Raw genomic sequence first — 72089 nt, 5'->3', positions numbered from 1 at the left:
TACTCGTAAGTAGGCTAAAACACGGATTTCAATGAATCGTTCCAATTCAAGTAATCCAACCTTCACCCACAGGCATTTAGGCCATTTATATCAACTAAGCAGTTAGCCTCATGGCAAGCATGCTTTCATGGCAATCAATAACACACATGCAGGGATGCTAAAGCCTAAATACTTATAGTGTACTCCGAGCCAAAACAGAAATTAGTTAATAATCAATGCATGATCCTAGTTCATGTTAAGATGGCTAATGCAACACATACAAAATGCAACTAGAAATAGGCTCGGCTATTCTAAGATGGCATATGAGATGCGATTAGATAATCATGTATTCAACTTGGATTGGAAATACGATGCAGTTAGTATGATGCGCCGAGCCCAGTGCATGCAATATAGATGAATGGATGCAAACATGCGGGCATAAGTATGCTAGACAAATGAATGGATGAAAACATGAAAAACATAAGGATGCTAATTGAAGAATGACCTAAAACTAACCAACAAAAACAGGTAAGTAAAAGGGAGAAAGACGTGGGGTTGGAAGACATGCACACACGTACGCACACTTATTACAAAATTCGCCCTCTCGACGGAGGATCCGAATAAATAATACATGCCAACTAATTAACTAACTAACAGGCTAATTAATTATTACAAAACCGAATTGAATAACTAGCTACAACTAATTATTACAAAACTTAATTAATTAACAAATTAATTAACTAACTATAAATGAAAAGCAACAAACAATGCTGCTCCAGCTCTGTTCAGAGAAGTAGAAGGTGCATGCTTGGTTCTTGTCCCGAAAGCTCTCTGGTTGCTCTCAAGAGGCTCTGTCTACAGGGTGTCCTTGAGAACTTGCTGCTGGAACTTACCAAAACCAGTCTGGGGAATGCATCAGTGGCCTGCCGGCCATGGAGAGATGCTGCCGACCACCTGCCGGCCAAAGATGGTACACTGCCGGCCAAGGATGAGAAGGTGCCGGCCATCTGTAGGGCACTGTCGGCCACTGATGTGCTGTGACACCAAACTACAGCAGAGCACAAAAAAGAGAAAGGGGAGGGTCTCCCAAGGATATGTACACACTATGCCACTCTATATCACCTCAAAACATCAAGGGAGAGGCATAGTCGAATCCATGACCATCAATCACGTATCTCGATGCATGATGGCCAAAGATCCAACTTGTGCAAATCAATGTGAAATGAATGCACAAATAAACACGTAGAGCCTAAGACTCTATCATGTGTGATCAAGAGCGTTGGCGACCGAGAATTGAGACACGTTTCATCACTTGAAATATGAAACGTCCCTCATTTCTCGTGCTCAGATTAACACTTAATCCAAACAACAATGCAACTAATATGGCATACTCAATGCTTAATGCTAAGAACTAGATGGCATGCTCAAAGCATGGTGATCATAAGGTTCTAAGTACAATGTAATGCATGCATGTACAATGCAATGCAACAAGGGTAACAACATGGCATGTAACAAGTATGCAACTATGTACCAATGCATGCAACAACATGTGATCATGGTATGAAATGTACTACCCTAAACATGCAAGCTATCATGCACAACATGTTAAAAGGGCCAAGAATGCCAATGCTAGCAAAGAGGATAACACCATAAGCATGCATCACAATGCTCAAACACTCGAACCAGCCCAAGAAAGAGTTGCACCATGCCCAAAATAGTGGCAAAACATGTTAAGATAGAAGCTCAAAGTACTATACAAACATGCATGCACATTAGCCCGAGCTTAAGGCACAAAACACAACTCTTAAGCACACTTAAGGAGTGAAAAGCATGCAAGTATGACAATACTACATGCTCTAAAATGATGTTAGGAATGATGCCAAATTACACACATAATACATGCATGGCATGCATGAAACTCAAAAGCTAAGAACTAGCAAAGGGACTTAAGCCATGGCCATACAAAACAAGCCCCAAAGGGCTAAGGGAACCTAAAACAGTCCCAAGTTAGGTCCAAACAAGACCAAAAACAAGCTCGAAGCTAGCCAACACAAGCTAGAACACAAGGCCAAAAACATGGAGCATGCAAGGCTACAAAAGAGGCAATGCACTACACCTATTGAAACCAAACATGGCATGACTTGGACAATATAAAACAGAGTTACATCATGGTATAACAAGACCAAAAATGCACTGATATGATGACCCAAAGGCCTAGGCTTAATGGCATGTACAAAAGTTCATTCTTAAGGCATAAAGCACAAACTCTTCAAGGCATTCAAAGCATGTCAAATGCAAGTGTATAACCACATTTCATGGACTGAAATAACATTTAGAATGATGCAAAGCATGCAAACATCACATGTATGGCATGGCAGGGGCCTCAAAACCCAAGGCTAGCCTAAGCATTTACACTATAGCTATACAAAACATAAGTGATATGGCCATGGAAGCCCAAAACAGTCCTAGGATAGCCCAAAATAAGAATAAAATCATGCTGGAGCAAAGCCAAAATATGCTAGAATGATGAGTCAAAACATCATGCACATAAAGCTAGTAAGCAAGATTTGTTCTACAAGTATATGGAGCATGCAAAGGATGACCAAACCAGCTATGAATAGAGTCATGACATGGAAAAAAATCACCAAAAACATGCTGAAATGGACTCAACATAAGCTAGGATGACATGCTAAAACAAGAAGCATACATGACTAGTTTATGAGATTTACACTACAAGTGTATTATACATGCATGGAGTGACAAAACCAACCCAAAATAGATCTAAGACATGGTAAAACATCACTAAAAACCTACTGAAATGGAGCCAACACATGCAAGAAAGGCATGCTACGTTGTAAGGCTACAAATAGGATTACACTACACATATAATATGCATGCAAAAAGTGACCAAACCAGCCATGGAAAGACTTAAGGAAGGTCCTAAAAGTCACAAAAAGGGCCTGAACCAAGCCTCAAAAATACGGAGAGGCATGCTCCTTTGGAAGGCCAAAAACTCAAGCAAACAAGAATCAAAAGAGAGGGGGCCACCCCCTCTAATTTGAGGCCTCAAAGCCACATCCCTACCACTGAAAATCCACTGGATTTCAGTGGTTAAAAGGCCAAACCAAGGCTAGCTTGAAGGCTTTAAGGCATGGCTCAAAACAAGGCCAAACAAGGCCAACAAGAGCGTTGAAGACCCTCAACGGCCAAAAGACCTTAAAAAACTACCAAAAGCACTTAAATACAAGACTTTTTTAAGTTGAAATCAAGACCTAAAACAATATGTAAGAATGGCCAAAATGAGATACAAAAAAGTGCTAAAATGGGGAAGAAGCTCACCCTTGAAGTCCAACTTCGAAACCAGCAACCTCAAGGGCCAAAAACTCACTTTCAGAGCTCAAGTAACCTTCCCAAGAATCTATGTCCAATGGTGGTGGTGTATCTCTATGTGCTGTAGTGTAAAATTGCAAGAAAAATGGACTAAACCACAACAATATAGAGAGAGAGTAAGAAATATAGAGAGAGAGCTATATCTCTTCTAAAATGGCTGAACCCCTTCTAAGGAGAGAGGGCCTCTCCTTATATAGAGGGAAAACAATGCAAAGCTTCTTCAAGAAGCTTGGCAAGAGCTTCATCCCTCTATACACGTGTATGGAGGGGAAATGAAAGGATTCCAGCTGGCTCAAAAGATTTGGAGTGAAACCAGCTGAGACAGGGGGTCTGCCGGCCATCAGTGGTGGCCGGCAGTGGCTCACTGATGGCCGACAGGCTTCATCAGTGGCCGGCAGCAACAAAGGCCTGGCCGGCAGTGCACCAAGAAAAGCATTCTGAAAGGACCAAGTCATGGTCCAAGAATGGGGCAGAAAGGATACAGGGTTTGGAAAGCTCAAACCTGTGACGTTCCACCGCGAAAGTCGAATACCCAACGAGCAATCGAGATAGTGGCTGGATGTACCTGCAAGCACAACCGAGTCTTGAGGACGGTCAAAAATGGGGTGTCTACAGTTGCCCATACACTAGCCCTTTGGCACAGGCACTTCACGTTGCCTTCTGCCACTTTGCGATCTTCACTTTGGCCACTCCCAGCTCGAAACGTGCTTTCTCCAGTTGAGCCTTGAGCGGCTCTATCTCCATCTTCGCCACCATTCATTTGCCTAGCAAAGCGGCTGCCAAGGTCAGTGACTCTATTTGGGCTGAGCAGAATGCTGTTATAGGGTCGGCCTCTCCAAATCGAGAAACGTCCCTGATGGTTGCGCCGTCTATGGCACCCAACTGGCGTTCGGCGGCAACTCTGGCATCGCACAGAATGCTAGACGGCCTGCTCGCTTCAGGCAATGAGAGACTGACCACTGCCCTTAGATGGCAACTGGCGGTACTCATTGATTCGAAGGCAGAGCTCTCCCTAGTTCTACTTGTCTGCAATGGAGCTGGACACTCATTCTCCACCCTCTACTCTGCCTCCTTTATTTCTTTTGTTGGGGATAGATCAGTCGCTTGGTCAACTCTTTTCTTCTCATCTACCTTACCTAGATCCACCAACTCTGTAATAGAGGGGTCAACCTCGTCTTCCTCAGTGACCATTCCAGGCCTTGGCTCCCCCACCTCTACCTCCCCTGCTAGTTCAGCTCTTGGCCCAGTCATGCCCTCCTTGGCCTTCATAGCCTTCCTTCATTCTTCACCACCCTTAGGTGCAACCATTTTCTTCTTCTTCAACTGTCCGATCTCTGCCTACCCTACTCTTTCAGAGGATCGATCGGCACTTTAAGGGGGATGAAAGTCCTCAAGTCCCTCTTTGCCAAGGCTATGGGCATGGGCAAGCAAACCTCTGAGCGTGCGGTTTGGGAGCTGGCCCTAACTCTTTCTCCATCTTCAACTATCCGATCTCTGCCTACCCTACTCTTTTAGAGGATCGATCGGAGCTTTAAGGGGGATGAAAGTCCTCAAGTCCCTTTTTGCCAGGGTTATGGGCATGGGCAAGCAAACCTCTGAGCGTGCAGTTTGGGAGCTGGCCCTAACTCTTTCTCCTTGTACTTTTTTTCCAGCAAAGACCCACCAATCTTCTGCTTCTTGGGCTTTTCCCTTCCATTTCACTTTGTTAGGAGCAGGATCTCCCTCTCTAGGCTTAGGACCCAATTTTAAAGGGAACAAAGAAGAAGGCTTAATGAGATTATCCCATTTGAGCCCTTCCTTCTCCCTTCATTGTTTTACCTGCTTCGCTATTTTTTCTACAACAACAGCTAATTTTGGCTCAATCAATTTGGTAGGGTTCTTCCAAATCGTCTTAACTCTTCTTCCGCCATCCACGGACACATAAAACCATTTGGTTCACCACCCATTCACCGACGAAGACAACCCCACCACCAATCCTTTGTCAGACACCCACTACAGGAAAATTGCAAATTAGTAGCGTTTTAAAAATGCCGCAAAAGGCCAAGAAAATGCCGCAAAACGATAAGACGACGTTTAAAAATTTCGTCACTGATACGGCCGCTGTCATATCTTTGTGGCGTTTTAAAAATGCCACTATAGAGTTCAGACGACATTTTTAAAAACGTCACTAATTTTTAACAGTTGTTTGACTATTTCCGTCAAAGTTAACTATGACATAAGCAATGACGACATTTTGCGACGTTTTTATGAAAAACGCCACCTTTTCCTTGCTTTAAAAAAAAATCATAATTAATGATTTTTTTTACTGTTGTTCAAAGCAAACCACCCATCCATCACCATTTCCAAAATATATAAAAAAAAATAAAAAATAAAAAATTACTAATATGGAGTATTCATTTTTCATTTTTTCTTCAGTATTCATTTTTCAATTTTCCACAACCAAAAAAAAACCCTTTTAACACAATATTTTAACTCAATACATAAAAATAAAAATTGCTAATATTTTCTCATTTTAACAAAAAAAAACAATAATATAGAGTGCACTCTGGTATTTAGCTTCAAGTTAGCTTCAAGGGATGCTCTATCGAAAAACTTCACCCCTCCTCATCATCTTGGCTCTGTAATAATGGAGCAAAGCATTACACTTCAACACACCTAATAAATCATATGTTCAAGAGAATCAAGGACATTTCCATAAATATCCATATAATCAGCAATTCAACATCACTAAAACATGTTGGTGAATAGAAACCAAGCTATACAACATCAATTTTCAATCCTATCAATAAGATCATATATATTGAAAGCAAACCTAAAGCTCTTTGAGAACATCAACTAGCTTCTGAATATAATTGCAAAAAATATATTTATAGAGAAGACTCTAAATTTATAGCTGCAAAAAATATATTCAACCAGTAGATTTAACAACTACATTGTCAAATTGTTCAAAATACACAGCCTCATACTATATTTTCCCTTGTAACTCTTGCAAAGTAAAAGAAATCCAAAAGCCACAAAAGGAAAGAAATGCAGACCATCATAATGCCTGTCAAACAACTGGCATCTTTACATGCAACAATATCAAAATAATTTCAGAAAAAAAACAACTAGCAGCATTCTTGTTCTTATACATAAGCACTTCAAAACAATCCAATTCTCATTACCGAATCCATAATCAAGTTGCAACATTCTCACGACAACTTAAAAGATCATTAAAAAATACAAGTATGATGTGAAGAAAGATATTACACACACAACAAATAATAAGATAGCAGTGGAAGGGTTAGAAGCAAACAAATTTAACCAAGCTTTAGTGTTTTCACCCACATGGGTATTTTTAGATTAAATCCCTTCAATAACTAGAACATAATTTAAGTTGCCACTAGAATGAGGCAACTATCATGGAAAAGACTTATATAAAAACAACTCCAAATCCAAGAATAGATATCCATTCATATGTCATTATCATCAGTGTAATGACATAGCATATGAAGATCTCAGTGTTTATCAAAACTGACCTAAACTATCAAAATTGACCTGAATACTTGGGAATGATGTATCTTCAACAAAGAACTGAAAAAGAAAGCCTCCTAAGAGCCCGGATCCGAAAACCATTATGTACCCGACAACTGTGATCATCAAATTTCAATTGTCATCTTTTGTTATTTGACTAATCTTTAAGCAAAAATAATAATAATAATAATAATAATAATAATAATAATAATAATAATAATAATAATAATAATAATAATAATAATAATAATAATAATAATAATTTGGCCCACTCTAACAAAAAAAATTAATTAGTTGAGACCAAACCTGCAACAGTCTTCACATTTGCAAAAATTGAAGCTACTAGAAAAGCCAATGAAATTTGCAAGTTTACGTAGATGAAATAAAACACAAATTGGATGTTGTAGTCATTGAGTGTGAAGAATTTCAACCCTGCATCAAAATCAACAGTTTTAACGCAACTTGATTAAAAAAAGTCAAAAGAAATACAGTAGTCCATTTATTGTCTTATTACCTATAACTGAGCCAAATAACACAAAACATAACATGTAGGCCAAATATATGACAAGAAAATAAGCATAAGTAATCATCCAATAAGGGTCGTCGCCAAGCCCATGCATTTTCATCATGATTCTTAGCTTTTGTTGCTTCTTATAAACCAAAGATGTCAATATGACCTGCATAAGTAGGGAAAATAATTGAAGTTTATTACCATATATAAGAATGAAACAAATAACATCTTCCTAAATAATATTCCAATAGATATCAGATGCAATCATTTCATTGACTATAAAACACAACATGTATGCTTCAAATACCCTAATTCAAACAAACACCACTGTTGGTGAAAAAGAAGAGGAAAAAAAATACTCACATGGAGTAATTGAAGAATGACCCATGTAAAGAAGAGTGGTCCAAGGACAAAAGTGAGATCTATCTTGATTTGGGTCTCAAGCTTGGGCATTTCGTAGACAAAATTCAAATAGCATTTCCATAGCAGGCCCAAGAAAAAACTGGAGGTAGGCATTTGAGGCCTGTACATGTATGAATTGTAAAAGTTAATTCTCATGTTTGTCAATCAATGCAGCACTGCTTTACATTTTGCTACTAACCACTAACCAATCATACAGAGAATCAACTCGTGTTTGCTTAAAAACCATGAGATGATGAGTAGGTAAAAAATTCCTATCATAAATGGAAAGTAAAACAATGCCCAAGTAAAAAAGAAAATTTAACATCCACCACATCTAACTGTCAGCACTGGTATAGGATATAACTAGATAGTTCAACATCAACCTTCATATGATTGACTGTATAAATGGTTCCACAAATCATAGCAATGAGGGAGAGGGAGAAAGGAATGAAGAATTTGATGTATCAAATTCATCCTTACTCTGAGCTGATGGCTAGCCCAATGGGTGGGTTCTTGCATGCCCAAGCTCATCATGCAGGGCTCTACTCCTAGCCCATACTATCAATGTATCACACGAACATAATAAGAATGTACTTGAGAGGGTAATTTATATGAAAATTGGGCCGAGCTGGGCAATGGGCCGTTAGGGGCCAACGCTACGAAGGGCTGAGTAAAAAAGTCGTAAAGTTACTCCGGTCCGCCGGAGGCGTAAAGTTACTCCAGTCCCAAAGAGCTTGCGATAAAGTTCGGTCGGGACCACGGTATCAGTTATCCCGGTCGAGACCACGGTATCGGTTATTCCGGTCAAGACATACCATGGTTAGCATTGGGAGAGCTGAGGTAAGAGCAGTGAATGGAAGAGCCGAGCTAAAGTTATCTCGGTCTAGTCTGAGGCTTAGCATTGCCATGCTTACCTTGGTCATATTGGAGTCCGACCATGGTAAAACCATCTCACTTGGTTTAAGCAGGGAGGGGGGTGTTGAAGGATAAGCATTATCTTTCAGGAGTATGACTCCTAGGAGGACTCTATATGGAGGAGTAAGAGTCCTACTAGGATTGTGCCACGCGGAACCTATAAAAGCTCACAACATCACCTATAGAGAGGTAACACAACTTTGATTCCCAAACACACAGAGCTCTTTGTATATTTGTCTATTTTACTGACTTAGGCATCGGAGAGGTATCCGGCATGCACCTGCCGACTAGCTCACATTTGTGTTTTCAGGGAGTAAAACGACAACGTACGGAGGACCGCAGACTTGATCAACAGGATTACATGGGAAGAATATTTTGTGCCCGTACAATTGGCGCCATCTGTGGGAAAATTAGACTAGAACAAAACCTCTTGATCAAGCTTTTCCTCTTTAGAAGCAATGGCGCACAACGAAGATTTGCTGCAGTCCACCATCGACGGACAAACACCAGAGGGGGGTGCAAGGCGCGAAGGCCTACCTTCTATCCCTCCCATGGTGGACTTGGAGCCACAGCGACAAAATCCCATAAGGGATGCAAGGGGGAGGAGGCAGACTAACAGCCCCCATCACTCTCGTTCACGAAGTCCTGACAGACAAAGGCGGAGGATTGATTCTCAAGTTCTGGAGGACCGCGTGAAGGAGCAAGATGAATTAATAAGGAAGATGGCGGCGGACATGGAGGCCATGAAGCACCAGCTCAAGGGAAAAGGGGTGGCGACAGGAGAGGGGCGCAAAGGCAATGCGCCTCCTCGCCACTCAGAAGATCGTAGTAGGCATACCACGACATCGCAAGCAAAGAGTAGAAGTCTCAGGACGAGCAACACTTAATCAAGGACTTCCAGAACTCGTTACTCCAGGTATGAGAGAACGAGATCATTAAGATCTTACACAGAGGGAAGTACCTATCGGCCCTCACACACGCACCATACATCATCCAGGCAAACGGAGTTGCCTAGATCGTCCGACTTACGGACTGTGCTTGAAGAAAGGGTGCGACAGAAGGAGGATGCTAGGGCACGCGACCCGCACAGAGTTTCAGCCCTTCGGCGGTTGGCTCCTCGGACGCATGGAAGCGTCGAGGTTGGAATGCCAGTACCACACCTTGCCTACGAACCAACAGATAAAGCGTTGGCAAGACTACATAGCTCGCCGTTCGTTCCGGCGATTGAGAACGCATCATTACCCTCCGGCTTTATCCAGCCTAAATTTACCACGTACGAAGGGAAGACAGACCCTTACATGCACCTAAGCCACTTCCGCCAGGTTATGGCGGTATATCGACGAAACGAGGCTTTGATGTGCATCCTCTTCCCATCAAGCCTTGGTGACCTAGGCTTGACTTGGTTCGAAAAACTTCCAGAAGGCAACATAGCATCCTGGGCGCAATTGGCGGAGGCATTCGTAACGAGGTTCAGAACGAACACCAAAACCCCGGTGGAAATTGATCAACTGCTCTCCATTGACATGGGCGAAAAAGAGTCATTAAAATCCTACAATAGCCGCTACTGGGAGACCTTCAACCATATTAGGAACTGCCCCACCAATCTCGCTATCGCACAGTACAAAAGAGGCCTTCCAGTCGGGAACAGACTAAGGGACTCAATCACTATGGCACCGCCTCTCACGATGGAGGCCTTAATGGAGAGAGTGCACCAACACATTCGGGTAGAAGAAGATGGCGCCCGTGCTAAGGCAAAGTCTAGCACGACCGCAATACCAGATAAAAAGACCGCGGCAAAGGTCAACGCGGTAGAACATCCGAACAAAAACGGACGTGGCAGGCGGGACAACGGAGAAGACCAAGATAAAAGATGGTTGAGGGTCCGCACTGCCATTACAACGGTATTCAAAAATCCAATCTACTAGATTCTAAGCGAGATACGCGACGAACCTTTCGTCAGATGGCCTGCCAAGCTAGGAGAGGCTCAGAAGGACTACGACGAAAGATCACAGTGCACCTTCCATAAAGAAAAGGGGCACCGCACTGAAAATTGTACACCATTGAGACAACATTTAAAAGAGTTGGTGGCGGCCGGTTACCTGGACAAATACATTGAAGGAGGGGCGCAGCCAGCCCCCCAGAATGACAACCACCCGAACGGAATGTCAATCGACGCCCCACCTCAAGGCGTGATAAACGTAATACATGGGGTATTCGAGCCTGAGCGTTTATGTGAGCTCAGGGGTATGATAAAAAAGGCTAAGCACTTAAGGGAGGTATTAAGTGCCCAGCCCACCATTAAAAAGGAGAAAACAGAAACAACGAACGTCATATCTTTTTCAGATAGAGACTTGGCAAGGATATACTGCCCTCACAATGATGCACTGGTCGTCACTCTCCGAGTCAAGGATTTCGACGTCAAGCGGATTTTGATTGACCAAGGGAGCTCATGTGAGATAATGTACTACGACACCTTCAAACAACTGAAATTAGAGGACAAAGACTTAGCACCAGCTGTGTCCCCCCTGATCGGATTCAACTCAATGTCAGAGTGGTTAGTCGACAAGATCATCCTTCCAGTCAGGGCAGGAAGCGTGACAAAACAAGTGGAGTTTTGGGTGTTAAAGGTCCCTTCCACTTACAACATAATCTTGGGAAGAACATGGCTGCATGCCATGCGATCTGTAGCATCATCCTACCATCAAGTAATGCGGTTCCCCAACGAAGCCGGGGTAATTGAAGAGGTCTTTGAAGACCAAATTATGTCCAAGCAATGTTTTGTCACGGTTAATGGCAGCTGCGCTGCCAAGGGATATGTTCATTGGGTGGAAGAACCTGAGAACAATGAACTGTTCGCAGATGTTGGCAAAGCAGCTGATCAAAAAGCGGTGGAAGACTTGGTAAAGGTAAGAATAGATGAAAAGAACCCGGATAAGTTCTTTTTGCTCGGTTCGTCGTTATCCAGCACTGAGAGATTAGAGGTCTTGGAATTCTTGACCTCTAACATCGAAGTGTTCGCCTAGACACCTTACGACATGCCAGGCATTGATCCAAACTTCATATGTCACCAACTCAATGTCCACCCATCTACCAGACCAATCATTCAGCGCACTCGCAGATCAGCACTCCACCACGCCGAGATAGTGGCGGAAGAGGTGGGAAATCTGCTAGAGGCAGGAGCTATCAGAGAGGTGCACTACCCCAGATAGATTTCCAACACAGTCATGGTGCCAAAAAAGAATGGCAAATGGCGTGTCTGCGTCGACTATAAGACAGTCAACAAAGCATGCCCAAAGGACAGCTTTCCCCTACCACGGATAGATCAATTGGTAGACCTAACGGCAGGGCACAACCGACTTAGCTTTCTGGATGCATACAGAGGCTACCATCAGATCGCCATGTACGAACCAGACCAGGAGGTCACGTCCTTTACAACTCCAAAAGGACTGTATTGCTACAAGGTCATGCCCTTTGGCCTAAAAAACGCAGGGGCAACATTCCAGAGAATAGTCACCAAGATGTTTGAGCCGTTGTTAGGCAGAACAATGGAAGCTTACATCGACGATATGGTGGTCAAAAGCAAGGATGAGAACGACCATCTAAGGGACCTAGGTGAGATGTTCCAGATTCTGAAGAGGCACAAGATGCACCTTAATGCATCTAAGTGCGCGTTCGGTGTAGGATTTGGCAAATTCCTAGGCTTCCTGGTGACCAACCCGGGTACAGAGGCAGACCCCTCCCAAATCAAAGCTATTCAAGATCTGGAGAGGCCTAACTCAGTAAAGGAAGTACAGCATCTTACTGGCATGGCAACTGCACTCAACCAATTCATTAGCCGGTTGTCAGACAGACTACGACCATTTTTTCAAGCATTAAAAGCCAAGTTCGAATGGGACAAAGAATGCGACCGTGCTCTAGAAAACTTGAAAGAATACATGTCTTCTCTACCACTGCTTGTCACCCCAATACCTGGAGAAGAACTCTTCTTGTACCTAGCCATCTCTCAGCACACAATTAGCGCAGTATTGGTCCGTGCGGAAGGAATCCAACATCTGCCCATCTATTATGTCAGCAAGACATTGCTGGGCGCCGAAACGAGGTACTTGCCACTGGAAAAACTAGCCTTGGCCTTAATGATGGCCTCAAGGAAGTTGTCGCACTACTTTCACGCCCACACCATAGTCGTCTTCACAGCTTTCCCGTTAAAAGCTTTGTTTGAGAGGGCAAACTTTTCTGGGCGAATCTTGAAGCGGGCAGTAGAGTTGGGACAATTCGACATCAAGTTCCAACTCAGAACCGCAATAAAGGCCCAAGCTTTGGCAGACTTTGTCGCAGAATTTACCCTGGGAAGTCATCATATCTGCCTAGTCGACCTGACTAACACAACCGAACTAGGAATGAAAGTTGACGCCGGAATAGCGCAACCCCTGGTGCAGGATACTCAATCGGACCCCAAAGCAGACCAGAATAAAGAGAGCAAGGCAGAAGCAAACCATGCTACACCAAGCCAAGACTCACCAACAAATAAAGACTTGGTTCAATCAGATAGCGAGGGGCAGACAACCAGTATGGACCTTGATGAAAACACCAGCAACACCCTTGACCCCACGGCATCATCTGATCCCTCCACTTGCTGGAAATTGTTCGTTGGAGAGATGTGGAAGCTCTTTGTGGACAAAGCATCCAACCGGCATGGTGCAGGACTTGGCATAGTCCTCATCTCACCAGACGGCCTGGTTGTGGAGCAAGCAGTCAACCTTGGATTCCCAGCATCAAACAACAAAGCAAAATATGAAGCACTTCTTGCAGGTCTTAAATTGGCATTCTACATGAAGGCTACCGAGCTAATGGTCTACAGCGACTCATAGCTGGTGGTAAACCAAATTTCTGGCGACTACGAAACAAAGGATGACAGGATGGCCAAGTACCAAGAATTGGTCAGAACAGAGATCAAGAAATTTGAAGTAGTAAGGATAGAACAGATTGGCAGGGAGAAAAACAGTAGAGTAGACGAACTAGCAGGCTTTGCTTCAATGGTAGATACATCTATCCCTCATCCGTTGCTAATTGACTACTTACCAAGACCAAGCATTGAAGACCCTGAAGCAGAAGAGGTATGTTGCGCCGAACTAGGCCCCTCATGGATGGATCCCATCATACTATTCTTAAAAGACGGCGTCTTACCAGAAGAAAAGAAAGAGGCCAATAAAATTAGAACACAGTCACAGCGATTTCGGCTCTCCCCTTCTATGGCATTGTACAAAAAATCATTCTCAGGACCTTATCTAAAGTGTGTTCACCCCAGCAAAGTGGAAGCATTCTTGTTCAAAATACACGAAAGGGTGTGCGGAAGCCACCAAGGAGGAAGATCGGTAGCTTACAGAGCCATTTCACAAGGATATTGGTGGCCATACATGCAGGCAGACTCGGAGAAGTATGTGAAGAAGTGCGAGAAATGTCAGAAGTTCGCACACCAAATACATCAGTCGGCCAGAGAACTCCTACTATTGACCAGTCCATGGCCTTTTGCAATGTGGGGCTTGGACATAGTAGGACCACTTCCAATAGCACCCGGAAACAGGAAGTTCTTTCTCGCAGCAACAGACTACTTCATAAAGTGGGTGGAAGTAGAAGCATTGGCATCAATCAAGGAAAAAGATGTGAAAAAGTTCGTCTGGCAGAATATCATTACTCGATTCGGCATACCTAAAGCCCTAATATCAGACAACGGCACCCAGTTTGATGGCAGAATCTTTAGAGGCTTTTGTGAAGAATACAAGATAGAGTTCTACAATTCTACACCGGCATATCCCCAAGCCAACGGCCAGGCGGAAGCATCAAACAAGGTCATCTTGGATGGACTGAAGAAAAGGTTAGAAAGAGCAAAAGGCAAATGGGCTGAGGAGCTTCCTCATGTTTTATGGGCTTACCGCACCACACCTCGACGATCAACAGGAGAAACACCATTCTCCTTAGCCTATGGCATGGAAGCAGTAATCTCGCTGGAAGTTGGCCTCCCCACAATTAGAAGCGAAAATTTTGATCCAGACTTGAATGGAGAAGCCATAGCATTGGAGCTCGACCTCGCCGAAGAAAGAAGAGAAAAAGCACTGGTTCACATTGCCTCATACCAACAAGAGTTATCCAGGAAATACAACAAGACAGTGCATCCAAGACAATTCAAAATTGGAGATTGGGTACTGTGCAAAGTAATGGGAAACACCTTGGTCCCAGGAGACGGCAAATTAGGGCCTAATTGGGAAGGACCTTACAAAGTGGTCGGATTAGTAGGAAAAGGTGCTTACCACTTGGAAGACGAAGACAGCAAAGCAATTCCCAGACCATGGAACACTGCCAATCTCAAACTATTTTATTTTTAGCTTTACTTTAAAAATACTTGTAATTTTTCTTTTCCCCAATAAAGCAAGTAGTTTTCTTTTCAACGTCAGTGTTTTTATTCTGTAAAAGTTGTTTTAGTAGGCTAGGGGCATTGAAAGAATGGTTTGCTGGAAAAACCAACACCCTCCTAAGCTCAGGATAAGGATCCAGGCTGCAGGACGTTTGGTTGGAATAACCAAACACTTTACTTTAGGTTGGCCGGAAAAACCAATCTAAAGGTTGGCTGGAAAAACCAACACCCTCCTAAGCCCAGGATAAGGATCCAGGCTGCAGGACGTTTGGTCGAAATAACCAAACACTTTACTTTAGGTTGGCTGGAAAAACCAACACCCTCCTAAGCCCAGGATAAGGATCCAGGCTGCAGGACGTTTGGTCGAAATAACCAAACACTTTACTTTAGGTTGGCTGGAAAAACCAACACCCTCCTAAGCCTAGGATAAGGATCCAGGCTGCAGGACGTTTGGTCGAAATAACCAAACACTTTACTTTGGATTGGCTGGAAAAAACCAATCTAGAGGTTGGCTGGATTAAACCAACTCTTTGTACTCTTCAGCCGAAGTAAGGATATCGGCTAAAGAGTGGTTGGCTGGATTAAACCAACTCTTGGTACTCTTCAGCAGAAGTAATGACATCGGCTAAAGAGTGGTTGGCTGGACTAAACCAACTCTTAGTACTCTTCAGCTGAAGTAAGGATATCGGCTAAAGAGTGGTTGACTGGATTAAACCAACTCTTGATACTCTTCAGCCGAAATAATGACATCGGCTAAAGAGTGGTTGGCTGGACTAAACTAACTCTTGGCACTCTTTAGCCGAAGTAATGACATCGGCTAAAGAGTGGTTGGCTGGACTAAACCAACTCTCAGTACTCTTCAGCCGAAGTAAGGATATCGGCTAAAGAATGGTTGGCTGGATTAAACCAACTTTCAGTACTCTTCAGCCGAAGTAAGGATATCGGCTAAATTGTGATTGGTTGGATTAAACCAACTCTCAGTACTCTTCAGCCGAAGTAAGGATATCAACTAAATTGTGGTTGGCTGGACTAAACCAACTCTTAGTACTCTTCGGCCGAGGTAGGCATCTCGGCTAAAGAGTGGTTGGCAGCTATAATAATATTACAAGTTTAGGACCAAGATAGTTATCTCAGCAGGAAAATGCAAGTCTGTATACAAAATGGATGCAGATATGGCACAGACCGAACAGAAAGATGAAAGGTTTTTCATTCGTTCAAAAGCAAAACAAACAGAGGTGCAATAGTTGGGAACTCAGCCCGGTTACAAATTTTTGTCCAACAAAAAGAGAAATGCATAATCAAACAAAGAGATCATCCAGATCAGCATCCAACTCAACTCTGAGTCCAGTCTCAGCAGGAAGAACGGTTGTGGCAAGAACCTCTTGGTTGGGCTCAGTTGAAACAAGCTCCCATTGGTTTGGCTCAGTTGGAGGCACCACAATAGTTGAAACGGGTGCTGGGGGGTTGGAAACCACTGGAATTTGAGAGATAGATCGACCACCGGGCTGGGAGTTGTCCTCAGAGGCAGAGTCTTCATCATCACCTTCCTTAAGAAATTTCTTCTGAAGGTCAGTAGCATACTCCGGCATGGAGCTCGGTATAAAATATGCAGGAGGATTGAAGACCTTAGTCTCCAGACCATGACCGAGCTGTGTCACTGCCGCCTTCCATCCGCACTTGAAAACAGATCTTTGGCAGCTTCGCATTGTTGAGTCTAAGTTGCCTCTCCCTCCTTGAAGCCCCGGAGTTCGGCGTCATTCACACTCTCCTTTAGCTTGGTGATTTCGGTATCCTTCTTCTTCTCGAGCTTTGCAAGCTGGCACAGGTACTTGTCTTTCAGCTCGGCTGCAGCCTTCTGTTTTTCTGCTTCGGCTAAATTGACTAGGCTAGTTAGCCTGGTTACTTCGGCTTCTAGCTCGGTCATCTGCCGCTTGAACTCTTTTAGCTCGGCTGTTTTTGCTTTGGCCTCTGTCGTGGCCTCCTTAGTGGTTCTACAAAGTTCCAACACACGCTTGTGTGCGACATGATTCTGTTACAGGGCCTGCAAAAGGAGTGGTACAGTCTTCAGATAAACCGAACCGAAAGATGTTAAAATTTGGGGGTAGGAAACAGAACTTACCAAAACCATGGATTTTGTGGCCGAACGAATGGCACGCAGCTCAGTAAGGTTGTCATGGTGCGCCATATCGGCTGGAAGGCAGACACTCTTGGACAGGTTGAATGCCATTAAGTGGTCCTCTTCAGAAACCACCGAATCAGTGTCCTCAATGGCTCGGTTCTGGAACGTGAGCTTTGGAACCCACTTGGAAGAACTAGCCCGGTCAGAATGCTTCGGCGGTGGACTTGGTGGAGGGCTTGAAACAGTGGTTTGAGGATCCAAGGTTTCGTCTTCGTCAATAAGTCGTTGCTCGGTTACAGTAGTCCAGGCACGTTTGCTTGGGCGAGATAAAGAGGGTTGTTGAGATGGAAGGGCCACCATGGTTTCCTGAGCCTGGTTGGGTGGTGGTACCTTGGCTTGGTGTGTTTCAGTTAGCAGGGCCCTTACTCTATTCTTCTTGGTCATCTCTTGTTCAGCAGTAGTACGGACCAGGTTAATTTGCGGCAAGGTTGGATCCGGTTCAGGAGATGCCTCCAGCAAGAAGTCTGTTACTCTGGCATTTCGTCGACTGCTGTATCTGTACGTCGGTTCAAAATTCAGTAGCTTGGCCCAACTTCTTTCAGGATATCGTAGTGCGGCGCGAAGTGTGTTTAGATTAGGGTAGCTATACAGTGACTTGAGGTGGGCTGAATCTGTATAAAGAAAACAACTGTCAGTTCGGTTCAGGAACAGGAAACCGAAATAAAGGGAGGCATACGAAGAAGCCGAGGTAATTATACCAGGGGTTCCTTTCTTCCAGTTTATACTGTGGCCTGGGATCTGGGCTTGGTGGTCTTCAAAATTCCCAGATACCCAGAAAAAATCATCATCGTTCAAGTCTTTATCTAGCGTGTCCTTTATTATTTTCTCTCGACGGCAGCGTATTCTTAGATAATAGACCCAGACATCTTCTTTCGATCCTATGGAATATTGATGGAAGAGTTCGGCTAAGCTGAGGTTAATGCCAGCTCGGCGGTTTAGTTCGGCTATACCATTTATTATGCGGTATGAATTTATGGAAAGTTGGGTGGGGCATATCCTAGTTTGCCTTAGGAATTCACAAAGTAAAAACTGTACAGGGAATCTCAGTCCGGTTTCTATAATGGACAGGAGGGTAAAAGGTACAAAACCTTGGTTTTTCCATGGTCTGATATGTTGTTCGGCTAGGGTGAGATGGACATTGTCAGGAATGTTATACTCCCTTCGGAATTCGGCCAAGCCACCAGGTGTGTCTACTAAAAACCTATACTTTCCTATTTATGGTTTAAGTTATGAATAAATTAAATCAGAGTTTTAGCTTGGTCGAAGAAAGGTGCTGAGTAGCTCGGTTGAGCGCTTAAAGGAGTGCCTGGACAACCTAAGTCTACAAAGTGAAAAATAAAGGTGTTAAGCACAGATCGATCGGACCGTGCTAAAAGAAATACAGGCAAGATAAATGAAGTCCTAGCTCGGCTATATGATTTGCTTCGTGACTTAGCTCGGTTTGAGCAAGGGGTCTGTTGGCTCAGTGTCTGCAAGGGGTCTGTTAGCTCGGTGTGAACGAAGGATTTGTTAGCCCGATTGAGCCTCTAGGGGCAGAAGGTTGGTTTAGCCCCAAGTTGTAACTCGGTGGAGTTTGAGGCTTTCAGGTGTACTGTTACAGATCTAGTACGGATCCATAGTTCGGTTAAGTTAAATAAAGCAAAAGATGGTTTGACTTGGTAAAACTACTAGTTTAACATAAAGTGCTAGTCTGGTTGGTAGTCTGGTTGGATTGACATCAACTACAAACAACTTTTTACTCCGGTTACATCGTGATTTTGGATCAAATACAGCGTTCTACAGGTTGATTCATGAATACAAAGTGGTTCTTACAAGGTTTTTTTTTCAAAAAGCATAGCACAAAATGGAAAAAATGTGTTTTGCAAAAACACAAACACTATGCTATGGATTGTATAAAGCAAGTACAAAAACAACAAAAACAAGAGAGATTTGAGTAACTTACCAAGTCAAGCGGCACTGGAAGATGTAAATGGCACTAGGAGGCAAGAGCTTCGCAGTTACCAGATTGAAGAACAAAAGAGGCTCAGAGACGAAAGAGAGAGAGGGAGATGAATAGTATGAGAATGATTAAAAAATGCTAGGGTTTGTTTTGTGAAGGAGAAAGGACAAAAAAGAGCGGGACTATTCAAAAAACACGGAGTACGAAGACGACGTGACAGCTGCATTGGGCCAATCAGAGTGTGCCACTTGTCCTTGGAATAAGAAGCGATTCAGTTGCTGTGAATGAAGAGACGTTATGACCGAACAGGTAGGGCCCGGTGTAAATTTAGTTCGGCTGGAAAGGTCTCAAGAGTTTAGCTCGATTGTGCGACTAAAGTTTTGTAGCTCAGTTGGAAAGCTGAAACTTTTTAGCTCGGCTAGTAACAGGTAATCCCTATCATGCTGTGCAGATGGAATTAAGGGGCAATTGAGAGGGTAATTTATATGAAAATTGGGCCAAGCTGGGCAATGGGCCATTAGGGGCCAACGCTACGAAGGGCTGAGTAAAAAAGTCGTAAAGTTACTCCGGTCTGCCGGAGGCGTAAAGTTACTCCGGTCCGCAAGAGGCGTAAAGTTACTCCGGTCCCAAAGAGCTTGCAGTAAAAGTTCGGTCAGGACCGCGGTATCAGTTATCCCGGTCAGGACCACGGTATCGGTTATTCCGGTCAAGACATACCATGGTTAGCATTGGGAGAGCCGAGGTAAGAGCCGTGAATGGAAGAGCCGAGCTAAAATTATCTCGGTCTAGTCTGCGGCTTAGCATTGCCATGCTTACCTCGGTCATATTGGAGTCTGGCCATGGTAAAACCATCTCACTTGGTTTAAGCAGGGAGGGGGTGTTGAAGGATAAGCATTGTCTTTCAAGAGTACGACTCCTAGGAGGACTCTATATGGAGGAGTAAGAGTCCTACTAGGATTGTGCCACGCAGAACCTATAAAAGCTCACAACATCACCTATGGAGAGGTAACACAACTTTGATTCCCAAACACACAGAGCTCTTTGTATATTTGTCTATTTTGCTGACTTAGGCACCGGAGAGGTATCCGGCACGCACCCGCCGGCTAGCTCACGTTTGTGTTTTCAGGGAGTAAAACGACGATGTACGGAGGAGCGCAGACTTGATCAACAGGATTACACGGGAAGAATATTTCGTACCCGTACAGTATTTAACATCAAACTGTCCTAGTTTAGAAAACATCATGAATCAACACCAAAGTCCCTAAAAATATAATGAAAAATGATATCATGAATGGCAAGAATTAAAACATTAATCACATTGCTTTGTTTTTAGGCCATTTTAATATATACGGACACAACATATGATTCAAAAACCTTGATTGTCTGCTAAGACCATCCAAAAAATGAGGTATGCAGTCAATGGAAACAAATTGGGAGTGCAATGAAACCTCAGTTAGATAGCAAGTCATAGTGAAATTACAAACTCATTTAAATGCAGCTAATTCAATCTTCAGACTGACTTTTGGAAGTCCAAGAGAACAACTCTAAGAATGAAATTAGAAAACCAGAGTACAACTTGATCCTAGGATGCAAACATCGAAATAAGAATACAAGAGCAAAACTATTGAAGCAAACAAGAAGGGCTACATTATTGCTTTTTGTTGCATGGTATATAAGTAAATCTATGTGTAAGGGCAGAAATTATATGTGATATATTTACAAATAATCAGGAAAACAGATACAATTGTAGTATAGTCAACAGTCATCACAGTGCAGACAATGCAAATATTAAATTTGTCTAGTGTCCATGTGATGTGATGTTAAACAGATGAGATCATCAGATATGTTGCTGACAGTAATAAAGTTGGAGATCTTATTGATATGAATAATACCCTGAGACACTGGAAAAGAAGAAATCTGAATGGAAACAGAAGTTGTAGAATTTGCAAAGCACTGAGGTTGGAGATGATAAACTAGTTCATTTGAAAAGAACACTGGTTCAAGTAAATTGGTAGTATCTGTCATTGTATCTGATCCCTGAAGTGTTTAAAAAATTCATATTAGTAGTGCAACGAAAACAAATAGCAAGAAGGCTAAAGACATACATATATTGTTATAACAAAAGGAAACATAAAAAGAAAAGAAACATAAAAATGGGGAAGGACAACTTACCAACTGGGCTTGACCAAGGGTGTCTTGTATACTTGATTTGATGATAACTCCTGTATCTTCTTGGAAGACCAAAAAAAAAAAAAAGGGGTCCAATGATTATGAAAATTGGTTTAGTTAGAGGAACAATGTACAACATACACAGATAAGAGCAATAGGTCAGCAGCAACAACATAATAATTAGCAGAATGGTTTCACTAGTATGAACCGCCAAAACACCCTTTTGAAACAGTAGGCAAAACTTTCAGGTTTCCCAAACAATCACTGCAAGAAAATTGAGAATTAGCGACGTTTTTGAAATGCCTCAATAGGCCAGTAATGTTTTGATAGTAGTAAAACAAACAACCAAACAATGGTATATGATTATTTATTGGCAAATTTGGGTAGAGGAATTGTACATATCATAACAATAATATATAAACTAATAACAATGAATGTTTATGGAATCAAATGACTGAAATTTACATGTCATTCATTTCAGCATATCATATTGACAAGTATCAAATTGAAATTAGAAGTTAAAAAATTACATATTTACCAACCCGCCAAGTTTAGAACAAAAGAAAAGAGATGTAAGCCTTTCCTCAAAGGGATTTGAACAATCTCAAAGATATACACTCAAGTAAAGAGGGAGACATGCTTTTCTAGCTCAAGTAACTTCGCATCTCCACCAAGAAAGACAGAAGCACAAGTGAAGAAGCAATTGAAAACTGCAAGACATCATTGAACTATGTTACATGAACAAAAAAGGTGCTGAGTAGAAATCAAAATGTCAGGTGAACAAACCTTCCCAGTAACTTTCTTATTCTCCACAGAAATTTAAAAGAGCTATTTGAAAGTGGCAGATCTGATCACAGACTAAAAAACTCTGACAAATTACCCAATAAAAATCGATTATACATAAAAAAATAATAATAATAACAATAATAAACCTTTTTCCAAACTCGATCTACCATGAAATTTATAGATCTATTAAAGCATAAACCTTTTCTCATTCCTGATCTACCTCGTATCTAATTTCGACGAGATCTAACAAAAAATAGAATAAAAAAAAAGGAAGAAAAAAATAAAGCAACTATTATGCTTCGTAGAGGATTTAGTTGATTAAATAAAGCAACTATTGGCGTGAACTATAAATCTGAACACCAATAACTATTTTGCAATTGAAAAATCCAGGCTTAGAAATATAATAAATTAAGTCTTTTATGGCAAGAAACACAAAACCAAAGAGACACTTCTGTAAGTTACCTGATCTGCTACTATATATAATATTGCAATTATACATCGAAGATCTGATGGAGAGAGAGAGAGAGAGAGAGAGAGAGAGAGCGGACCTGAGGAATGGTAGCGACGGGAGGACCAGACCTGAGGAGGAGCTTCAACAAGTAGAGCGCATCCAACGCCATCTCGCTTAAGCTTTTCTTGGAATAGAAAAGCCTATCATTTCATCGGCTGGTTTCCTATTGATCCGACTTGATCGGACTCGGTCTTGGTCCCTGTCTCGATCCCGATGATCTTGATCCTTCTTCACTTCTCAGTCTCGTAACCCCACCGATTTGTGCAACTCAACCGAACCATCTTCTTCTGCAAAATCATTAGAATCAGAATCAAGAAAACCAAGAAAACCATCAAGAAATTTCAACCAAACCGATGCAAGAATCAATGGGTTTAGAATTAGATCTGAACCCTGGTGAATCTCTCAAGAAGCATGAGGAGACAGAGAAAACCCTAGATCTAGGACAGAGAGAGAAAATGATAGAGAGAACAAAATGACGGAAAGAGAAATTGGGGTAGAGGGAGATGGAGCACCGTTTTTAAGTGGAACACGCGTGTCTTTAATTTCACTTTAGGTTGTGCACAGCATTTTTCAAAAAAACGTTGTGTAAAAAACGGGGTTATAGACCAATTTTGTTGTAGTGACCGCTCGTATGGCCACCTACATCTCTTGTTGGCCTAATGCCTTGTAGCAGGAGAAAAATTCATCCACCGACATCTCCTACACATCGGTCGCTTGCGGCCAAGAGATCGCACACACGACCAAGATCTTTGACGAATTTGGCACTAATTGGCCTGGTGCCACCTCTAATCGATTTAGCACATCGATCACAAGTTCAGGGAGTGTATAGTGATTCAGGCTTAGACCCGATCTATTATTGCTTTTGAATTCAGGAAACCATAGTCGTGATGGTCATTCCTTCTTTTTCTTGGTTGGTTTTGGCTTTAGGGGTCGACACCATCCTTGTTGGTGTCAACACGCCCTTCTTTTTCCTTGCCTTTTCTGCTCCAGGTGTCGACACTAGTGTTGGAATGATCAACACCATCATGTTGCTGTGTTCTGGGATAGAGTACTAAAATTTAGTGTCGACACCAGCCTTGCAGGTGTTAACACTTGCCTTTTGTTGTTGGCCTAAAGGATCAACACCAATCTAGAAGGGTCGACCATTGTGTACAGTAGAATCTGAGTTTGCTTGCTGAAATATAGTGTCGACACCAGGCTGGGAGGCGTCAACACCTTGCCTGTTGCCAAACATAAGTGTTTCAACTTTTCTTCTTGAGGGTCGACACCTCTATTGTAGGGGTCGACACTTGAGAACTTTTTCCCAGATTTTTAGTCGATTTTGGGCCCTACTTTTGGGGGATTTTGACTTGACCTTTTGGGTTGACTTTGCGACTTTATTTCACTTTGACCTAGTACTATAAATAGGTCCTTCACTTAACTTTTTCTTCTCCTTTCCCCTCTCCAAGCCGTGAGACTCTCTCCTCCTCTCCAAAATCACTTTTTGCTCAAAGAACTTTAGATCTACTCACTTGGAAGTATCTCATCACCTTGCTCCTTTGAGATTAACTATAGAGCTTATCAAGGACTTCGTTTTGATCGGAGCAAGTCGTTGTTTCGTCGCCGCCAACTTTTGGGCTTTTCTCTCTTCTCTCTCTTCTAAGCTTAAGGTAGAGACTTTCTACACTCTCTTATGAATTTTAACTTGGTTATTTGTCGGTGGTGTATATAAAATGTTGAGATTTGGAAGATTTTAGACAAACTTAGGGTTTTAGTTTAAAATCAAAAGTGGGGTTTTGAAATGACGGTGTTGAAAATGGTTATGAGTATAGATATGAGGTTGTGTTGTGTTAAAGTTGTTGATTTTGACACATGGGTTGGATTTTGGAGAAAATGAGATTTTTCCCTAATAATGTTCCACATAATTATTTTGTGTAAATAATGAAATTGGTATGAGAAATGTGAGATTGGATAGATATGTATGTAAATGGTGGAGTTGGATATTTGTCACCTCTCATCTATGGAAATATGGATAGTTTATCTATTGTGGAGATTGTATATCTATTTAGAAATATCTGTTTTGGGCTTTCGGTAGAGGATATCTATAATTGTTGTAGAAATTGTATAAGGATTAGGTGGATTGAAACTAATCTCTTATCGGTTATCATTGAATATGACTTTGTTTTAATACATTGTATATGTATGATGTTTGGGAGGAGAAAGGGAATGGACTCCATTGAATTAAGTTGGCATGTGTGTCCTGGATGAAAGTCCCAAAAATCGCGTGTATATACATGAGTGTCGAATCTCGCGGACGAAATTTTCATAAAATGGCAAATTGAAGTGTTGATGTGATTGATTGTATTGGTTAGAAAACCACTGGGCTATAACCTCAATTAAGTTGTCTGGGTAACAATGGATTTAACTCATGGATTGAGGTGAAATGAATTGTCATGAAATAACTTGAGAATAAAATGGTTTGAGATGTAAAACTTGACATACTATGATCTTGTAACACCATGAATGATTTATTATAGGCATTGTATATGCTTACCATACTTATACCCTTGTTAAGATTCATATATTGTGATAGAATGTTTTTGCTGGGCTTTGGCTCACCCAACTTAGGAAAAACATTTTCAAGTGCAAGTGATATGCCTCCGCCAAGGACTTAGCTTGGGAGGACTGGGGAGCTAAAAGCTCAATTTCTATTTATTTTGTATTTGCTTTCTTTTAAGCCTGGGGCTTTACTTGTTTTGAGCTGATGTCTCGTTTTGTTGCAACCAAGCATGATCTTGGAAATATGTAAGCCCTTAGGGCACTTCTATCTGTTTATCTTCCTTCCTCTCCTTTATTTGGAAACATATGCTATAGATTCAGGGTTAAACTTTATGAATGTATGATGTATATGCTCCTTTTTTGTATATCATATTGAATTAATAGAAGATAACCTTATTATTTCTGCAGCCAAATATTGGATATTGTAGATGGATTATTATATTATTTTCTGCGCGTTACAACTTGGCATCAGAGCGTACTGGGTTTGAAGACTTTGGGTACGTAGGAAGTGGCTAGTACCACAATGGGTTTGTCTCGCTTCATTGAGACTTTCGTATGAATGATGTGTACTTGTATGATAACATGCTTATGTGATTATATGAGTATAGGATTTACTTTCTTAGATGTTGATTGAGTCCATGGGTTTCTAGAAGTCCTGTTAGAAGAGCAATTGATCATTGCTGTTTCTAATTGGAACTCTAGCAACGCTGCGGGACGGTCATTATCCTGGAATGAAATTCGTATGTGCTTATGTGACTATTTGCTTATGTGGAGTGAATTACTATTGTCCACTGCTTTAAGACGTAGTGAGTTAGCTTCAGCACATTTGTAAATGTGCTAATCAATTCTGTTACCTTCATTAGGATGTCAGGTTGTGGACGTGGACGTGGACGTGGACGTGGACGTGGACGTGGTGATAGGCGTAGTAGGCCTATGAGGCATGAGGTGCCTTTACTGGATAAAATTCTGGCGCAGGAAGAAGGGGTTGGTCAGGTCAATGCGGCCGAACTGGTTGGTCAATAGGCCATGGGTGCCTTAGCCCGCGAGATAGCCAAAGCATTGCGGGAGTCTTTAGGTATTCTCAGAGCTAAGAATCAAGTTTAGTCCCAAGTAGCTAAGGTAGGGTCGTCTTTCTTGAAGCGAAAGTTTTTCCGGTCAAATCCGGATGAGTTTGTGGGTGATCCCAAGGAGCCATTGAAAGCAGATGAGTGGCTGGAACAAATAGTAAAAACATTCAAGATGCTGGGCATCGAAGACGACCAGTTGAGAATAACCTTGGCATCCTTCTAGCTGAAGGGAGATGCAGGTCAGTGGTGAAAGTATACGCGAGGGCATATTGGGGCGACTTGGGAGGCCTTTGTCAGTGCCTTCCAAGACAAGTTTTTTCCTTCCACAGTTAGGGAGAAGTTGAGAGACCAGCTCTCCAAGCTGGTGTAGTTGAACACTCCGGTGGCCGAGTTTGATGCCACATTTACCAACTTATCGAGGTTTGCAGCGGAACTCATAGCGATAGAGGAGTGTCGTTGTCTAGAGTTCGAGAAGAGATTGAGGATCGGGCTAATGTTTAAGGTGGCTAGGTCGATGATTAGAGATTATGGACGCCTTGTGAAGGCGGCGGCTCATCTTGAGACCATGATATAGTTGGAGGAGGAAATGATGAGGAGCTCTAGGAAGAGTCAAGATGTGTAGGGGGACAATAAAAAATAGAGGGGTTCTAACCTACAGCAGTTCCAAGGAGCTCAGTCGAGGTTCACTTTTCCAGTGCCGAGTTCAGGTTCTAGGAAAGGTGGTTAGGGAGATTTCACTTGTTACAAGTGTGGCCAGCTGGGCTATAAGTCTCCAGCATGTCCTCAGAGAGGAGGAGGGCAACGGTCTGCATTATCTTCGGCTCGTTCTCAGAGCCAGAGTCAAGGAAGAGGGCAGCTGCTCACTTGTTATCAGTATGGGCAGACGGGGCACCTGAAGAGATTTTTCCTTCAGTTGGGTGGCATACCCGGTGAGTCTAGTTTGAGACAGACACAGGGCCACCAGCTTGCATAGTCAGCATAGGCTTTGAGGGCTAACCAGGGAGCCTGTTCGACTCAGTCAGTGTATCAGGCTTATGTTCCGAAAGGTGGGCAGGTTGTCCAGAAACCTACAGCATCAAATCTTATACCAAAGCCGTTGGTAATAAGAGGTACCTTTTTGTTTTGCAAATCAGTTGCTAATGTGTTGATTGATACTGGTGTATCTCATTCATTTATTTCGTCTACATTTGCATCAGTTTTGGGGTTAGAGTTGGCTCAGTTAGCATCTCTTATCTGTGTAGAATCACCCATTGATGGTGAGGTTGTTTTGAAACAGAGGTGTAGGGGTTGTGACATAGAGGTTGCTGGTCTTCGACTTCCTTTTGCATTTGTATTGATAGATATATCTAGATTTGAAGTTATATTGGGTATGGACTGGTTGTCATCATATCGAGTTGTTATAGATTGCTACTGTCAGAGGGTTATTGTATGTACCTTGAGCGGTGATTGTTTCTATTTCTTGGGGGACTGGGTTGATAGAGTTTTATCACCAGTGTATGATCCGTGTGGGCGGAGTGAGCTTAGTTGCCTTCTTGCCAACTTCTTGAGTGTGATGAAGTTCGAGTTGAGTTGCTAAGGATAGTTTGTGAATACCCAGATGTTTTTTCAGAGTATCGTACTAGTTTACCACCTCATCGAGAGATCAAGTTCTCTATTGATTTAGTGCCTAGCACGACACCGATTTCTATGGCACCGTATAGATTTGCACCTACCGAGTTGAGTGAGTTGAAGGTTCAACTCCAGGAATTATTAGATAAGGTTTTTATTTGCCCTAGTACTTCACCTTGGGGAGCACCGGTCCTTTTTTGCCAAAAAGAAAGATAGTGCGTTGCGATTGTGTATTGATTACCGGAAGTTGAACCGGGTAACTGTTAAGAATAAGTACCCAATGCCTCGTATAGATGATTTGTTTGATCAGTTGAAGGGGTCTTGTTGCTTCTCTAAAATAGACTTGAGATCGGGTTACCACCAGCTGAGATTAAAGGAGGAGGATATCCCCAAGACGTCATTTCATACGCGGTATGGCCATTACGAGTTTGTAGTGATGCCCTTTCGGCTAACCAATGCCCCAGTTGTGTTTATGGATTTGATGAACCGGATTTTTTAAGAGTTCCTAGACCTTTTTGTGGTCGTCTTTGTGGATGACATCTTGATTTACTCACCCTCTGAGGAGGAACACGAGGAACACTTGCGGCTAGTACTTGAGTTACTTAGAGCCCACAAGTTGTATGCTAAGTTTGGGAAATGTGAATTCTGGCTGAGAAATGTTAAGTTCTTAGGCCATGTGATATCTGGAAAAGGGGTGACCGTAGATTTATCAAAGATAGAAGCAGTGCAAGATTGGGAACCACCTAAGAATGCTTTCGAGATCCATAGTTTCTTGGGTTGGATGGGTATTACCATCGGTTTGTAAAAGATTTCTCTAGGCTAGCCTCACCGTTGACTAGACTGACGAAGAAAGGGATCAAGTTTGTGTGGAGTAAGACTTGTGAGAAGTCTTTTCAAGAGCTTAAGGTTAGGCTTACCACTGCTCCAGATTTGATTATTCCGGAGAGGGGTTTGGGCTACTCGGTGTATTACGATGCCTCACGAAAAGGTTTGGGTTGTGTTTTGATGCAAGGAGGAAATGTAGTAGCCTATGGCTCACGGCAGTTGAAAACACACGAGAGGAACTACCCTACTCATGACCTAGAGTTAGCGGCGGTGATCTTTACCTTAACGATTTGGAGGCATGACTTGTATGGTGAGAAGTTTAAGGTGTTCTCTGATCATAAGAGTCTGAAATATCTGTTTACATGGAAAGACTTGAATTTGAGGCAGATGAGGTGGATGGAGTTCATAGAAGATTATGATTTTGAGTTACATTATCATCCGGGAAAGGCCAACTTTGTAGTTGACGCCTTGAGTAGGAAGTCTATTAGCAGTGTAGCTTGTGTTGTCATCTAGGAATGGGAGATGTTGGGTGCTATTGGGGAGTTTGACTTGCATCTTGGCGAGTCTGCTGAGTCTACAGCCTTGTTTTCGGTAGTTGTACAACCAACACTTGTGAACCAAGTAACAAAAGCACAGAAGGGTGACCTTGAGGTAGAATCCCCCCAGGAGAAGATCTCTAGTGGGAATATAGAAAGAGGCTTGAACGTGTACTCTGATTCGAGTGTTAGATATTTTGACCATCTCTTCGTGCTGAAGTCTTGCCAAGAGAAAGTACTCCGAGAGTTTTATCATTCATACCTTGCGATGCATCCGGGAGACACAAAGATGTATCACGACCTTAGTCGTCAGTTTTGGTAGAGGGGAATGAAGAAAGATGTGGCCGTGTTTGTATCAAAGTGCCTTACTTGTCAACAAGTGAAGGCCGAGCATCAGAAGCCAGCGGGTTTGTTACAACCCTTGCCTATAGCCGAGTGAAAGTGAGAGCATGTCATGATAGATTTTGTTGTGGGCCTTCTGAGGACTCAACGGGGTACTGATGCTATTTGGGTGGTAGTTGACCGGTTGACTAAGTCGACGTGCTTTATACCTATATGTGTGAGTGACTTAGTAGATCATCTTGTTGACCTCTATATTAGTGACATAGTGAGGTTGCACGGAGTCCCTGTGATGATTGTTTCGGATAGAGATCCGCGTTTCACGGCTTAGTTGTGGCAGAGCTTACAGAGTGCCTTAGGTACGAAATTGACCTTTAGCACTACGTATCATCCTCAAACTGACGGGCAGTCCGAGCATACCATTCAAATCCTTGAGAATATGCTTCGGGTTTGTGTTCTTGACTTTAAGGGGTCGTGGGAGTGGCACTTGCCCTTGGCGGAGTTTGCTTATAATAACAATTTCCAATTGAGTATTGGCATAGCACCATTTGAGGCCTTGTATAGCCGACCGTGTAGATCTCCTGTGTGTTGGGCCAAGGTGAATAATGCACCAATGTTGGGCCAAGAGTTAGTTCGAGAAACAACGGAGAAAGTTGCACTTATACATAAGAGGTTGGTTACAGCCCAGAGTTGCCAGAAAAGTTACGCAGACCGTAGAAGAAGACCTTTGTCTTTTGAGGTGAAAGATAATATGTTCTTGAAGATATTACCTAGGAGAGGTTTGATGAGGTTTGGAAAGAGTGGGAAGTTTTCCCCTCGATTCATTGGGCCTTTTGAAATCCTTGAGCGGATCGGAGAGGTACCTTATCGTTTGGCCTTGCCGCCACAACTTTCAAGGGTGCGTGATGTGTTTCATATTAGCATGCTTTGGAAGTATGAGCCGAACCTATCGCACGTGTTGGATTGGACCGACTTAGAGGTAGATGAGGATGCCTCGTATGAGGAAAAACCAGTGAGAGTCTTTGATACCCGAGACCAAGTCTTGCGAGACAAGACAATTTCCTTGGTTAAAGTACTGTGGAAACATCATGGGGTCGAGGAAGCAACTTGGGAGCATAAGTTAGAAGTCTGTGAGAAGTATCTGGACTTATTTGTTGATGTTTGAGCATGTAACAAAATTTTGTTTGTGTTAATGAAATATGAAAGCACTGTATATGTTTTGAGAATATGGAAACATTATATATGTTGTATAAGCTTTGGAAACACGAATTTAATATCAACATTGTAAATATTTTGAGAAGATGTGAATTGTACATTCAAGGTTGGAACTTGTGTATCGAGTTGATGAAAACGGATGACTAGAGAATGGGTCATGATGATGAAATTGATTGATTATCATTATTGGGATTGGTTTAATCATGGTTTTAAAACTTGATTTATAATTTCGGGAATAAAATTCTTTAAGGGGGGAGGTTATAGCGATCCAGGCTTAGACCCGATCCATTATTGCTTTTGAATCCGGGAAACCATAGTCGTGATGGTCGTTCCTTCCTCTTCTTGGTTGGTTTTGGCTTCAGGGGGTCGACACTATCCTTGTTGATGTTGACACTCCCTTCTTTTCCCTTGCCTTTTCTGCTCTAGGTGTCGACACGAGTGTTAGAAGGGTCGACACCATCATGTTACTGTGTTATGGGATTGAGTATTGAAATTTAGTGTCGACACCTGCCTTGGAAGTGTCGACACTTGTCTTTCGTTGTTGGCTTAAAGGGTCAACACCAGTCTGGGAAGGGTCGACCTTTGTGTGCAGCAGAATCTAAGTTTGCTTACTGAAATTTAGTGTTGACACCTTGCCTGCTGCCAAACACAAGTGTTCTAGCTTTTCTTCTTGAGGGTTGACACCTTTACTGCAAGGGTCGACACCTGTGAACTTTTTCCCAGATTTTCAGTCGATTTTGGGCCCTACATTTTGGGGATTTTGACTTGATTTTTTGGGTTGACTTTGAGGCTTTATTTCACTTTGATCTAGTACTATAAATAGGTCCCTCACTTAACTTTTTCTTCTCTTTTCCCCTTTCCAAGCCGTAAGACTCTCTCTCCCTCTCCAAAATCACTTTTTGCTCAAAGATCTTTAGATCTCCTCACTTGGAAGCATCTCCTCACCTTGATCCTTTGAGATTAAGTATAGAGCTTATCAAGGGCTTCGTTTTTTATCAGAGCAAGTCATTGTTTCGTCGCTGTCAACTTTTGGGCTTTTCTCTCTTCTCTCTCTTCTAAGCTTGAGGTAGGGACTTTTTACACTCTTTTATGACTTTTAACTTGGCTATTTGTCGGTGATGTATATAAAATGTTGAGATTTGGAAGATTTTAAACAAACTTAGGGTTTTGGTTTAAAATCAAAAGAGGGGTTTTCAAATAAAGGTGTTGAAAACGGTTATGGGTATAGATATAAGGTTGTGTTGTGTTAAACTTGTTGATTTTGACACATGGGTTGGATTTGGAAGAAAATGAGGTTTTGCCCTAATAATGTTTCACATAATTATTTTGTGTAAATAATGAAATTGGTATGGGAAATGTGAGATTGGATAGATATGTATGTAAATGGTGGAGTTAGCTATTTGTCACCTCTCATCTATGGAAATATGGATAGTTTATCTATTGTGGAGATTGTATATCTGTTTTGGGCTTTCGGTGGAAGATAACTATGATTGTTGTAGAAATTGCATGAGGATTAGGTGAATTGAAACTAATCTCTTATCGGTTGTCATTGAATATGATTGTGTTTTAATACATTGTATATGTATGATGTTTAGGAAGAGAAAGGGGATATACTCCATGTTTGGGAGGAAAAGGGGAATGGAATCCATTGAATTAAGTTGGCTTGTGTGTCCTGGGTGAAAGTCCCGAAAACCGCGCGTATATACATGGGTGCTGAATTGTATGGACGACATTTATGTAAAATAACCAATTGAAGTGTTTATGTGATAATTGTATTAGTTAGAAAACCATTGAGCTATAACCTCAGTTGGGTTGTTTGGGTAACAATGGATTTAACTCATGGATTGAGGTGAAATGAATTGTCATGAAATGACTTAAGAATAAAATGGTTTGAGATGTAAAACTTGACATACTATGATCTTGTAACACCATGAATGATTTATTATAGGCATTGTATATGCTTACCAAACTTATACCCTTGTTAAGATTCATATATTGTGATAGATTGTTTTTGCTGGGCTTTGGCTCACCCAACTTAGGAAAAACATTTTCAAGTGCAAGTGATATGCCTGGGGAGCTGAAGGCTCAACTTCTATTTATTTTGTATTTGCTTTCTTTTAAGCCTAGGGCTTTACTTGTTTTGAGCTAATGACTCGTTTTGTTCTAACTAAGCATGATCTTGGAAATATGTAAGCCCTTAGGGCACTTCTATCTATTTATCTTCCTTCCTCTCCTTTATTTGGAAACATATGCTATAGATTCAAGGTTAGGCTTTATGAATGTATGATGCATATGCTTCTTTTTTGTATATCATATTGAATTAATAGAAGATAACCTTATTATTTGTGTTGTCATATATTAGATATTGTGGATAGATTATTGTATTATTTTCGGGGCATTACAGAACGGCAGTCTTAAACCCCCACGAAGCGGCTCTTTGTATAAAGTAAACTCCCTCGGCCTGGCATCAGACGCCCTCTCCTCCGTCGTTGGAAGTCTTAATTTCACGTTCTCAGGAATCTAATATTTCCTTCGAATCTCCTCCAAGTCCTTCATCATTAACGACAGCTTGTCGGCCTTGGTGTGCTAGTGATCCGGAGCTACTTGGCTAATCGGTTGGGCGACCAGATCATCGTTGGTGGAATGGGTCAAGGTGGTCTCTCTTCTTTTCTTTCCACCATCCTTTTCACCTTATATTTCTCTGCCAGGGCAACTCTATCATCGTCCCCCAACGGGTCAGGTGTTAGAGCTTTTGGGCTATCTTTGTTATGTTTTTGCAGATGGCTTCAGTTGCAAGGACAATGAAGTTCAAAATGTGGAACATAGGGGAATCTGATGAAATGAAAGAGGTAAAGTCTGAAATGTGTTGATTTTTTGCAATAAGGTATGTGAAATGCACAAGTGCAAAGGTCTAAGGCTTGTCTATCTTCCAAGGGTCATAATCGAAGTTAAGATTTGCCAGTTTGAAAATTTGCCAAAGAGTGAAAGGATGGAGAAAGGAGAAAGGGTTAATACATCAAACTTTTCAAATCTATGGGCTTTGGCAACTTTTCGCCTTCGCAATAATTCAAAATCTCTATCAGCAGTCTAGATTGCTCCACGTGGACAGTTGGGATTAATTCCCTCACCCACCATCTCTCATTTTTTACTCCCATATCACATCCATGTCGCGTTCTCAGGTGCATTCCTGCTCCTTGAGCCCCGCTCCCTGTCGAAACATTTAACCCTTTGCCTAACCCTCGATCGGTCAAAGTTGTCACTCGGTTGGACACCTTTGGTCGGTAATCTTACTGGTTGGCCACCTTGACAGCCAGTCACCTTCGATCGGTCATCTTGTTGGTCGGCCACCTTGACGGTAGGACGCCTTCGGTTGGTCCTCTTGCTAGCTAGCCACGTTGACTGTGACATCCCTGTTCTGTATTATGCTAATTGGTCCTTAAGTTGTTTATGGTTATGTGTTTAGCATGGTTTTGTATGCCATTATGTGAAAATATGTGATTTTGAATTTCTATCTGTTCACCGTAGGAATATCTGTTTGATTTTACCGCTTCAGAAATTAAATTGGAGGCCTTATCGGCCACAGAACCCGAAATTGATTACGCCATTGTGATTGGCATAATTTTTAGAGCCTACGGTGAAATTTAATTAGAAATTGATTCGGGTCAGATTAAGTTGATTAAATTGATAATTTAGTACCCAATTGTTTATTATTATTATTTTGGAATAGTGGGGTTTGATGTAAAAGGGCACTACACCCTCAATTCCTTCCCTTATGTGGCTTTGGCTGATTAAACTCTCTAGAGAGAGTGAGAGACCCGAAATTGAGAGAGAAAGGGGGAAATCATCTAAAGTTTGCTCTTGAAGCTTTGGAGTCTTGAAGGCTAGCTCAAGAATTAACCATAGTTGTGAAGATTAAAACTCTTGGTGAGTAATTTTGTAAATTCAGAGTTGAATAAGAATAAAGAACATGAATTCAATTGAGCATGATGAAATTGAATGGGTTTTGTTGGATTAAAGCTTGATATATGCATGCATGTAAGGAAATGTTTTGAAATAGCATGTATAAGCTTAAAGTGCATGATTCATGTAGAGTTTTGGTTGAAACTCATGTTTTGATCACCATTTGTGTTATTTAAGTTGAGAATGTGGCTAATTCATCACATGCATGTGCAATTTGAGAAGATATGAGCTTGAATGCATGAATTTGTTATGTTGGTGTTGAGTTTGACATATTTTGGGCCATGCATGTAGATAAATCAAGAAATTGAGCTTCATAATGTTATAATCTTGCATTGGTACCATGTTGGTATGATCATATTTGAGATTTGAGCCATTGCATGCAAGTAATGTAGCTGGAAAATCGAATTGGAGCTCAAGAACACAATTCTGGGTTTTCCAGAATTTTGAGTTCCGCTCGAGCGGGGAACCTGACGCTCGAGCGGTAAATACGTGCTCCCAGCACTTTTTGCAGACGTGGTGTCCGCTCGAGCGGGGAAGTTTACGCTCGAGCGGGGAGCTGTGTAGGCAGGCAGTCCGCTCGAGCGGCCGAGTTCACGCTCGAGCTGGAATAGGAGGCAACCAGTACTTTCGCAGACTTAAGGGTCCGCTCGAGCGGGGAAGTCCACGCTCGAGCAGGGACCCTATTTTCTGAAATTCTGTTTTTGCATTTTGTGTTCTGTTTTCCGTTCTCTTTCACTTGCAAGCACTCTTAGGCATATGTTAAGCAATGTAAATGAGTTAATGAGATAATAATAAAGCCTAAAGAGGAATATGTGAATTAAAGAACGGATTGAACTGTTAATGACCCTTTTGTGTTCATGAAACGTGTAGGGTCAAGCTCCAGGGCAAATCCACAAGCCGATCACTGTGAGTAATATCAATATTTGAATGCTTGCGAATGTCCAATTGTTTACCCCCTTTTAAGCTTTATGAATTGCTAATTGGGATTGTGGACGTAAGTCTGATATGATTGCATGAATGGACCAAAGGTCGTTTTGATGTGAATGAATGGACCAAAGGTCGTTTTGAAATGAATGAATGGACCAAAGGTCGTTTTGAAATAAATGAATGGACCAAAGGTCGTTTTGATGTGAATGAATGGACCAAAGGTCGTTTTGAAATGAATGAATGGACCAAAGGTCGTTTTGATGTAAATGAATGGACCAAAGGTCGTCCTGATATAAATGAATGGACCAAAGGTCGTTTTGATGTAAATGAATGGACCAAAGGTCGTCCTGATATAAATGAATGGACCAAAGGTCGTTTTGACATGAACGAGTGGGCCAAAGGCCGTTTTGACATAAATGAATTGGCCGAAGGCCATTTTGACAAAAATGAATGGGCCAAAGGCCGTTTCGACATAAGTGAATGGGCCGAAGGCCGTTTTGCCACGAATGGAAACCCAAATGGGCCAAAGGCCAGAATGTTGGAACTACAGTTACTTGATTTGCATTTCGTATAGTCTTATATATTTGCTAATTAGAAGTATGAATTGGGCCCAAGGCCGTTTGGAGCATGTTGTCCTACATATTGTGATGTAACTGTCATATTTGATATTATTCACTGGGCTATCGCTCACGCTCATTCATGTCTTTGTAGGTGAGCCAAGAGAAGTTCAAACCCAGCCCCAGTGAAGTCTGCCAGGAATAACATGAGTTTGGAGAGTCAGTCTTGTGTCTCACGCACGAGACTCAACCTTGCCATTCTGTTATGTATTTCCATTTTGTCTTGTTGGCAAGAATCTTGTGTATATCGGCATGTAGTTGTGATATGGGTTGACTTAGTTTTGGATGATCCTGTCTGTACAGAACCTATGTCGCTATGTTTCTGTTGTGAGTTATTAACGTGCATATGTATGGTTTGTTTTGATGTGCCACGTAAGCACAGCTCTATGGACGAAGTTTTAAATTTGGCTTCCCTTTTGGCCCCCTTTACTCTGATGTGTTAAGTCTGTTTTGGTTTGAGGCCGTAGGTAATCTTAGGATTACTGGCCGGTTACGTCCTTAACCCATGGGGGCGGGTTCGGGTCGTGACATTGACGGTCGAACACCCTTGGTCAATCATCTTATCGGTCGGCAACCTTGCTGGTTGAATACCTTTGCTTGGTCGAACACGTTGACGATTGGCCACCCTCGGTGCTCGACCATCCTCACACGTTCGGTCAGCTGTCTCCAGCCCCTTGCTTCTTCATAAACCAAACAGGTTAGTCTGCCCCATCTTCTGCGACTTGGGGGACTACTTTCACTTTTATTATTCCCTTCACTAAACTAAAGTTGCGCTCGAGAATGAGGGACTACTGATGGGCATGGCCCATGAGGGCCCAACCCACGGTTGTCTTGGGTTACCCAAACAGTCACTTGGTTGAAACCCAACAGAACAGGCCCAACACCAAGCTTAATAAAGAACTCATAATAGTCAAGCCCAAGGACCAACTAGGCATGTGTCGAGTAAGGAATTAGCCACTTGGTAAAAAAAGATCTTGTAAAGTTATTGAGCCCATACACCAAGCATTAAATAAGGCTGCCATGGCATTAAATGCAACAAGACCTTTAGCTCTAGGGCAAGGTGAAACCACCATGACCGACGGCAAGTAGACTATAGACTTTCGGCCAATAAGACAACTTGAATGGACAAGAAAATGATTAGTAAGAGACATAAGGAAGCTTCTAAGGAATGCTTAGGGACAAGTAATTCACTCCCTCTCGCTTTCTACTCTCAACCTTCTTTCTAAACTACTATTCCGACCACATCCTCATCTAACTTGATCGTCGGAGGGTCCATAGAAAGAAACCACCCCCATTTCGGAACCTTCATACTAGATTTGTTGCAGGTGCGATTAGGAAGGCGAATGTGTAACAACCCAGATTTTTAATTATTCTGTAGAATTTATACTAATATTATTTAATCTCAGTTCAGAAAATATATAATTTATTATACATTATTATGCGTAATTTTGTAAAATAGTATAATTATTAAAAATTTAGGAGCCAAAATATAAATAAATAATTAAGTTAATTTGGATAAGCTTTGAATTAATAGAGAACTAATTAGAAGGTGGCACGTGGCGTCTTGGCTTGGGGCTCACGAATATAATCTGTATAAATAGGAGAAGTTGACTCCGTGAGAGAAGAAAAAAAGAAAAGAAGACCAGGAAAGAAAGAAAGAAAAAGAAAAGGAAGAGAAAGGAAGAGGAAAAGAAAGAGAGGAAAGAGAGGAAAAATTAGTGGAAGCTAAGAAGATCTTTGACAGTGGAAAGAAATAGTAAGGTATTAAAGTTAAGGTGAGTTATATTATACTTTGAGTTACCAAAATGTATTTTACTTATATTTTGACTTACCAAAATCTATTTTATACAAATTATGTTTTATTAGTATATTTATAAAAGTTATGTTTTATAAAGGTTTCAGTTATATGGATTATTTTATGAACCCTATTTGCTTAAAAGGAAACCCATGGATATGTTTGTTTTACTTTTAAAGAATATTTGGCTATGACCTTATATGAAAATATGTTTTGTGAGTACCACCACGGGAGTCTCATGCCTTAGGGGACTTAAATAACCATTGGCTAGTGATTGACCACTTTGTGGTCCAGTGTTTGTCGTGGATCCATTGACCAGTGTAGTGCTTGGCACTTAGTGATGTACCGTGGTTATGGTTATATAGTGATTTCCGTATTACATGTTAAATGATCTGAATTATACGTCAAAAGATTTCCGTATTATGTATATTATGTATCAAAGCTCTTTTGGCCTAACTAATTATTCATGGTGAATTTTATGCCTTATACTCTTAGTATAATATTTCTCACTCTGTCATGAGCTTATAGTTTTTTTACCACTTTCAGGTGACATGTCAGGACCAGCGTGTGGGGTAGGCACAAAACACTTTTATTGATGTATTTTTTTGTTATGTAAATATCGGCCTTTTTGGTCAATACATTTTGTAATAACAATAAAAATTCCAATGATTATTTTAGTACCCTTATTTAAATATTTCTTCCGCTTGCGTTTATTAATTTGTTTAAAGATTTGGCCGGAGGTAACCTCGGTTACTGGCCATCACGATGCTTAATCCTTGGGTACGGGGAGCGGGTCGTGACAAAATGACAGTCAACCCGTGAAGCGCTTGGATCAGTCCAATCCATCTCCTTCTAACCAAACTGCATAATCAAATGTAATATTCACCGAAGTGTCTATTTATTGAAAGGTTTGAAAAATATTCGCAGTAGAAGAAGCAAGCTAGACATGAAAAATACAAAAAAGAACCTTAATGTAAGTATGTTTTAAATTTCAAGTCCTAATTTGCAAATAATATAAAGTTAATTTTGTTTTATAGTGTTTACACACACAATAAAACATCAAATATTAAACTTGTGGCTAGGATTGCTCAGGAAGGATTTCCTGAAACATTATTCGTGAACGAAGCATTGTTCAAGTTGCAAATTGTAATGCATTCATGTCCATTTAAAAATTTATAGTTACTATTTTTAGGGTAAATTACCAGCCAGTGCTAACAGTTAGATTTAATTCACATTAAGTTCTATCAATTCGTTATTGAAAGTTGGTTCTATCCAAATCGTCTCTAAAAAAGACTTTTTCTAACGATTGTCTGAACATGTTGCTAAAAACTTACGATTATTGATGTTTTTTTGCGAAGATTTCAATAAATTGTCAGTTTTGTATGAACCATTCATTTTCTCACCATTCATATTTTTTTCATGTAAAACTGATCTCAATACGTGATTTCCATTATACGATTAACTTAATTTTTTGCAAGGATGATGTACTCGGCGAATCCTAAGATATGAATGCACTGCTGAAAATTGAACTTTTAGTGGCGTTTAAAAAACGCCGCCATAGATATCAAAAACACTGCTAATTGTTTTTGTGACATTTAGTACCAAGCGCCGAAAATACGGCCGTCGCTGTAACTTTATGACACTTTAAAAGCGTCACTATATTGCTGCATAATGATACAATGACGTCACTCCACATTTAGCGACGTTTTAAAAACGCCGTGATAGATCTTTTCTATTTTAAAAATATCACCGTTGGTATTCTATAGTGACGTTTAAAAACACCGTTATAGCTTCATTTTTTTTTAAAATAAAAATAAAAATAAAAATAAAAAATTGTGCTAATTCTGTGAGATTTAACTTTAAAAAAAATACCTTTTATAAAGATGAAAAATATACAATATATTGACTAAATTTAGGTAAACATAATACTAGATCAATTCATGCTTCTCAATATGCAAAAATATTTCAATTCTAAGATGAAATAAAGTTAAACTAGTGCCTAGTGGTAAGTTAAAAATTATTACAAAACAAATCGGCACAAAATTCAAACTAATTATACATACCAATTATACATACAAGTACTATGAAAGCATCCACTAAGAAACAAAAATTCTCAGGTTCTATAAGGAAGATGATGGTCCTCTGTCCACATCTTAGCATTGTTGACACATCTTGTGCTGTCACCTGCCAAGCATTCACCAAAATATACATTTTTTCCCAATTGTTTCTCAAAATATCAATTTCTTTCTCAATTGTAAGCAACTTGTGATGCATTATGAAAGAGCATGAAATGAGGAGAGAATTGAAATTTTTTTTCCAAAAACTATTTCTGATGCAAATTTGAGAAACAAACTTTCAAGTGGAAATGCATCAAAAATAGGTTGACACTAAAATCCCTACCCACCCCCCCTGCAGGTGGGAAAAAAAGTGTAATTGTCTGGCAAATACAGTTTTAATATAAATAAAATTGAGCCTCTGAGACAGGAATACCTTTTTCTTTTTCATCATAATTTTGGTTGCAGCCTACAAAGAGTAGTAAAAAAAGCTGCTTAGATTCAACTAAGAGGAAAACTATGACTGCCAAAACTGAGCTTAAAATCTACACGCCTGTGTGCATAGGTATACACCAGTGAGATTTAGATCAATAACCTCCTTCCATTGAGCAGTCTTCATTCTCATCAATAAACCATCTCTAGTAATACCTGAAACCATTGTTGATCAGTTAGTGGACTATATCTGAAACTGTTAATGATGGAAGAGGAGGTGGAACAGTCAAGAACTTGCATTGTTTATCAATATAGCAACTGTTCCCCATGCATCAACCACCTGTAGATGCGACAATTATGAAGCAAACTAAAAAATATCACCATATTAAACTAAATATATATTATAATATTAATTTTATTATCATCTTCTTTTATTCTTATTTGTTTAAATTGCATACCGCTAGTAAATCTAAATAGGATCAGTCAGTTTAATCAGCTTATGTAGTTTGAATTTCATGAAATGACAATGCATGACTTTGTTAAAACAATAAGGCAACAAGCCAGATAAAATTCTATACATGCCTACATAGAGAAAAGATAACACCACTTAGACACACATGTTCAATGGGAAAGTTAGAATATTACCAAGTTTAGGTGATGAACATGTGTTAAAACCTTCAATTCATCAAGGAATGTAAGAAACTTTAATGTAAGAAATAACAGTGGAACTCTTTTATTGATTAAATACTTCTGTGACCCCTAAGACTCCAGAGTAACAAGTTAAATAGGTATACCAAGAAAAATTGGTATGGGCAATGCTCAAACATACTATGCATCCTTAGCACAGTTTTCCTATGGACAATGGCAGCAGCGTGGTGGGAACCATAGACTACGTGAGGACGTGTATTCCTATTGGGGTTGAATGTAATACCCTGATATCCCACATTCCTAAGTTGTATACATGAGCTTACATCCTTCTCTAGTACCTGTGAAACCAAGTCTCACATCACCAAGGTACTAAAATAATGTGTAGTATAACTTATCAAAATAAAATAAAATAATAATAATGTGCAGTATAAATAGGAAAGATATTAGCACTACCGTTGAGGAAAAAATAAATAGACAAAAAGAATGAAATGAAAAACATTACAAATGTTAGCAGTTAAGAGAATCTCCCTCATTTAGGATGGCATTTAGGTCAGCACCAGAAGCCATTGGTTAGACTATCTCTAATCTTGAAGTCTCCCAAACAAATTTGACAAAATTGAGGCAGGAGCCACTGCCCAGTCGGGGCTAGTAACACCATCAATGAATCCTTTGCGATCAATTAATTTCTGAAGAATTGCCTATCAACATGTGTAAAATAATACACTAATCACCAACGTTTCATAGATACTGTAAGTTGAAAGTCTTTGAAATTTTAATGTCTAGATGTTGCTAGGAAACTAGCTTTTGAAACATCATAAGATGATAAAACTGCAAACTAGCATGAAAATTTCCCAAAAAGCTATATAGATTTCTCATATAATATAGCCTTATGTTTACAGATTCATCAAGAATATGAGTGCCATACTTCTATAGTGCATCCAAAGATCATGACCATTTAACATGTGTGCACTTCATTCTAGAAACTTACTGGACAAGACCGATATGATTTCAACCCTTGATATAGTTCATGGTATGAGATTAGGAGCTTCACCGGGCGAAATTCAACAGATTGATTGTGCCCTCTGTTGTCCGTAAAAGAGATTAATTCACGTTCTAAAAGGTGCTCAAATGCTTGCAGAAGTCAGAGCAACAGATTGCCAAAATATGCTTGGGATAGATTAGAAAGAAGCATCATCATGCAAAGTTCCATACGCACCCGTAAGCATACACTACTATTATTAAAGAAACTGCCATAGATGATTATTGTATGCTCTCTTCTTGGGGGAATGAAGAAGATAAGCAAGATTGTAGCAAATGAAGAGGAGTCCATTGCAACAACCACAGAGGTATTAGTCCCCCATTGCTTAAATTGCAGTATCTAAAGTATTTAGATTTTATCTCTCTTATTTCAAATTAAAGTTTTTAAGAGAAAAGTTCGAGCAAATTCAAAGAAAGCAATTGGGGGTGAGCAAGACAAAAGGGATTAAGAGGCAGAAGCTGTTTTAACCTGTTATCAGCTTTATGAAAGATGGAATACCTTTAATTCCATAACCCAAGCAAGAAGTTGAAAATTAAGCATTTAATTCCAGATTATAAAAGACGCCATTGATCATACTGACACATCAATTTGAATACCTTTTTATAAGACTAGATAGACTCCAATTTGTTTCCCTTCATTTACAATTCCAAATGAAGCCGTTTCAAAGGTTATAAACTGCACACTATTGACAATAGAAAATTAAGAGATTCATAATGGCAATCAAGAAGCATAAAGCCACAATCAGTCTTAGCACATGTCCTTATAGAGCAACTTGCAGACTTTACTTCAAATAATCATGAGTCACAAAACTATGTGCCATTTTTATTGCCATAAAAATAAAATTATTGTTGGTTTTTGTACTTCATTGGTTTATTCATTCCTATGGAGAGTTGTTTTTCTTGTCTCCAACAATTGACTGAAAACAGAAAAGAAAATAACTAACCATGAGAAAACAGAAAAGGCAGATGTAAGCAATGCCCAACTTATGGTAAATGAATCAAGAGCCAAACAAGGAATCCAGAGAAAAAATTTAAAAAATATATCCAGATTTGCCAAAGAATCAAGAGCTGTCAAGATGTTAACTTATGGTAAATGAATCTTATTCACATTAGCCAAACAAGGAATCAAGAGAAAGAATTTTTAAAAAAAAAAGGTCTTTCTATGCCTTTATTGTTGCTACTTGTTCATCCCACTAGAGGCCTTGTGAAATGAGTCGTTGATGACATAGCTGTGGAAGTTGACCATGTCTAGACCAAAAATGTGAAACTAAAAGTACTTTTCTTCAAAAGAATATTCTCCATAATTTCAAAAGAATACCTACTATATGATTACAATAATAATGATGATTAATTCACCCACCCTAGATTGAACCATTGTAGAAATCTAGATGTGCAATAAAAATTGCGAAAGAAAACTGACACAGGAGTCATGCGCAATATATCGATCTTGCCAAATAATATGGACATTACCTCCACTTCTCCTGAAGTATATTCTAGATCCAAATTTGAAAGGTGGACAAGTGTTCCTTGCTCATGTGCACTCTTCAATCTTTCCTCCCAAGGCTGAATAGCGACAGAAAGAAAAAAGAAAATGGAATAAATCACAACCACATGCTCACAATATAAAATAAACTAACAATGGAATAAATTGACTTTAATTCCTACAAGTTAGCGCAAGTACAGAAATTTTTCTGTAGATGCTGGAGCTAACAAAAAAATTGTGATAAACAAAAACCAAAAAAAAAAAACCTAGAAATAAAAATAATGGGAAGCTTCTAGATAGGCCTACGAACAATTATTAGAACAAGGAAAACAAGAAAATTGGTTGTGGGGAGTAGTTGATTCAAAGAAAAAGAAAAATTAAAGCTTGGTTGTATGGCTAAATTGTTTAAATTTTAGAATGACTTTTTTTACCATCAAATTAGGTTTCAACAATTACTAATTTGTACAATCATCAAAATAAAATTTTAAGGACTAAATAGATAAAATTAATAGTTAAGGGAAGCAATAGAAAAAATGATAATAGTTTAGGAAATAGAAGTGAATTAACTATTTTTCTTAATACATAAAAATGTAACTTTCTTGTTCATGCAGGACGAATAGACCAAATGATACAATACCAGCTCCACCAATATACCAAGAACAACAGAGTCCACCAATATACCAAGAACAACAACAGGGTCATGGAGAGATTGCAGACATGGTTTCTTCCTCAAAAGTTCTTTTACCCGTTTCATCAATATCAATAATCCTTATAGTCCTTTTCTTGAATTTGTTCTTCTAAAATACAATTCTCTGAGAAGAGAGAGGAGAAAAGAGAAGTTCAGATTTTCACCATTATTCACTTTCATTGTAATTTACATAGTTAGGCACCACACCATTCAATTTAACAGTGTAATTTGTTTCTCAAGTCCAGACTTTAACCTGATTTGCAATTCATGTATAATTTGACAACCCTCCAGAAAAAGAGGGCATGCTGAACAATTTCTTGTTGCTCTTTTTCAAATTCGACAAATGTCAAAATTAAAAATTAAAAAAATACAAATTATGGAATATAAATTGTTGTTACCATACTTCTTCCTTCACCAATGAGAATTGATGTCGGCCCACACACCACAATTTATCACATTCAATAGCATCTCTCATTTCTTAGTCTTGCTGTTCTTCGGAGCTTGGGTTTTCTTTCTTACTTTCTTGGGTGGCTTTCCTCCTGCAGCTTTACCACTCCTTTTTCGCACGACCCCCTACATCCATGATCTCATAAATTAGCATTTCTTTATTACGACAAGTTGCACAATCAATATACGATCTTGTCATTCAATGAGATACATAATGAACTGAGAAAGGTTAGGAAGCATACTGGTGTTTTTTCAGCTTTTGTTTTAGTTTTTGTGTTGGATTGCTCTCCATTGCCCTCATTTTGATCAGTCTGATTAGTGACGGTTTTAGGCATCTTGTCAGCGTCATCATCAGAATCAAATGAGAATCCATCCAGTGTTCCTGATAGTTCCTGATATATGATCGAATATAAAGAAGCACAAAAATTACGAAGTAAACAACATCAAATCCTGAGTCATATATAAATATCCTGAAAGAAAACCCCAAATAGAGCTTCTAACCTTCAACCATGGTTTCAGCCTCGTAAACATTAGATTGAGGTTTCAGCTGAATAAAGTCATTCATGATAGCCTCTATCTGATCAGAAAAATTATAATTTCAAATCTAAGACCATTGGCAGCAAACCAGAACAAAACCGTCGAAAGAAAAAGATTTGAAAAGGGAAAATATTGGTAAAAGGAAAAAACATTTTTTAGTTGAAAGGAAAAAATTATCAAAGGTGAAAAATGAAAAGGAAAAAAAGAATTGATTAACAAACCTTTGCTTCTGACTGACCAAAGCTAACCTGAGCGAGAAGAAATATGAATCACGATCTGAATCGAACTTCGATTTCGATTTCGATTTCGAGATATGAATCACTGAGACCGATCTGCATCGCTGGGATCTGAATCACGATCTGAATCGAAATCGAAGTGATATGAACTCAGATCCAAATCGAAATCGAAGTGATATGAACTCAGATTTGAATCGCAATATGAAATCGAAGTGATATGAACTCAGAATTTTAAAATTTCGAGATATGAACTTCGATTTCGAGATCTGAATCGCTGAGATGAACTTCGAAATCGCTCTGATAAATCACTTCGATTTCGAGAGAGAACTTCGATTTCTGAGGATTCCATTGATAAGAAACTGAATCTCTGTGGTGATCAGGGTTTAGACAGCATAGAGAGAGAGAGAGAGAGAGAGAGAGAGAGAGATTATTTGCGAGTGCATCGGTTCAATTTGGGAGTCGAGATTCTCAGATTGAAACAGGAAGCGCGTGAGACAGCACGCATTTGAAGGCGTTAATAAACGCCTCCTATTCATAAAACGGCGCCGTTTCAATTAAAGAAAAACAAGACGTTTATAAAACGCCGCTAAATATTAGAAACAGTGACGTTTTAAAAAACGTCATTAAAAAAGTCACCTAAACCCATATTTCCTGTGGTGATGATTCGGATTATCAAAACAAGACCTAAAAGTGAGCCAAATGGACCAAACAACACTTCTCCAGTCCTTAGAGAAGCCTAGTCCTTGAATTTTTATGTTGTTTATTTCTTCTGCCAATTTGATTATTATAATTTGAATTGCATCAATTTTATTCTTAAATATTTTTAATTGTCACTTTAATCCATTTGATAATGTCATTTTAAAAATTAGATTGAAATTAAGGGCAAAATAATCGAGAAGAAAATTGTCATTTTGCCTTCCAAACTATCACTCAAAAATCAATTTAACTCATATTCTATATTGTCTTGGAATTACAAAAGTAAAACATTCACCATGTCCTTTTAAACAAATTACACCCTGTTCTTTCTAATTTTAAGTAGTCTATTCCTCTTGAATGAATCATTTTATCCTTAACATTAATTCAATTTTTTAATGGATTATTTATTAGACTAAATTAACTTAGTGTGAAAACTCAAATTAGATTGCTATAAAATTTCTTAATTCGGGTGATCAATTAGAGTAAATTGGCATAGTGTGAAAAATTAAAAGAAAATTTTGAAACAATTAAAACCGTAATGATCAAATTAACAGAAGAAACAAATTATTAGTATTACGCGTATAATTTATCCTATAAAAAAAATGACAAATTATGATTCTCGAAAATGATTTTTAGTGCGATAATCTTACAAATGTTGCTTTAAGGGTGGTTACATGATTGAGATGCACAAATAATTTAACCATAAACAAAAACAAAAACAACAAAATTAAAAACAATTAAATCTGCCCATGGGAATTCAATCCCCCAGCTTGGCTGCATTTTGCACTTGTCAAGGTTGGTGGCCTCTCTCTCTGTTATGCGATCTCATTTTATTTTAATAAAATCTTCATCACCTATTGAAAAAAATAAAAATAAATAAATAAATAAATTTAATTATGTCAACAATATATTTCAATGAATAGTTTTAGTAATTTTATTATTGTATAGAAGAATAGTTATGAATTTGTTTTTATTTTTATTTATTTATTATTTATTATTTTTTTGTGTCAACTATGTGAAATGACAAATTTTGATAAGGGGATATTTGCAATTTCAAGAATTATATGAAATAATTTGTATCTTAAGAAAATTTTAAGGAATGTATTTGTAATTTATCTTAAATATGTTGTTGAAACAAAATCAGCAATACAGAAGTAAAGAAGGCAACCACCACAACAACAAATACATATACATGCATATTGAAGAGATGTCTAAGGAAATCTTCATCTCACAAAGCTGAAATTACAAAGATAAAACATTCACCATGTCTTGTCCTGGATAGAACTTGTTTAATAGCACAACACATCGCGCGCACGCGCGCACACACACAAACACAGCCAGAAAACTGGATTACTCTTAATAATATCACTCCAAAGACTAAAAGAGCAAAGTGGGGGAGAGCTTCTCTTTTTGGTAACCAAGTAAACTGGTCACAATGTTTATTTCTTCATAATCTTAGCAAGCTGGAGACCTGGAAAGCAACATTGCAAAGTAGGAAAAATTTGAACATTATTTTGATTAAAAATAATAATAATAATAAGATAACGCCAAAAAGCTAGTAGATTTGGGAAACCAAGCTTATGGAAATTGGAATGCAACCAAGGGTGGAATTTGAAGTTTAAAAGGTGAGACAAATAAGAGACAATGAAATGAAGCCAACTTTGCGATATATAGATATATATAATCTAATCAAAGTCAAATGACACACCTTTAGAATTAAACAATCTTTCAAATTTGATCCCTTCTGGTGACTGCCACATAATGTTGATGCATGGTATGTGTCCAACCTGTGGGTGTTCCTCGCTCTCTTCTCCACGTATTTGTTCTTGGAGTTCATTTGTAACAAAAAGCAAAGTCAATTTTTGGAGATATTTGAGATACTCGATACCATGAGGCAACATCTTCAACTGCATGCATTCCGAAATCAAAAATTCCTGGAGAGCTGGCATCACCCCTTTTTCTATAATAATCTCATTTAACTGGGGGAAGTTCCGCAAACGCAAATTCCTAAGTTTAGGGAACCCAGTACTAAAGCATAGCTGTTGTCTTCCTTCACATGCATTAATAAGAGTCAATTTTCCCAAACTGGGAAGTTCTTGGATGCAAGGAAGAAGGTCTTCTTCCAGTCTGGACCAATGCAAATACAAATTCGTGAGATTTTGAAGTGAGTCAAACCAACGGGGAACTTTCTCCAATTTTCCAACTAAAATGAGGGTCTTGAGATAGGGAGGAGCAGAGGAGAGTTTATCCATTCGGAGGCATTCATTCTCATCACTCATCATTACACATAAGTAATGAAGGAGATTCATTTTTTGGATTGCAATACACAAATCCACCTCATCTGCTTCTCTCAGCTTTGTAATGCCAATCCTCTTGAGCTGCGTCATGTTCCTTAGTCGCTTCATCAAGTCTGATTCTGCTTCTACGCATGCCAAAACTTGCAAGTTTGTTAGCTTGCAAATATTAGCTGGTGCTGCTGTACCATAAAAATATTCAAACTGATTGCCACCTCCATGGTTATAGCGGTACATAATTAGATGCCGCAATTTCTTCAACTTTGTGATTCCAGTTGGGAGAACTTGTATTTTGGAATCCCTAATGTCTAAAGTTTCAAGGTTGCAAAGTCTTCCAATGGATTTTGGAAGTTCCTTCACCTTTGTTCTTTTCAAGTTCAAGTACCTTAAATTGAAAAGATCCACAAGCTCATTTGGTAATTTTTCGATTGGTACATCCTGCAGATCGAAGACTTTTAACAGTCGTAAGCCTCGTGGCAATGATATCTCATCGTCATAAAATACAAGAAGAGACCGAAGCTGTTGCAACATGCCCTTCCATGATTGCAATTCTCCACCATTTGTTTGAATCGATAAGCGACGTGCTCCGGTTCCACTTTCTTCCTTAGCTTCTTTGCCATCATATACAACACAAAACTTCTCAGTTTCTGATGTGGAAAGGGCAATTTCTCGCACAAGATCATGCATCTTACATTCTTTCGGCCTACCTGATGGGTTCCTCTTTATGACTTGAAGCATGCTTCGGCAAACTAGATCCATAAGGTAGCTATCTGCTACTTCCTCTGCTGTTAACCCCTTTCTCTTTTCTACGAATCCTTCTGCCATCCAAAGTCTAATAAGCCTCTTCCGTCGAATCCGATAATCTTCTGGGAAAAGGCAACAATATAAGAAGCAATGCTTTAGTTGGTATGGCAACTCATTAAAGCTATACAACAAGATAGTTTTCACTGCTTCTAGCTCAGGATTATTGCTCAACTCCCAGCTCAAGCTATTATAAGCTTTTCTCCAATCCAATTCCATATGTTTGGTGGACATGACACCACCCAAAGCTGCAATTGCAAGAGGTAGTCCTTCACATTTTGCAACAAGGTCATGAGCCAAGGATTCGAGCTCTTTAGGACAACATCTACTACGGTTGCTCGAAAAAGCTTTCTTACAAAAGAGATCCCATGCGTCTTTCACACCCAAAGGGTTCATATGATGAACATGACGTTTAACCCCAAAGTTAAAGGAAGCTACGTCTTCCTTTCGGGTTGTAAGGATGACCCGACTTCCTTTTCCTTCATCTGGAAGTGATACACTTATATGCTGCCAGAGGTTTTGACTCCATACATCATCCAAGACAACTAAATACCTTTTAGATTTTAAATAGTTGGAAATCATCTCGAGCAACTCTTTGTGGCTCTTACGACTTAAATCCAATGGAACTGCTTCCTCGGTGGCAGAGTAGAATTCCTTAATCATGCTTCTAAGTAAGTCATCAACTACATATGTTTGAGACACGGTTATCCATGCATAGCTGTGGAAATATTGCTTGACAGTTTGGCTCTTATAGGCCTGGGCAACTAGAGTGGTCTTGCCTGAACCACCCATTCCGACAACAGAAATAACAGCGCGCTGTAGTTCTTTGTCCATCAACCAGCCCAGTAGTTGTCGCTTTCTATCTTCGATCCCCACTAGATTATCATCTTTAACAAATAAAGTGTCCTCAGCGTTGTTTGGCTTCTGTCCCTGATGATCATGGGAGCCAGAGCCTGAGCCGAAACCGATACCGAAACCAAAGCCTGAGCCTGACCCTGAGCCTGAGCCTGAGCCTGAGTTTGCTCCTCCTACACGATCGACCCCATAACGTTGGTTTCTTTCTGGGATAGCTTTGATCGTGTTGTTGATCTCCTGTAACTGTGTGGCTATTCGATGTCTTACCCACAGATTCTTTGGTGCATAGACTATCTGACAGAGGAGCCTTCTGAATTTACCTTGAACTTCTTGTTTGCTCATGTGATACATGAACTCGTCTATGATAATTTCAGCCTTGTAGGTCAAGTCTCTAACATTGTCCACCCAGGTCTTCTCTCCTTCTGTCTGGGCCGTCATTCTATCGGCATCCTTTAGAAAAGATCTCATGCTTGATAACTCCTGCTGGAGTTGATTGAGTTCATCACGAACTCCTCCAATCAACGATGCTTCGCTTTCAAGTGCGGAAACTATCCTCCCAATCAAAAGGTCCAACCCCGGTGAGGCCATTTTTGCAATCTATTACCAAATTCTCCACTGTTTCACTACTTCTTGACACCCAGCACTTTTAAGTCTGAGTTAGTTCTTCTGTAGTTTTAGAGTGAAGCACCAATTGTGGAATTCGTCATCGAGGACTCTTCCTTCCGTTGACTGTGGGTTTGCTTGGATTTAGGCTTCGTTTACCACCCAACTGTACATGCTTAAAATATAGATTCTCTCCTATAATTTTTCAAATTATAAGTGTAATGTTAGATATTATAACAAAAATCATTAAAATGATCATGATACATTCTCTATTTCTAAATTAGACATATTGTGAGAACCCGAATATAAAAAGTAAGTAAATAATTAAATAATAATTTTACAAATCTCAAATATTTTATTATGAATCTTTAAGTGCAAATTAATTATTATTGGAGGATCTTTTAATTAATTTTAAACCTAAAATAAATTTATGGTGAAAGTCATTGATTGAGAAGCAAGATTTATTATTAAAAAAAAAAAATAGAGAAGAGGGTGTGACTTGAACTCTAGACCACAAAATTAATAAGTTAGACTCTTACCATTTGAGTTGCATGTAACTTATAGATGTATTTTGTATATTTATCTATCTATTTGACCTAAGTGTGCCCACCACTAGTATAAAATAAAATAAACACAAACCCTACTCTATTATTTGTTCACCACATAGGGCAACAACAGCAGCCACGGGAGAGGGTTAGAGAGAAGGAAAAAAAAAAGAAAAAGATGTTGCAATCAAAGAACTTTTGGGGGTGTTGTGTTGTGTGTGATCATCAAAGGTTAGCCCTCCTTGGTTTTCTCCTCTTCTTTTTGTTCTTCATCCTTATTCTATAACTATTTTGTTCATTGATGGAGAGGTTGTAGGTTTATGTATTGTGTATATAGATATCCTATCAAGAAACTTGAGGAGCTAAATTTATGTATAAAGAATGAGTGTAATTCTTGGTTCAAAAATTCTGCACAGAATCGCAAACTTTAAAAATCAAGAAACTATATCAAACGGATGAATTTTAATCTGAAATTTTTACAGTAGATCAATTACATATTGAATTGCATATCTGAATTTTTTCATAATTTTTGGGAGTCAAAATCCATATAAATTGAGGTATTCAAATCTGTCCAGGAAACCAGTCCGAAACAGTAAATTCGGGATTGTTGTTCTCTTTGGGTATAAATCCAAAAATTATCAAATTAGTGTCATTAGAACCGGTTACGAGACTAGTTTCGTATGTTTTTGGCCTTGCATTGATTGCTCGTGTATATTAAGAGAACCGTCAATTTCTTTAAAGTGCTGCAGAAAACAACCTGTTTGGATATAATAAATTGTAGAAAATTATTTTGATAAGCAAATCAAGTGAAACCAATTGGGTTTGAAACTTAGGATATATTAGATTATATCTGGAGGTTATTGGAATTTTTCGAATAGCGTGGAGTGGGTTTTGTAATTTTCAAAGTTAGCGAATAGATTGAGAAAACTTGTTTAAAACACTGTTTCATCTTAAAGTTATTTTTAGTTAAGTTTCGATCGGAATCTATGTCTTGGGTGATTTTAGACCTTGAAGAATATGAACTTAGGTAATATTTAAGAGTAACGGTGAGTTGGGTTGAGCCGTGTTAGTGCGTTTTAGTTTGAGGTTACTTAGTTCCTATTTTTTTTTTAGTATTTTTAAATTAGTTGTGACGTGTAGTTTTTATACTTGGTTCAGGGCACTAGTTGGACTTTTATACTCTATTCGAGGATTATACTATTTCGTTTTCAGGTGAGTAGTTTCATGCTACATATTTTTATAAATGTTCCCCTACCCTGAACTGTTGAAAAATTAAATTGTTGTTTCATGATTAAACTGTTTTGATAAATTATTATATTATCAATTGAATCAAATTATTTCTGAAACTTGTGTGAACTTGGCATACTGTAAACTATTTGTTTTGGTCTCATGTTTATAATGATGAACTACCATGTTTTGCGAAACTGATGTGTATTGATTATTGGGACCATGTGTGTATTTAGTCCAGGGAAATTATTCCACTGTGTGTGGTGACTCTGGCCACTAGGGAACAGATCCGGGTTGGGCTGTGATGACTCTAGTGCTCAACGATTGTAAGGAACAAACCTTTAAAAACAACTAGGTGACCTTCAATCGGATCGTTTTTGAGAAAAGGCCCAGGTGCCACCCTGAGGATGACTCTTAGTTCGGTATTGGATCCAACGGGGCTTATAGCCTGAGAAATGTGTGGCAGATTATTTGTTTTTATTGGTACCCAGAAAATTATTGGTGTTCATGTTATAATCTGTTTTAAGTGGAAAATGTCGTTTATCATGTTCTTGCGAGACATGAGTATTTTAAGTGTTGATTTGTGGAACCTTCTTTTTGAAACAGATTGTATTTACCAAACTGTATGCCAATCTAGTTTCTGTGATATATATCTTATTTTGGAATTGAACCCTATTTTCAAAACTGTATTTACTATCCATGTTGCTACTCACTGAGCTATCAGCTGACTTAGTTTTTATCACTTCCAGGTGTTAGAAGGACTTAGAGTGGACTCATGGCATAGCGGGGACTCAATTGCATGGACCTCTAGGGCATTCCTTTAGTTTAGAGTGTTATGTCAAGTTTGTGCATATTTATATTTATTCTTATCAAAGTTCATTTAGGATTATTTTTGATATGTGGGTTGTTTATATCCCATAAGTTTGGATGGTTTTTGATTACGGTTGATTTTGCCGTTTATAATTGTGACATGTCTGGATTGAGTTTTGGTTATTTATTATTGGACTATTGTTCAGTTGTTCAATGTGATTGGATTCGTGTTTAGGCTTACGTGTGCCTTGGGCTAAGTCCCTGTGGGCCACGGCCGGTCATGCCCGGATTTGGGGTGTGACAATTGTGGTATCAGAGCTGTAGATTATCGAGTTACATATCTTGCATTTCATCATTTAGACGAGGTCCGAGTCCTAATAGTCCTTAGTAGTGTTTGGTTAAGTTAGTTTTGTTTAAACTTGTGTTGAATCTTTCTTGATTTCAGTTTGAGGTTAAGCATTGGTACCTAGATATTTACACGGATTTTTGATTCTTTGTGAGCCTTTGATGTTTGTATTACCGTGTGTAATCCATTAGGAGAAACAGTAGTGTTGAGAGATGTCTGTAGATCTTGTCAGATAAAGATGGATGGTAGGATTTTTCTAGTGGATTTGATTTCTTTAGAGATGAAGGATTTTGATGTGATTTTGGAGATGGATTTGTTGACGAAGCATCATGCTTCTATTGATTGTTTTAGAATGGGAGTAGTTTTTGCTATGCTGGGTCAACTTGAGTTTTTCTTCTAGGGGGATAGGAAAGGGTCTTCTATCTATTTTACTTCTTCCTTTTAGGCTAATCGAATGTTAAGTAAAGGGTGTAATGATTATTTAGCTTGTGTGGTGAGTATTGAACTGTCAGAATAGAAGTTAGAGGAGTTGCCTGTAGTGAGTGATTGTGTTGATGTTTTTCCAAAGGATCTACCTGGACTTCCTCTAGATCGCGAGGTAGAATTTTTCATTAACTTGGTCCCAACACAACATTTACTTCTAAAGTCCCCTATATAATGGCACCATTGGAGTTGAGGGAGTTTCAAACTTAGTTATAAAAGTTGTTAGAGAAATGTTTTATTAAGCCTAGTGTTTCAACTTGGGGAGCACATGTGTTGTTTGTGAAGAAGAATGATGGGTCTATGAGGTTGTGTATTGATTGTTGAGAACCGAACAAAGTCACAGTGAAGAATATGTATCCTTTGCCACGTGTTGTTGACCTATTTGACCAATTGTAGGGAGTTCAAGTATTCTCTAAGATTGACTTGAGGTTAGGCTATCACCAGTTGAAAGTAAAGGATGAGGATGTTCCTAAGACTGCTTTTAGAACCCGTTATAAGCATTATGAGTTCTTGGTGATACCTTTTGGTCTCACAAATGCACCAGCCACATTCATGGGTTTAATGAACTGAGTATTTAAACCCCAACTGGATAAAATTTGTGGTAGTGTTTATTGATGATATCCTAATTTATTCGAGGAGTAAAGAGGAGCATAAGCAGTATTTGAGGGTAGTATTTTAGATCCTTAGGGAGAAGACACTGTATGCAAAATTTAAGAAGTGTGAATTCTGGTTGAGCAGTGTATCATTTTTGAGCTATGTAGTGAGTAAAGATGGGGTATCTATGGATAGCACGAAGGTGATAGCAATTATTGATTGGCCGCGACCTATTTCTGTGACAGAGGTACGTAGCTTTCTAGGGCTTGCTGGATATTATAGACAGTTTGTGGAAGGATTCTGCTGTATTGCTTTGCCATTTATAAACCTCATTAGGAAAGAAGTAAAGTTTGAGTGGAATGATGATTGTGAGTGTAGCTTCTAAGAGTTTAAACAAAGGTTGATATTAGCTCCAATCCTTGCCTTATCTACTGATGGTGGTGGTTTTGTGATTTATAGTGATGCTTCACGACAAGGTTTAGGATGTGTGCCCATGCAGCATAGGAAGAAGATTACTTATACATCACAACAGTTGAAAGTACATGAGAGAAATTATCCTACGCACGACTTGGAGTTAGCAATAGTGATTTTCGCTCTTAAGAGCTGGCGACATTATTTGTATGGAGAGTCGTGTGAGATTTACACTGATCATAAGAGTTTGAAGTATATCTTCACACAGAATGAACTAAATTTGAGGCAAAAAAAAAAAAAAAAAAAAAAAAAAAAAAAGATGGCTTGAGTTGTTAAAACATACGATGTGAATATTTTGTATCATCCGGGAAAGCCAAATGTGGTGGTAGATGCCTTGAGTAGGAAAGTAGCAGTTGGAGATGTAGCTGCTTTGTCTATTGAGAGTTGTTTGGTGGAAGACATTAGACGTTTGAGGCTTGAGGTTGTTATGCCTGGTGATAGGGCTTATTATAGTCAATTGATAGTTCAACTGACCTTGAGAACGGATTCGTTTAGCTCAGGAGATTGACCCCCAGTGTGAGCGTATTAAAGGAGAGATGGTAGAGGGTAATCATGTAGACTTGTGCTTAGTGATGATGGGCTGCTTAGATTCCGTGGCCGAATTTTTGTTCCTGTTGGTGGTGATTTGAGGAAGGAGATTATGACGAAGGCACATAGTTCTAGTTATAGTTATAGCATTCATCCTAGAAGTACTAAGATGTGTCGGGATCTTTATGAACATTTTTGGTGGAATGGTATAAAGGGAGATATTGCAGAATTTATGGCTCAGTGTTTGGTGTGTCAACAGGTTAAAGTAGAACATCAGAAACCTGTGGGGAAACTACAACCCTTACCTATACCGGAGTGGAAGTGGGATCATGTTACCATGGACTTCGTGTGTGGATTACCTCGTACTAGTAGTAATCACGATGCAGTTTGGGTAGTTGTTGATAGATTAACCAAGTCAGCACATTTTATTGCAGTACAGATGACCTATTCTCTAGCTCGATTTGCACAGTTGTATATGAAGGAGATTGTTAGATTGCATGGTGCACCAGTGTCAATAGTGTCAGATCGGGACCCTCGTTTTGTGTCTAAGTTTTGGGGTGCGTTACAATCAGCTATGGGTACTCAGTTAAATTTTAGTTCAGCTTATCACCCTCAGACAGATGGGCAATCAAAGAGGACTATTCAAACCCTTGAGGATATGTTGAGGGCTTATGCGTTGGAGTGGAGAGGTAATTGGGATGATTATTTGCCGCTTATGGAGTTTGCACATAATAATAGTTATCATTCTAGTTTGGGAGTAGCCCCTTATGAGGCATTGTATGGGAGGAAGTGTAGGTCTCTTTTGTGTTGGTACGAGGTTGGTAAGAGGCAAATGTTGGGACTTGATTTGATGGAGGATGCTACACAAAAAAAAAATTATCATCATTAGAGAGAGATTATTGACTGCTCAGAGTAAACAAAAAAGTTCTGCTGATCATTGTAGGAGGGATTTAGAGTTTCATGTGGGGGATATGATATTCTTGAAAGTATCACCATGGAAAGGAGTCATCAGGTTTGGAAAGGAAGGAAAGTTGAGTTCTAGATACATTGGACCATTTGAGGTATTAGAGAAGGTTAGTGAGGTTGTGTACCGTGTTGTTTTACCCCCTAGGTTGGCAGGAGTGCATAATGTGTTTCACGTGTCTATGCTGAGGAAATATGTGCACAGTCCGTCGCATGTGATAGATTATGAGCCGCTTCATATTAAAGAGGATTTTTCGTATGAGGAGATGCCTGTTCAGATTTTGGATTCGAAAGAGAAAATGTTGCGTAGAAAGGTCATTAAATTGATTAAGGTACTGTGGCGTAATCATCTAGTTGAAGAGGCGACTTGGGAATGTGAGGACGAGATACGCGAGAAGTACCCACATCTATTCTCATGATTTACTCAGGTTAGTTTCGAGGACGAAACTTTTTTTTTAGTGGGGGAGAATGTGAGAACCCGAATATAAAAATTAAGTAAATAATTAAATAATAATTTTACAAATCTCAAATATTTTATTATGAATCTTTAAGTGCAAATTAATTATTATTGGAGGATCTTTTAATTAATTTTAAACCTAAAATAAATTTATGGTGAAAGTCATTGATTGAGAAGCAAGATTTATTATTAAAAAAAAAAAATAGAGAAGAGGGTGTGACTTGAACTCTAGACCACAAAATTAATAAGTTAGACTCTTACCATTTGAGTTGCATGTAACTTATAGATGTATTTTGTATATTTATCTATCTATTTGACCTAAGTGTGCCCACCACTAGTATAAAATAAAATAAACACAAACCCTACTCTATTATTTGTTCACCACATAGGGCAACAACAGCAGCCACGGGAGAGGGTTAGAGAGAAGGAAAAAAAAAAGAAAAAGATGTTGCAATCAAAGAACTTTTGGGGGTGTTGTGTTGTGTGTGATCATCAAAGGTTAGCCCTCCTTGGTTTTCTCCTCTTCTTTTTGTTCTTCATCCTTATTCTATAACTATTTTGTTCATTGATGGAGAGGTTGTAGGTTTATGTATTGTGTATATAGATATCCTATCAAGAAACTTGAGGAGCTAAATTTATGTATAAAGAATGAGTGTAATTCTTGGTTCAAAAATTCTGCACAGAATCGCAAACTTTAAAAATCAAGAAACTATATCAAACGGATGAATTTTAATCTGAAATTTTTACAGTAGATCAATTACATATTGAATTGCATATCTGAATTTTTTCATAATTTTTGGGAGTCAAAATCCATATAAATTGAGGTATTCAAATCTGTCCAGGAAACCAGTCCGAAACAGTAAATTCGGGATTGTTGTTCTCTTTGGGTATAAATCCAAAAATTATCAAATTAGTGTCATTAGAACCGGTTACGAGACTAGTTTCGTATGTTTTTGGCCTTGCATTGATTGCTCGTGTATATTAAGAGAACCGTCAATTTCTTTAAAGTGCTGCAGAAAACAACCTGTTTGGATATAATAAATTGTAGAAAATTATTTTGATAAGCAAATCAAGTGAAACCAATTGGGTTTGAAACTTAGGATATATTAGATTATATCTGGAGGTTATTGGAATTTTTCGAATAGCGTGGAGTGGGTTTTGTAATTTTCAAAGTTAGCGAATAGATTGAGAAAACTTGTTTAAAACACTGTTTCATCTTAAAGTTATTTTTAGTTAAGTTTCGATCGGAATCTATGTCTTGGGTGATTTTAGACCTTGAAGAATATGAACTTAGGTAATATTTAAGAGTAACGGTGAGTTGGGTTGAGCCGTGTTAGTGCGTTTTAGTTTGAGGTTACTTAGTTCCTATTTTTTTTTTAGTATTTTTAAATTAGTTGTGACGTGTAGTTTTTATACTTGGTTCAGGGCACTAGTTGGACTTTTATACTCTATTCGAGGATTATACTATTTCGTTTTCAGGTGAGTAGTTTCATGCTACATATTTTTATAAATGTTCCCCTACCCTGAACTGTTGAAAAATTAAATTGTTGTTTCATGATTAAACTGTTTTGATAAATTATTATATTATCAATTGAATCAAATTATTTCTGAAACTTGTGTGAACTTGGCATACTGTAAACTATTTGTTTTGGTCTCATGTTTATAATGATGAACTACCATGTTTTGCGAAACTGATGTGTATTGATTATTGGGACCATGTGTGTATTTAGTCCAGGGAAATTATTCCACTGTGTGTGGTGACTCTGGCCACTAGGGAACAGATCCGGGTTGGGCCGTGATGACTCTAGTGCTCAACGATTGTAAGGAACAGACCTTTAAAAACAACTAGGTGACCTTCAATCGGATCGTCTTTGAGAAAAGGCCCAGGTGCCACCCTGAGGATGACTCTTAGTTCGGTATTGGATCCAACGGGGCTTATAGCCTGAGAAATGTGTGGCAGATTATTTGTTTTTATTGGTACCCAGAAAATTATTGGTGTTCATGTTATAATCTGTTTTAAGTGGAAAATGTCGTTTATCATGTTCTTGCGAGACATGAGTATTTTAAGTGTTGATTTGTGGAACCTTCTTTTTGAAACAGATTGTATTTACCAAACTGTATGCCAATCTAGTTTCTGTGATATATATCTTATTTTGGAATTGAACCCTATTTTCAAAACTGTATTTACTATCCATGTTGCTACTCACTGAGCTATCAGCTGACTTAGTTTTTATCACTTCCAGGTGTTAGAAGGACTTAGAGTGGACTCATGGCATAGCGGGGACTCAATTGCATGGACCTCTAGGGCATTCCTTTAGTTTAGAGTGTTATGTCAAGTTTGTGCATATTTATATTTATTCTTATCAAAGTTCATTTAGGATTATTTTTGATATGTGGGTTGTTTATATCCCATAAGTTTGGATGGTTTTTGATAACGGTTGATTTTGCCGTTTATAATTGTGACATGTCTGGATTGAGTTTTGGTTATTTATTATTGGACTATTGTTCAGTTGTTCAATGTGATTGGATTCGTGTTTAGGCTTACGTGTGCCTTGGGCTAAGTCCCTGTGGGCCACGGCCGGTCATGCCCGGATTTGGGGTGTGACACATATAATAAAATATCACACTTTAATCAAATGATAAAAAATCTTTATAATATTTTTTTTATGATTCCTAAAATTATTCAAATTATAAATACCTTGAAAGAATTTTTTTTATTTAACAAAATTAATTACAAAAATAAAATTTCTAACTACTCTCCTATACAATACTAAATTTTTTGAATTATTAATTGAAATATATTTCTGACATAATTTAAACTATTAATGGGTTTGATGATTTGTTGATAAAATGAGTATTTGTTATGAAATTAAAAAACTTCAAAAGTCAGGATGTAATTTCTAGAACTATAAGAGCAAATCATATTTTAAGTAAATTTGAGGGGTGTATTTATAATTTATCTTAACTTTTTTATTAGGATGAAATACGAATATATCTCTTACTATTTACTTAAAATATATATTGCCTTTTATGATTTTATAAATTACAAATATCCATTTATTCTAATTTTTTATTTAACAGAATTAATAGAAAAAATAAAATTTTTAACTACTCTTCTATACAATAATAACAATATCTAAATTATTAATTAAAATATATTTTTAATATCATTAAAAACTATGAATCGACATAATTATTTATTAATAAAATAGGTTTTTTGTTATGCAATTACAAACTTCAAGACGTGGGATATAATTTTCAAAACCATAAGAGACAAACCTTATTTTAAATAAACTTTAAGGGATGTATTTGTAATTTATACTTTTTGTTGTTAGTATTTTTTTAAATTTGTATTAAAATTGTTCATTTTACCGTCTGTCTAGGATGGAAGGAAAAAAATATTGAAAAAATCCAAAATAAATTCACTAAAGACATATACACACAAAAAAGAAGGTAAGGAGAAAAAAAATATCTAATTTTAAAATTTTTTTTTTTTTTTCTTTGTCTATACTAGACGTTTTTACAAATTTTTATATTTTATGTTTTTTTTCGTTTTTTACTTTAGTGATTCGTCTTGAGTTTTTGAGAGAAAAAAAAAGAAGGATAAATTACCACCAAAAAAAAAAATCAGAGTTTTAACCTTATAACAAAATAAACGTTGAGTTTTAATTTTGTCAATTTAAATTATAATCTTTTAATTTTTTTAAATATAAACTATTTACTTATTTTTGTTAAGTGAGCTGACGAAAAAAAAACTATTTTTGTTATTATACTCAACGTAGGTGTACATTTTTTTGTACACCTTTTTGTCTAAAATACATTTTTTCATTGAGTTTAGTGACTAAAATATCATATATATATTTGTCATTTTTACTTAACAAAAATAGATTGATGATTTAAATTGAAAATTAAAAAAAAAATTAAGGTTTAAATTAATAAAATTTAAAACTCATGATTTTTTTTTTTTTTGGTTACAAGACTCAAATCTTAGGAGTTTATTTACTTATTGTAATTTTCCTAAAATTTTTAAAAAATAAGTTTACCAAAGACAATAAAAAAAATGATAAAAAAATCATTAAAACAATCCCAAATGACAAATTAGTGTTATCAGAATACTATCTAATAGACAAAATAATATCGGAGCCCACTTTTTAGATCTGTTTTCTAAACTTAATGACATATAAATGATATGATTGATTAATAATTAAAGAAAATATGAAAGAGAGTGTTATCTTAAATATCTTAATTGATTTTCATATCATTAGATTTGAAAAATAGATCTAATTTTTCACACTTGAAAATAGCAATGATGTGTCTAATATTGTTTATGTGGAATTCTAAATCATATGTAGTGGAAAATTTTATGAGTGGTAACGATTGACTCGGGCTTTGTTTGGCTATCTAGCTGGGGTTAAAAAAATACAAAAAATAAAATAGACTTAAGTGAATAAGACAAAATATTACATTTAAATAATAATTATTTTACTTTTTTTCTCACAAAAGTCAAAAAAGTCAATCCAAATGAACTTTTTAATTCCAAGCTAAAAACATCACAACTCAAAAAAATTTTGCCAAATGACAACTCAATTTTGTTAGGTAGTTACGAGATAAAGAATGAATCGTTGTGTGTGTTGTAATTTTTTATTGGTGGAGAGTATTCATTGGTACAACAATATTTTGAGAGTAATAATTTTTCATTGAAAGACATGCATAACATTATTTTTTGTCAAAAATGTTAGATATCCACAATTTAAACTCCTGAATTTACTCACAATGATATTGTAATGAATAATACTAGGGATCATGAAAAAAATATCATGAAATGCTTCATGAAGATTTTTTATTCCATATGTAGTCTAACGGTAGAGAATCTTTCATGATCATTTTCATAATAATTTTTTCATGATAGGTAACATTGCTCTATTGTAATGGAGTTGGGTTCTACATGGGTGTACTAAATTAACAATAATGATAGGGATTGTATAGAATAACCAATAATGATAAGGATTGGTTCTATCCAATGTCTCACATATATATATATATATATATATACTAGTTGTCACCCGTGCGATGCACGAGATTTTAGAAAGTCAATAATTACAAAAAAAATTTATTATTTGATTGTATTTCTTAATATTTTTATTTAGTTTGTGTGTATAAATCTTATATCACATCATTAAAAATATTAAATATTTCACATTATTAAAAAAATTTTCTTAATATTTTTATTTAGTTTGTGTGTATAAATCTTATGTCACATCATTAAAAATATTAAATATTTCACATTATTAAAAAATTTTAAAAACTATCATAAACTAAGTAAATCATAACATATATAATAGCTAATTTATCTAAGAATTATTTCAGACAACCAAAAATAGAGTAACAAAGGCATATTATAATTAATCACAATACCTAATATATTGAATAAAAGTAACATTAATTTTGTTTAATCAATAATGGATATTACATTAACCATCTCATATAATATAATAAATTAAAATAAAATTAATTTTAATTCCCATTATATTCAGTTAGTGGTTAAAATTTTTTTACATGCTATTTGTTTTTTTTGGTTATATTGATTCATTAAACACAAATGGTTTGGAATGATTAAAAAAAAAATTTTAAAAAAAAAGTTTGGAAATGCATTAAACTTGAATTGACAAACATAAAGAATATAAATATTTAAATTATTCAAAAAAAATTAACATTTTAAATATGAGATATTTTCCATTTGCTCAAACTCTGAATCTAAATAAAAATAAAAAATAAAAAATAAATGAAAAAATTTATGGTTTAGTTCTCAAAGGAAATGAGTTTCTAAAAATAAATTTAATCATAAGTTATTTTAACAGGATAATCAATAATAAAAAATCAACTGATGAATACATTTAAAGTATAAACCCATATCCAATAAATTTTGATATGTTCTTCATTTTCAATCTAACATCTACACCAAAAAAAATTAAACACAAATAATCAATAAGTGAGAGAGTTACAAATTGATAATTGTAGCACTTTCATAAATATATAAAAAAAAAATCTCAATTAAATGACACATTATTAACAAAAAGAAAGAAATAAGGAAAAATACAGATTGTAAGAAAAAAATTTAAAAATAAAATAATAATATCCATTTACATAAACTCACTTTCTCACAAATGTAAAAACTCATGCAAGTACACAATTCAAATGTAAAGCAAATATTTAGGATTTTTAGGCACCGAAAGGAATCAGAAATGGCTCAATATTGATTGTTTTTCTCCCAATCTTCTGTTCATGATTTCTTTTACAGGAACTTGTTTTTATATTGAAAAGATTATGCTTAAACAATATATATATATATATATATATATATATGGAATTCTATCATATTTAAAATTTGTATGGATAATTAATTGATGGTTTTAAAAGATAAATATTAAGCTCAACTTGAAGATAAACTTTAAAAAGATTAAGTTGAAATATATGAAAATTCTGTAACAATTTAACAAAAGATAAATATAGATCGTTAAAAAAATTATCTTCTTTTTTGGGATATTTATATCCCAATCTTAATATTTTTTTATTTAAATATTTTGTTATCTTTTATTTGAATTTTCATTTTGCAGTTCAAATCTAAATAGTTATATTTTTATTTTTGTATATTTCCTCATCTCTATTTTTTTTTTTGTTATTCATATATAAATAATTACCTTTTTATTTTAAAAATTATTTGACTCGTAATATTTTTTTATTTAAATATTTTTTAATTGTTCATATATAAATAGTTAAATTTTTATTTTTAAAATTAACTGACTCGTAATATCTTTTATTTAGTTATTTTTTTATCTTTTATTTGACTCTTTTATATTATTGTGTGGTTGAAATTTGAATAGTTATCTTTTTATTTTATTTTATTTTTTATATATTTATCTCTACCTCTTTGTTGTTCATATCTAAATATTTATCATTTTATTTAAATATATATAATCCTTTTGACTTTTGAGATTTAGATAATTGACAAATGATTAAAAATTAGGAAAAGTGGGAGGGGAGACTTGAGAAGTGACACATAGGAGAGAGAATCCAAAAGAATTTAGTATTAAGACTTTAGAAAATTCTCATACTTCGCTACATTTAGTATAGATTCAAAATAAAAAAGGATAATATGTGATTGAAGGAGAAAAAAATATAAGTAAATCAAAACAAAGATTTAGATAGATATGTTTTTGATAGATATAGATTAACAAATCATATATTTATTTAAATTTTATTATTTAAATTTTTTGTAAATCAATTATTTAATCTTTATCTTTATCTATAGACCGCGAAATTAATTTTTATGAATTATTTATCAATCTTTATTTGTTTATTTATCTATAAGTCATGTAATTAATTTTTTAAAATAATTGTTTTAATTTTTTTCTTTATCTCTAGGTCATGAAATAATTTTTCATAAATTATTTATGAAATTTTATATGTTTATCTTTCATTTTTTTAAATCAATTTTTTAACCTTTATCTGTAGGTCATGAAATTAATTTTTATAAATTATTTATCAATTTTTATAAGTTCATTTATGGGAAGAAATTTTAAATTATCTATAAGTTGTGAAATTAATTTTTTTTAAATGTATTTAATTTTTATCTTTATCTGTAGACCATGAAATTAATTTTCATAAATTATTTATCAGTTTTTATATGTTTATCTATATGAAGGAATTTTGAAATTCAAATCTTTATCCATAAACCATTAAATTAATTTTCATTTTAATTAATCAAACAAATAGAAAATGGAGGAAAATAGAAAATATGAAAGACAATCAAAGAGGGTTGCCACGTAGGAAAGAGAGAGTTTTAAAATTATGAGAATTTAATAATGAATATTTGGAGACTTTTTACAATACAACTACTACAAATGAAGGGCAAAAAAAAGGAGTAATTTCATTTTTTTTTTAAATCAATTTTTTAACCTTTATCTGTAGGTCATAAAATTAATTTTTATAAGTTATTTATCAATTTTTATAAGTTCATTTTTGGAAAGAAATTTTAAATTATCTATAAGTTGTGAAATTAATTTTTTTAAATCAGTTATTTAATTTTTATCTTTATTTGTAGACCATGAAATTAATTTTAATAAATTATTTATTAATTTTTATATGTTTATCTATATGGAGGAACTTTGAAATTCAAACCTTTATCCATAAACCATGAAATTAATTTTCATTTTAATTAATCAAACAAATAGAAAATAGGGGAAAATAAAAAACATGAAAGACAATCAAAGAGAGTTGCCACGTAGGAAATAGAGAGTTTTAAAGTTTTGAGAATTTAATAATGAATATTTGGAGACTTTTGCCAATACAACTACATTTGGTTGAAATTTTAAATTATCTATAAGTTGTGAAATTAATTTTTTTAAATTAGTTATTTAATTTTTATCTTAATCTGAAGACCATGAAATTAATTTTCATAAATTATTTATCAATTTTTATATGTTTATCTATATAGAGAAATTTTGAAATTCAAATCTTTATCCATAAACCATAAAATTAATTTTCATTTTAATTAATCAAACAAATAGAAAATGGAGGAAAATAGAAAACATGAAAGACAATCAAATAGGGTTGCCACGTAGGAAAGAGAGAGTTTTAAAATTATGAGAATTTAATAATGAATATTTGGAGACTTTTTCCAATACAACTACTACAAAATGAAGGGCAAAAAAAAAAAGGAGTAATTTCATTTTTTTTTAAATCAATTTTTTAACCTTTATATGTAGGTCATAAAATTAATTTTTATAACTTATTTATCAATTTTTATAAGTACATTTTTGGAAAGAAATTTTAAATTATCTATAAGTTGTGAAATTAATTTTTTTAAATTAGTTACTTAATTTTTATCTTTATCTATAGACCATGAAATTAATTTTCATAAATTATTTATTAATTTTTATATGTTTATCTATATGGAGGAATTTTGAAATTCAAATCTTTATCCATAAACCATGAAATTAATTTTTATTTTAATTAATCAAACAAATAAAAAATGGAGGAAAATAGAAAACATGAAAAACAATCAAAGAGGGTTGCCACGTAGGAAAAAGAGAATTTTAAAATTATGAGAATTTAATAATAAATATTTGAAAACTTTTGCCAATACAACTATATTTGGTTATATATATAGTATAGATATAACTAATATGGTGTGAGTGTCAAACTCATGTATAATTTTCTTAAGGGGATTGTGTAGAATAATAGATATACTATTTGGGACTCTTAAGACTTGTTTGAGAACCTTGATGTTTAGTTAGAAAAGTTAAAAAGTCAATACAAGGTATCAAATCATTTATTATATATAAAAAAAATAAATAAAAAAATTCAACTATCAAACACCTCAGAGTATTATTCTATTTTAGGGTTTAAAGGATATTTAACTGAAAGCATATGACCACAAACTCTTAGTCAATGGTGAAAGTGACAATTTCGACAATATGCCATGATTGCCGTTTGAGTTGCTTACAAATCGAATTAAGCTGAGCTTTGCAGAATTTGAACTTTAGCTTACTTATTTTTCAGTCTCAATTATTTAGTTCGAGCTTGACTTGTTAACTAATTGAGCTCGAGCTCAGCTCGAAACTCAATAATGAATTTTTTTTCTATTTTTAAAATTATTTATATATATATATATATATAAGTTAAATAAAAATATTATTTATATTATTTAACATATAAATAATTTATTTGTGCTATTATTTATGCATATTTTGTATTATTTAATATATAAATAATATATTATTCCATAATTTAAATAAAGATAATAAGCCGAGTTGGAGGAATCAAGTTTATTCAGATTCAAGTTCAATTTGTCTATTAAACAAGCTAAAAATTTAAGTTTGAACTCATTTACTTAAAGAATTGAGTTAAGTCAAATTCTTAACGAATCGAGCAAAGCTGAACTCACAAACTGTAACGCCTCACTTTTCGGGCCGTTAATACATAAATCAACCTAAAAAATATACAATTATGCTCCCAAAAAATAATTGCACAAAATATAATTTAGACAATCTCCAAATATAATAATAGTGATGAGTCCCAAAATCTAACTCAAATAATCTCTTTGGTACCTCAACTCCAATTGCTATTAAGTTGCACCACACCGGAAAAATAAATTAATTCGGGAAGTATATAATACGACAGGAATAACAAAACTTAGTTAGAGAATAAATCGACATAGATCCAACAATTTACAACATTGCACAACGATTCACTATAACAAACAATTTACCAAATTGCACGAACAGATCAGCTCAACATATGATAATTTATCAATGACCAAATACCCTGTCCTACTCAGTACATGACCAGTGGACAAATTCACTCATTTACCCACCTCACCCAAGCACCACGTTTATCTGTGCATATTGGTCTAAACAAATTAACAAGGTCCACTCGATCTATGTATGGAACATTTTCATGTTATTCAGTCAAACAAATCACTATTTTTAACACAAAATGTTTTCACAAAATTTTACCAAATGACCAGAATAATCAACAAATCAATAACAAATAATTTCACAGAATTTATCAATAATCACAATAATCAAGAGGATTACAAGTTGGAAATAATTAAAATATAACTTTTTGCAAAGAGATTTAAAATAAACATATTATATATCACCTGAATTACCTCAAAATAATTTTTCCATCAACCTGAAATTGCTCCATGATCCTCCAAAAATAACTCTATTCTCTTACACAAAATTATTAACTCTCAAACTAAGTTTAAAATTTCTATCCTACACAATCTATAGGAGGAGAGAGCCGAATACAAAGAGGATGAAGAAACGGTAGAGGAAGAAGATGATATGGAGAAGTGAGCCTCACTGGCTCCACTTATAGAAAAATGAAGAAAGAGATAAGGATTAAGATAATGAAAAGAAAAAGAAAAGGAAAAGATGGAATGATATGGAATCCAAGAAAGGAAAGGTTAGGTGGTGAAGGGTGGGCGGCCACGTTTTTGTTTTGTTTTGTTTTTTTTTTTTAATTTCTCTTTCATGATGGAAAATGTTGGGAAAAAGGGGATCAAATTTATTTTTAAAAAGGGAATGATATAAATAAATAATTTAAATTAAATTTTTATCTAAAAATTTCGACTACTAAACTATTATAATAAACCAGTAAGAGGAGACGAGAGAGGGATCTGTTTTTTACTGAAGAACACGTGGCAATAGGAAAATGGCAGTTCAGAGGATTGGGACAGATAAATTGAAGATCTCAACTCCAACAATTTTTATAGGGCTAATTATCCAAAAAATTCTTATATGGCAGAATTTGGATTTGGTCAAGTAATCTTATAGTTATTACACCCTAAGAAAGATTTGAGCTAATAAAATATTAATGACTTTTTTAGTTGTAATATAATTTTACTAATAAATTAACATCCTACAATCTTGACTCTAAAAAAAAAATTCCTATAAGATATGTTTGGTTACCTTACTATTAGTAGGATTATAAGTGAAGGAAACATGTGGGGTTCATTGAATTGTTAGTTCGATATTTGATTGTGAGAAAATAATGAAGAAATTTGAGGTGGAGAAAATATAAGTCCCACACGATAGTCCAATCCCATGTTTGTTTTGCATTATACTAAGCTCCGAATAATTTTAGTGTTGATATGAAGGATTAAATAGAAGAAAAAAAAATGAGAGATCAAGTATTACCATAAGTAGTGTAATATTCGAAGAATGAGTCTCTCTCTCTGAATTATTATTTTTCTTCCTCTAATGGTTAAAAATAATTATATCATTTTATTTCATTCTAATCAAATATAATATTTCACACTTTTTGTCCAATCATTTATTTCACTTATTATCCCTTGATGTAACTTATTTCTATAATCCTATCCATAATCATATCATAAATCTAATCGTGCATTCATTTAATTTGATCAAAAAATAATTTAGCAATGGCTCCATAACAAGAGAGAGACATGAGGCGAGATAGGTTATAACAAGCTTCCATAAAGAGAAAGATATGAGGCTAGACAAGGATTTGTTTAAAAATTGGCTTATTTAGTGAATTTTTATAAAAGGACGTGTAAAAAATAGAGAGAATGATTTGATTATTTATAATGACTTTTTAACTTTAGATTATATTTGGATAAGAATTTGAAAAGCTAAATGAAAAATATAAATAAAATGTAAGTATACTTCATGTAATTTTATTTTCATTTTATTTTGTTTTAAATCCTTACAAAAATTTATAATTTGAACACTGTTTAAATGTTTGGTTGCCAAACATATGGCAATTATAATCTGCTCATGTGGAGCCTGCCACATGTTTTTATTTATTTATTATTATTAAAAATAAAAAAAAAAAGAAGCTTTTTGGGGGCATCATTGCTTCCACAGGCCCTGACGTCAGAGTAACCGATTACCAGTCAGATTTAACCCAACTCATATTATTGAGCACAAAATTTTGAATATATTTATCAGACCAAATAAAAAGACCATTTGAACTATGAAACTTAAAAGGATAACAAGTAGCCATATGACACAAGCAAAAGATCGAAAAAAAAAAAGAACGAAAGAAAAGAATATAAGATATTTTTTTATTAATTTTAATGTATTTTTATTAAAATTAATACAGAGGGTGATTGACTTATAATTTACAAAAAGTGAATTTGTGGATCAATCAGTAACATATTTGCCCATGTAATTTACTTTGTAAGGCATGTTATTGTATTTTCAAAATTTTAGTTGTTTTGTATTAATTATGCTTGGAAAAAATGCACTAAGTATTTTTTTATTTGTTCTGTATTAGTCACGTTTGGAAAATACACTAACGGTTTTTATTTGTTCTATATTAGCTACGTTTGGAAAATACATTAAGTATTTTTTAATTTGTTCTGTATTAGACGCGTTTAGAAAATATAATATGCCTATTTTAAAAATCAAACACATTCTATATGTCACATTTTAAAAATAATAATGCTTGGGACCCCCTTTTGGGGGGTCACCCCCTCACCCCCCTTTGCCACGTGGTGGGTGGTGATTGGAGGAGCAGGAAAAAAAAGAAAAAGAAAAAGAAAATGTAACCAATGAGAGAGAGAGGGGGTCAAAGGGGGTGAGGGGAAAAGGAGGGATGAATCATTGTTGTTTTAAAAAAGTACATTAAAGGATTTTTATAGCGACATTACTAGTATAGACAAACCACATTCAATCCACTCAAATGTACCATGGATTAACCACATTTGGAAAAGTATGCTAAGGGCTTTTTTATTTATTCTGTATTAACCACGTTTGGAAAATGTAAGAGCATCTCTAACCAAACCTTCAAAATTTGGTGTATGAAATCTTTTTGAAGGCTTAGGTGACAAATTGGCATATGTCAATTTGACATAGAAACTCTCTACCCGATATGTCAAATATATTATTATATTATTTTTAAAAAATAAAATCATTTTATTGGGTGAACTCAACATTTGACATTAACATGAAGTATGTCAAATTTGACATGTTGAGTTCTTGTCAAATGCTAACTTAACATTTGACATACTTGGTGGGATTGATGCTTGACGTCAAAATATGACTATTAGAGTGTCACATCAAATTTGAAGTATTTGGTAGAGGTGCTCTATCATGCCTATTTTGAAAATCAAACCGCATTTCACATGTCACATTTCAAAAAAGTAAACTAAAGGATTTTTATAGTCGCATTACTAGTTTGGGCAAATTACATTCTACATTCAATCCACCCAAATGTAACTTGCCATTATGAAAATCAATCATTATGCCACAATTCAAAAATCACATTCAAAATATATATATATATATATATGAAAAAAAAATGAACCCAACAATCAATAAGAGCGAAAACATCTTAACATGACCCAATAATATATTAAATAGGATCTCATAGAAAATGTTTCTAAATGAACATGACCTATTAGTCTATTAAAAAAAAAAAAAAGATTTCATGATATATAGATTTTTAAAGTGGAATTTTCAAGTAATTTTCGCCTTTTTAATAGAGAGATTTATTTTGAAATATATTTTCAAGTACTTGTATCCTAATTAGTCCATAACATATTTTTGCGCTCTAATAAGTTCTATTATTTGGACATTTAATTCACTAAATCCTAATTCTCATATTTAAAGTATTTTATGGACAATTTTATTCTTATAAATATTTTTTAAACACTTAGTAATTTAGTGATGTGAACATTCATATTTGATAATGTGAATGTTCACATTAATAGTGTGAATATTCATATTATCAATGTGAATATTATTATTAGAAATATTTTAATAAGTATGTCACCCATAGAAATTATTAAAATATAAAAAAATAATTTGATTAAGTGAAACGTAAGTAAGTAAAAAAAATTATGAAATAATATTCATTTTTAATGTTTCTACATATTTTCAGATCATTTTTTATATATATTTTTTAATATCAAATCGTACTTAAGGACCACTGGTTAACATTTGCCAACTAAAAATTCTCTGTTTGTTTGTGTTTCAAAATATTATTCTACATTGTGTTTTCAGTATGGTGTTTGGAACGTGTTTTGGAATGCAGAGTTCTTTGTAGTAGCCGCGCTTTTCAGAATTTTTTTTTTCAAAATTTGGCCTAACAAGACGACCGGCCGGTTGACCGGAATAGTAAATTTTTTTTTTTTTGCAATTGATATGTTAATTTTTATATAATCGAAAAAAACATTTTCTGAAATCTTT

The 72089-nt window shown here is 36.8% G+C and overlaps 2 protein-coding genes and 1 long non-coding RNA gene across 23 annotated transcripts; 1 reads left to right on the top strand and 2 right to left on the bottom strand.

The window, feature by feature from the left end:
* Positions 1–40165: 40165 nt before the first annotated feature.
* On the bottom strand, positions 40166–46164 carry LOC114293758 (DNA-binding protein BIN4-like). Of its 20 annotated transcripts, none has more exons than XR_014361279.1 (9): positions 45679–46149; positions 45422–45497; positions 45163–45302; positions 44877–45046; positions 43773–43865; positions 40915–41962; positions 40738–40832; positions 40621–40653; positions 40166–40314 (listed from the first exon to the last, which is right to left on the bottom strand). XR_014361279.1 is itself a non-coding variant. In XM_082915037.1 (9 exons), the coding sequence occupies exons 6-9, from the start codon at positions 40943–40945 to the stop codon at positions 40180–40182; spliced, it is 294 nt and encodes a 97-aa protein (XP_082771163.1). In that variant the 5' UTR covers positions 40946–41962; positions 43773–43865; positions 44872–45046; positions 45163–45312; positions 45422–45497; positions 45679–46164; the 3' UTR covers positions 40166–40179. The 20 variants fall into 20 exon arrangements, 6 of the variants coding, with proteins under 6 accessions (XP_082771163.1, XP_082771162.1, XP_082771160.1 ...); XR_014361282.1 differs by having other exon boundaries at positions 40780–40832; XR_014361281.1 differs by having other exon boundaries at positions 41767–41962.
* Positions 46165–46955: 791 nt separating this feature from the next.
* Positions 46956–68335, bottom strand: LOC114293759 (disease resistance protein RPM1). Of its 2 annotated transcripts, XR_014361271.1 has the most exons (4): positions 68039–68335; positions 48098–51137; positions 47653–47860; positions 46956–47243 (listed from the first exon to the last, which is right to left on the bottom strand). XR_014361271.1 is itself a non-coding variant. In XM_082915032.1 (3 exons), the coding sequence occupies exons 2-3, from the start codon at positions 50925–50927 to the stop codon at positions 47829–47831; spliced, it is 2862 nt and encodes a 953-aa protein (XP_082771158.1). In that variant the 5' UTR covers positions 50928–51137; positions 68039–68335; the 3' UTR covers positions 47589–47828. The 2 variants fall into 2 exon arrangements, 1 of the variants encoding a protein (XP_082771158.1); XM_082915032.1 differs by lacking the exon at positions 46956–47243 and having other exon boundaries at positions 47589–47860.
* On the top strand, positions 51311–59969 carry LOC145820174 (uncharacterized). The gene is made up of 5 exons (XR_014361272.1): positions 51311–51718; positions 52646–52699; positions 53464–57864; positions 58792–58845; positions 59610–59969. It is a non-coding gene; the product is annotated as an uncharacterized LOC145820174 (long non-coding RNA).
* Positions 68336–72089: the final 3754 nt, after the last annotated feature.

Source organism: Camellia sinensis, chromosome 2, assembly GCF_055761805.1.
Source record: "Camellia sinensis isolate YWXY chromosome 2, ASM5576180v1, whole genome shotgun sequence".
Lineage (NCBI taxonomy): Eukaryota > Viridiplantae > Streptophyta > Magnoliopsida > Ericales > Theaceae > Camellia > Camellia sinensis.
Note: the sequence above shows the minus strand (reverse complement) of the source record. Positions and strands in the feature narration are given on the sequence as shown.

Coding starts and splice junctions, on each gene's coding strand:
- LOC114293758 (XM_082915033.1), bottom strand. CDS start 45,485: ATGAATGACTTTATTCAGCTGAAACCTCAATCTAATGTTTACGAGGCT. Junction 45,303..45,421: donor GGCTGAAACCATGGTTGAAG/GTTAGAAGCTCT, acceptor AGGAACTATCAG/GAACACTGGATGGATTCTCA. Junction 45,047..45,162: donor CAAAAGCTGAAAAAACACCA/GTATGCTTCCTA, acceptor TCATGGATGTAG/GGGGTCGTGCGAAAAAGGAG.
- LOC114293759 (XM_082915032.1), bottom strand. CDS start 50,927: ATGGCCTCACCGGGGTTGGACCTTTTGATTGGGAGGATAGTTTCCGCA. Junction 47,861..48,097: donor AAGATTGTTTAATTCTAAAG/GTGTGTCATTTG, acceptor GTTGCTTTCCAG/GTCTCCAGCTTGCTAAGATT.